General features: G+C 42.6%; 1 protein-coding gene across 1 annotated transcript; it reads right to left on the reverse strand.

The window, feature by feature from the left end:
* Positions 1-11,429: 11,429 nt before the first annotated feature.
* On the reverse strand, positions 11,430-54,035 carry LOC144752073 (nicotinamide N-methyltransferase-like). The gene is made up of 3 exons (XM_078640022.1): positions 53,863-54,035; positions 24,300-24,507; positions 11,430-12,268 (listed from the first exon to the last, which is right to left on the reverse strand). The coding sequence occupies exons 1-3, from the start codon at positions 54,008-54,010 to the stop codon at positions 11,833-11,835; spliced, it is 792 nt and encodes a 263-aa protein (XP_078496148.1). The 5' UTR covers positions 54,011-54,035; the 3' UTR covers positions 11,430-11,832.
* Positions 54,036-72,089: the final 18,054 nt, after the last annotated feature.

Here is a 72,089-nt window from a genome sequence, read left to right on the forward strand (position 1 = left end):
TCAAGAGATCAGGGCTAGATCCAACACCGTTTTTTAGCTCATTGCACCATCCCAGTTTCAGAACCTGGCTGTATGCAAATTAGTCTGTCCCTGGCCCAGTGCATCATGGGAACAGGGCAGACCAGACTACAAAAGCCAATTCTTACACTGGGAAGGAAACAAGCTTCCGGGGACCGGTTTCTGGCATTACAGCCGTCTTCGGCCCGGCTTGCTTGAATCCTGATGGTGCAATGAGCAAGGGACTCACATCTGAGTATACCCTTCCACGCTTAGGGTGGACAAAATTATTTACAACAAGGGGTGGTGATGGACAGAGTCTCTGAATTAAGCAGAGTACTCTCACCCAGTCAAGAGATCAGGGCTAGATCCAACACCGTTTTTTAGCTCATTGCACCATCCCAGTTTCAGAACCTGGCTGTATGCAAATTAGTCTGTCCCTGGCCCAGTGCATCATGGGAACAGGGCAGACCAGACTACAAAAGCCAATTCTTACACTGGGAAGGAAACAAGCTTCCGGGGACCGGTTTCTGGCATTACAGCCGTCTTCGGCCCGGCTTGCTTGAATCCTGATGGTGCAATGAGCAAGGGACTCACATCTGAGTATACCCTTCCACGCTTAGGGTGGACAAAATTATTTACAACAAGGGGTGGTGATGGACAGAGTCTCTGAATTAAGCAGAGTACTCTCACCCAGTCAAGAGATCAGGGCTAGATCCAACACCGTTTTTTAGCTCATTGCACCATCCCAGTTTCAGAACCTGGCTGTATGCAAATTAGTCTGTCCCTGGCCCAGTGCATCATGGGAACAGGGCAGACAAGACTACAAAAGCCAATTCTTACACTGGGAAGGAAACAAGCTTCCGGGGACCGGTTTCTGGCATTACAGCCGTCTTCGGCCCGGCTTGCTTGAATCCTGATGGTGCAATGAGCAAGGGACTCACATCTGAGTATACCCTTCCACGCTTAGGGTGGACAACATTATTTACAACAAGGGGTGGTGATGGACAGAGTCTCTGAATTAAGCAGAGTACTCTCACCCAGTCAAGAGATCAGGGCTAGATCCAACACCGTTTTTTAGCTCATTGCACCATCCCAGTTTCAGAACCTGGCTGTATGCAAATTAGTCTGTCCCTGGCCCAGTGCATCATGGGAACAGGGCAGACCAGACTACAAAAGCCAATTCTTACACTGGGAAGGAAACAAGCTTCCGGGGACCGGTTTCTGGCATTACAGCCGTCTTCGGCCCGGCTTGCTTGAATCCTGATGGTGCAATGAGCAAGGGACTCACATCTGAGTATACCCTTCCACGCTTAGGGTGGACAAAATTATTTACAACAAGGGGTGGTGATGGACAGAGTCTCTGAATTAAGCAGAGTACTCTCACCCAGTCAAGAGATCAGGGCTAGATCCAACACCGTTTTTTAGCTCATTGCACCATCCCAGTTTCAGAACCTGGCTGTATGCAAATTAGTCTGTCCCTGGCCCAGTGCATCATGGGAACAGGGCAGACCAGACTACAAAAGCCAATTCTTACACTGGGAAGGAAACAAGCTTCCGGGGACCGGTTTCTGGCATTACAGCCGTCTTCGGCCCGGCTTGCTTGAATCCTGATGGTGCAATGAGCAAGGGACTCACATCTGAGTATACCCTTCCACGCTTAGGGTGGACAAAATTATTTACAACAAGGGGTGGTGATGGACAGAGTCTCTGAATTAAGCAGAGTACTCTCACCCAGTCAAGAGATCAGGGCTAGATCCAACACCGTTTTTTAGCTCATTGCACCATCCCAGTTTCAGAACCTGGCTGTATGCAAATTAGTCTGTCCCTGGCCCAGTGCATCATGGGAACAGGGCAGACCAGACTACAAAAGCCAATTCTTACACTGGGAAGGAAACAAGCTTCCGGGGACCGGTTTCTGGCATTACAGCCGTCTTCGGCCCGGCTTGCTTGAATCCTGATGGTGCAATGAGCAAGGGACTCACATCTGAGTATACCCTTCCACGCTTAGGGTGGACAAAATTATTTACAACAAGGGGTGGTGATGGACAGAGTCTCTGAATTAAGCAGAGTACTCTCACCCAGTCAAGAGATCAGGGCTAGATCCAACACCGTTTTTTAGCTCATTGCACCATCCCAGTTTCAGAACCTGGCTGTATGCAAATTAGTCTGTCCCTGGCCCAGTGCATCATGGGAACAGGGCAGACCAGACTACAAAAGCCAATTCTTACACTGGGAAGGAAACAAGCTTCCGGGGACCGGTTTCTGGCATTACAGCCGTCTTCGGCCCGGCTTGCTTGAATCCTGATGGTGCAATGAGCAAGGGACTCACATCTGAGTATACCCTTCCACGCTTAGGGTGGACAAAATTATTTACAACAAGGGGTGGTGATGGACAGAGTCTCTGAATTAAGCAGAGTACTCTCACCCAGTCAAGAGATCAGGGCTAGATCCAAAACCGTTTTTTAGCTCATTGCACCATCCCAGTTTCAGAACCTGGCTGTATGCAAATTAGTCTGTCCCTGGCCCAGTGCATCATGGGAACAGGGCAGACCAGACTACAAAAGCCAATTCTTACACTGGGAAGGAAACAAGCTTCCGGGGACCGGTTTCTGGCATTACAGCCGCCTTCGGCCCGGCTTGCTTGAATCCTGATGGTGCAATGAGCAAGGGACTCACATCTGAGTATACCCTTCCACGCTTAGGGTGGACAAAATTATTTACAACAAGGGGTGGTGATGGACAGAGTCTCTGAATTAAGCAGAGTACTCTCACCCAGTCAAGAGATCAGGGCTAGATCCAACACCGTTTTTTAGCTCATTGCACCATCCCAGTTTCAGAACCTGGCTGTATGCAAATTAGTCTGTCCCTGGCCCAGTGCATCATGGGAACAGGGCAGACCAGACTGCCATGATGCACTGGGCCAGGGACAGACTAATTTGCATATAGCCAGGTTCTGAACTGGGATGGTGCAGTGAGCTAAAAAACGGTGATGGATCAAGCCCTGATCTGTTGACTGGGTAGGAGTGTTCTGATTAACTCAGATACTCTGTCCATCACCACCCCCTTTTTGTAATTATTTTGGCCACCATGAGTGTGGAAGGGTATGCTCAGACATGAGTCCCTTGCTCATTGCACCATCAGGATTCAAGCAAGCCGGGCCGAAGACGGCTGTAATGCCAGAAACCGGTCCCCGGAAGCTTGTTTCCTTTCCAGTGAAGAATTGGCTTGGTAGTTTGGTCTGCCCTGTTCCCATGATGCACTGGGCCAGGGACAGACTAATTTGCATATAGCCAGGTTCTGAACTGGGATGGTGCAGTGAGCTAAAAAACGGTGATGGATCAAGCCCTGATCTGTTGACTGGGTAGGAGTGTTCTGATTAACTCAGATACTCTGTCCATCACCACCCCCTTTTTGTAATTATTTTGGCCACCATGAGTGTGGAAGGGTATGCTCAGACATGAGTCCCTTGCTCATTGCACCATCAGGATTCAAGCAAGCCGGGCCGAAGACGGCTGTAATGCCAGAAACCGGTCCCCGGAAGCTTGTTTCCTTTCCAGTGAAGAATTGGCTTGGTAGTTTGGTCTGCCCTGTTCCCATGATGCACTGGGCCAGGGACAGACTAATTTGCATATAGCCAGGTTCTGAACTGGGATGGTGCAGTGAGCTAAAAAACGGTGATGGATCAAGCCCTGATCTGTTGACTGGGTAGGAGTGTTCTGATTAACCCAGATACTCTGTCCTTCACCACCCCCTTTTTGTAATTATTTTGGCCACCATGAGTGTGGAAGGGTATGCTCAGACATGAGTCCCTTGCTCATTGCACCATCAGGATTCAAGCAAGCCGGGCCGAAGATGGCTGTAATGCCAGAAACCGGTCCCCGGAAGCTTGTTTCCTTTCCAGTGAAGAATTGGATTGGTAGTTTGGTCTGCCCTGTTCCCATGATGCACTGGGCCAGGGACAGACTAATTTGCATATAGCCAGGTTCTGAACTGGGATGGTGCAGTGAGCTAAAAAACGGTGATGGATCAAGCCCTGATCTGTTGACTGGGTAGGAGTGTTCTGATTAACTCAGATACTCTGTCCATCACCACCCCCTTTTTGTAATTATTTTGGCCACCATGAGTGTGGAAGGGTATGCTCAGACATGAGTCCCTTGCTCATTGCACCATCAGGATTCAAGCAAGCCTGGCCGAAGACGGCTGTAATGCCAGAAACCGGTCCCCGGAAGCTTGTTTCCTTTCCAGTGAAGAATTGGCTTGGTAGTTTGGTCTGCCCTGTTCCCATGATGCACTGGGCCAGGGACAGACTAATTTGCATATAGCCAGGTTCTGAACTGGGATGGTGCAGTGAGCTAAAAAACGGTGATGGATCAAGCCCTGATCTGTTGACTGGGTAGGAGTGTTCTGATTAACTCAGATACTCTGTCCATCACCACCCCCTTTTTGTAATTGTTTTGGCCACCATGAGTGTGGAAGGGTATGCTCAGACATGAGTCCCTTGCTCATTGCACCATCAGGATTCAAGCAAGCCGGGCCGAAGACGGCTGTAATGCCAGAAACCGGTCCCCGGAAGCTTGTTTCCTTTCCAGTGAAGAATTGGCTTGGTAGTTTGGTCTGCCCTGTTCCCATGATGCACTGGGCCAGGGACAGACTAATTTGCATATAGCCAGGTTCTGAACTGGGATGGTGCAGTGAGCTAAAAAACGGTGATGGATCAAGCCCTGATCTGTTGACTGGGTAGGAGTGTTCTGATTAACTCAGATACTCTGTCCATCACCACCCCCTTTTTGTAATTATTTTGGCCACCATGAGTGTGGAAGGGTATGCTCAGACATGAGTCCCTTGCTCATTGCACCATCAGGATTCAAGCAAGCCGGGCCGAAGACGGCTGTAATGCCAGAAACCGGTCCCCGGAAGCTTGTTTCCTTTCCAGTGAAGAATTGGCTTGGTAGTTTGGTCTGCCCTGTTCCCATGATGCACTGGGCCAGGGACAGACTAATTTGCATATAGCCAGGTTCTGAACTGGGATGGTGCAGTGAGCTAAAAAACGGTGATGGATCAAGCCCTGATCTGTTGACTGGGTAGGAGTGTTCTGATTAACTCAGATACTCTGTCCATCACCACCCCCTTTTTGTGAAATGTGAGACTGTAAGCAGTGCATTGCAGGGTGTGAGATATAGTTAGGTCATCTATAACTATAACTGCTAATTTTCTCTGGTTTTGTATGAGTGAATTCTGAGCCTAACTACAACGTTCCTGTAACCATTGCTTTTTTCAGTGAGAAGTACATCATACCTTTTAATTACTCAGCACCCTGCAGCATGGGTTACCTGAGGCCTATCTTAGGATTGACTTATGTGTAGTAAAAGTGGATTTTAAGGCTTTGCAAGGTATTTTGAAAGCCAAGTTGACATGTCAGTATAAACTGCACACACAAGCTTTGAAAAGGTAGGCCTGAGACATGTTTAAAGTACTACTTAAGTCAATTGCAGAATCAGTGCTTCAGTTACATTTCTTTTACAGGACCTGTAATTGTGGATTGGTCAATGAAACCACATTTAGGAAGAGAGCACATGCACTTTAGAACTGGTTAGAAGTGGTAAAGCTGCCCAGAGTCTTAAAACCGACAAAACAAGATCAACAAAAATAGAGGCAGGAAGAAAGAAAGTTTGGGAGAAGACCACACGAAGGCGGGCAGGTTAAACCATTCTAAACAAAGGTCATTAAAACACAGAAATTCATCAAGGAAACACGTATGGCAAAGACCACGACCAGCGTGCCCCTATGCTGGCTCAGAGTCTGGCCAATAGGTGGGTTGTTGGTCTACAGAGTGTTGGCTGTAGAGCCTTGTTGAAGAATAGTGCCTGCATCCAAAGCCCACTGAGGAAGGTCACAGCCAGTGTGTAGTAGGAGTTAGGCATCAGTGGATATTTTAACATAAAGCATGGCAATAGACCACACCCTCAGGCCAACTACAGCTATTTTCAGCCAAAGGTGCAGTGGTACCGTCTTTGACTTCCTGGAAAGCTTTAGGTGCAAAGCCTAACCCCCGCTGAACAAAGCTGTGGGCCTTATGTAATAGGGTTGAGCATTAGCCAACGGTTGATTGCATGGTCTTCCACATGCCAGGCCTTGTAGCAGCCTCTGATGTGCATGCCTGAAAGATGTTTTCCTCACGGACTATGACTCATTATTTTGCATGCAATTAGTTTGCATGCAATTACTACACGTTTTTTTCTTAGCAATAATGGTTACTACGCAAGTTTTTAGTTCGCATATCATTACTTTGAAAAAGTTAATAAATATAAACTAGAAACTTGCCTAGTAATAATAAAACCCAACACTACATAAAAATACCCTACACTACACATTCCAAAGTTAAAAACACTACCAAAACCCCCACAAATACACTACCCTACACTAGTAAAACAGCAGTACACTACCCTAAACACTAAATCACTACCCCCTGCACGACACTGCCCCGAGCCCCAGTCCTGTCTCTACTCCCTAACACTACCCTGCATGACCCCCTGGCACTACGCTAAACACTACAATGGTACCCTACACTACACAAAGACTACAACACTACCCTAAACCCTAAAACACTACCCCCAGCATGACCCTACCCCTACTCCCAGTCAATCCCCAATTAAACACTTCGCTGCACGACCCCCTGACACTACCTTAAAACACTACCCTAGACTACCCAAATACTACTACACTACCCTAAACCCTAAAACACTACCCCCAGCACAACCCTACCCCTACTCCCAGTCCGTCCCCTTCACCTAAACACTAACCTGCACGACCCCCTGACACTACCCTAACCTTAAAACACTACCCGACACTACACAACCACTACTACACTACCCTTAATCCTAAAACACTAACCCAGCACGACCATGCCCCTATCCCCAATCCATCCCCTACACTGAAACATTACCCTGCACAACCCCCAATAACACTACCCTAAACCCTAAAACACTACCCTACACTACAAAAACATTAAAATTCTACTTTAAACCCTAAAACACTACCCTAAGCACGACCATGCTGCTACTCCAGTCCTACCCCTACACGCAAACACTTTCCTACATGGCCCCCTTATACTACCCTAAACCCTAAATCACTACCCTACACTACATAAACACTACTACAGTACCCTTAACCCTAAAACAAAATCCCTACCCCAATCTGCTCCCTACACTTAAACACTATCCTGCATGACCCTCCGACACTACCCTACACTACACAAACATCACAACACACCACTAATCCCTAAAATACTAACCCCATCCCCCACTCCTGTACCTACAAACTACCCTACATGACCCACAACACTATCCTTAAACAAAAAAAAACTCCTCAAACACAAACCCTACAAAATTAAACAGTCCCTCTTAACTGTATCTCCTCGGTGGGTGCCCGGAGCCATCATTGCTGCCGCTTCGGAGCCAACATTGCTACCTCCTCGACTCCCATATCACTACACATGCGTTATAACAGCACATGCAAAGTAATAATATGCGTACTAAAGGGTATGCGTTATTACAGCGCATGCGTTGTAACGCATGTATAGTAATGGTACGCGGTGTAATGACAGCATACAAAAGGATGTTTCCCCTCCTCACTGGATGGCTGCCCAATGTAGGGTTGGGAACAGGGCCTAGTCAAATCAAGCTAGGCCCTATTGCCACTTAGTTGAAGGTCATGCCTAGGGTGGAATGCCCACTGAAGGAACATTGGCCTCAGGCTATATGTCAGGTAATGTGTCCAACCACCACTGTGCACAGCTATGAACATCTGTGGATATTTTTTTTGCAGGCCCTGTGTTCAATGCATGCATGCACAAAGGACATAAGGAAAGAACTGGCACTACCAGTAGCTCCTTGCATGCATTTGAAAGGAAACACCTAGTGGCTCTGCCGATGCTTGATTGCTCCTGGAACGAGCTGCCCCAGAATCTCAGACAGATTAGCACGCTGACGTGCTTCAGGAAGAGCCTGAAAAATTGGCTATTCCCGAGAAACAAAAACTGGTTCCTCTCTCTGACAGCTTTCTCCATTGTTATATTGGCTTTCTTCACTCTAAACGCCAGGATACCCATAGGGTGACAGTTTTCACGCTATATAAGTATCTATTTAACATCAATTTCTGCAGGCTAGTGAAAAGATAAAAGGTAACACATAGCACAATCCTCCAAAGATGTTGATGGCAGTTCTTCTTTCTTAATGTATGCCTAATTCCTTCATGTGGAGGAATGTGAACAAAAGGCATAGAAAGTAAACACAATGCAAAGGTTTTGTAATACTTTATTTCAGTAATATCTGTATATATTCACCAAATTAAACAAAATAGCTCCATGAAGAACATTGTTGAGGAAATGAATAGTACAGTACGAAAACACTGAAGCAGTTGGTAAGACAGTGAGTTGTATCATGGAAAAGAAAGAGTATGTGGAAAACTGAGAAAGGATGAAAGCATGGGAGAGAGAAGCAAGAATATGGAAATAACAGAGTGATCATGCCTTTTGTATTCCCCAGGTATTGGCATATTGTACAATGCCCTCCAAATACAACAACATGACTGATCCATACCGAAGCCAACATACAGGGGCATCATGACCAGCTTGAGCTGGGAATGGGTGCCAATGGACATTTTTTTTTAACACTAAACATTTGAATTGATGTTTATGGCTTCTTTGGCTTAAATCTGTGATATCTATCTTGAAAACAGAACCTTGCAAACCCAATTGAAAGAGGCCATTATGTTGAAGCTGTTAATTGGGGATACAAATGCTATCAGGAAACATAAAAGGGAAGGAAGGGAGTGTAGGAAGAATGAAGAGAAAGATCAAGAGGTAGATGGAGAGTGCGTAGATGAATGACTGAAACAAGGCTTGTGTAAAGAAAAGAAGTAAAAATGGAACAAGAGACAAAAAACATATGGAGAGAAGGAAGGACAAAGAATTGATGAAATTATGGAAACAAATAAAACTGATTACAAAAAGCAAGTAGAAAATGGAAGGAAAGTGTGGGAGAAAATGGAATAATCGAAAATTGAAAAAGAGAAGATAGGAAAGAAAGACATATTTTGGTTAGGAAAATAGATAAAGTGGATTCAAAGTGAAGGAAATGAAGAGAGGAATTATAAAATAAAGAAATCAAATTGAAAGATGGAAAAAGATGAGAAGAAAAAGCTGAAGATGTAAGCAAATAAGAAGTAAAATAAGTAGAAATTAACACAAGGTAGAATGGAAAAAATATTGAAAAATGGAAACACAAATTGAAATATGAAAGGCAATGAGGAGAGAAGACAAGACAGAAAGGTAGATGGTGGCAAAGAAAAAAAATGGAAGCAAGAAAGAAAGAGACAATATGGGAAGGAAAAAAAATGAAAAGAAAGGTGAGAGGAAGATAGAAGGAAGGACATATACATTGGGGAACCTCACAACACTAATATCTCCTACAAACATATTGCCATCTGAACCAATTTATTTGAAAATTGTTTTGTGAAATGGTAATGTCTTAATTTTGTAAATAGGTTCCTTGAAAGGAGTGACTTCTTCGACATCTCTGACAAAGATCTATCTGAGCTGTTAGATCTAGGTGAACTTGATTATTTCATTAGTGCCCTTAATACCTTACCTTTTAGCTAACGTCTTTAAGATTTGAGATGCAAGATACACCTGACCATATTGTTTTTAACACTTCCTTGCATGGAAGAACTGCTAGCGTCATCAAACCAACCACGTCCCAAAAGGGTGCCAAACGTGTGTGTCTCATTCACTTAGTCATTGTCATTAGGGGTATGGTTCAAAGAGGGAATACCTTTATTTTTCTGATTATTCCCATGCCAAGACATCCCACTCCTAGATAGAATGTGGGTGGTCTTTAGGAAGGATGCAGAGGAGGGATCATCAATGAAACCAAAGAAATAAGTGAGATGACACAGTGGAACTGCACTCCAATGCAAACAGGCAACATGCCCCTGAAACCATCTGATACATTACCAAGTAGGTCTTTTCCAAAGAAGTTGTCCATAAATTAGTAAAAATTCAGCTTACAATTAGAAAGCAATATACCAAACTACAAATAAAAATATGACAACAATTCTTCAATAAAAAATCAAAGATAGCCATCACCAGTAGAATCATACAATAAAGATTATGCAGTTCAAGTTATTTTCTGAAATTTCTAAAATTACTAAAAAATAAATAAACTGCAACTCTCAAATGCATTTCCAGTACAATATACCATTAGATAAGGTTATGCTGTGACACCTTTAATTGTAATTACGCCACAATATTGCCATCAGGATAATCAATAGCAGTTAACAGGAGACTGTAATAACGGAGGAAGGGACATAGACAGTGGCTGATGCCCTGAACCACAATTATGTGTACATTGCTCATAACCTCATACATTCTATAGATGACACACAATGTTATATGATGTCAGAATCTTAACTTCCCTATATATAGTTTTATCAGACACGGTTCCAGTGTGATATATTTACTGAGTACTGGGATTAGAGGTGAATCCCAAGTCCACAGAGGCTGCAGCCTTCAGTTGTATCAAGTGGGCTCTGAGTATAGAGCTTCACATCCAGCCTCAGTGGATGTACGTCAGTACAATGCGATCATTTTGATTGCGGTACTTTACGACGGAGCTATTACAACGCAAGTCATTACAACGACTTGCGTTGGAGGGTGCTGGATTGTGGAATAATTTAATTTTCTATTCCAACTCCAGCCCACGTAACAGTAGGGAAGGTATTGGAATAGAAAATCAAACTATTCCTTAAGCAAGAGTGCCCTCCAGCGCAAGTCGTAGTAATGCCTTGCGTTGTGATTGCTGCGTCGTAAAGGTCGTGCGGTGTAAACACCGCGTTGTAAAGGATGGGTTCCCAGCCTCAGCCTTCCTCAAGTCTGACTGTCCAGACCTCACAGGGTATGACCTCTGGCAGCACTCAGTGATCTCTGGGCAAACAATATTGTTAAAGGCCACATCTAGCCCTTGCTCCCGCTGGAGCCCAGAGCATGCAGGGTATAACTGTGGTCCAGGGCTCCTTCAGTACAGGATGTGTCCCACCCATCGTACAGCCATTGGTGTCACTCTCTTCCCAATCTGTTTGATGAGAACATCTGCATTACATGAGCTAGCCCTATCAATGATCAGTTTCCATACACCCAGAGTGTTCAATCAGTGTGAAGCAATCTTTGATTAGAGTGAGTCAGTACCAGAAGCAGAATGCACAATGTATTTATGTCATTTGGCTCACTCTTGTAAACAACCTCAACATATTCATCCTTAAATACTTCTAATTTATGTTTAAAAATAATGAATTTCAATATACGACCCTCACTTCAGTAGGGTAAATTAACATCGTCATTTGTAAAACTGGTATATAGAAAATTTGAGTGCATGCTCAACCTCCCTCAATGAAGTTAATATGGACTACTGGCACATTTACCCAGAAAACTCAGCACTAGCCCAGTCTGGTCTCTGGCTTCTGACTATTATTGCCTGTACGAGGATCTAGATTCTTGCATTGTAATTAAAATCAAAACTCAAGGAGTCATGAGGAAGTAATGTGCAGGAGGTGGGATGACAGCATTGCTTACTAACATTTCTCCACACCATTGTTACTCAGCATTGTATTTCCAGCTTGATAGACCATTTTTATGGTTTACCAACATTTCACTATAATTGTAAAGAAATTAATAAAAAGGTCTTAGGAAAAATTGACAAAAATAATCATTTTATACTAGTCCGAGCTGATTTTTTCATCAGTGTACCTCGTGGAGTTTCCTATTCATCTATTGAAATGTTACACCTCTCTTTCTTTGCATGCTTTTAAAATTACAAAACATTTATAATCTGCTAGATAATACAAACTTTTTTGTTTCCGATGAATAATGTGAAATTCCTTGATGGCATAACCAGCCCTAATGAGCGCATCTCTCAGAAAATCCTCATCCATGCAGAGAAGAGGAAATTTTACATCACCAACCATAAAAAAAGTGGCTTCTAAGGCAGCAATCATTATGAGATTTCCTTTGGTCTTTAACAGCGTGGAGACATTTTTCAAAGCTTTGCAGAAGGACTTCTTGTCCCTGACAAGGTTCTCCAAACAGTGTGCCAAGATCAGACAGTCAGCCGGGGGCTGGATGATAGGCGACAGCGGGTTACTGCTCATGACATCACATATAAAAACTTGGTTGACTTTTCTTTGTAATATTTGTTGCTTCTCAATCCATGATTCACTGAAAGCAAGGAGATATAATGATATTAACATGTTGTAAATGGTTGACTAAAAGATGTTCTGTAATATGAATATAATCATCTTCATGTATAGTATATAAAAATGTATAGACCATTTCAAGATGGCTGTCCCCATGACTGGTGCTGCACACTTTGTATAACTCTATTCTCTGGAGAAATCTCTGGTTTAGGAACTCAACATTTAGATATCTTTGCATGTCTGTCTCCCTTGGTTTCCTATTACACATGCTGGTATAATTGTTGCCATTTTTGGAATTAGTTGTTTGCTTGACATACAAGAGCATTGTGTATGTTTTGAGACACCAATACCTGCAATGCAAAGAACATCCATATAAAGAGAAATGTGGTCATTGCCAGATGAATTTACAATCAACGTTTCACTACGTCACATCACACAATACTGAAGCCTCACTGTGAGAGCAGTCATCTCCTTTGCTATCAGTCAACCCTCCATGTGACTCTAACCTCTCATACATGCAAGAAGCAGCAACAGCTATCAACCCAGTAGAATCTCCTCCAAACCACTGGCAGATGATAATGGACCCCACCTCCACTAGGCGGAGTGACACTCCTTCATTTAACAGATGCACATTTCAATTCAAGTTTTTACACTATAAGCAGTTCTACATCTTTCAATGTCTGTCAGTGCAAGTGAAGTTTGCAGATATGAGGAACATCACATTTCACACCATCATTCTGTTCACAGACCAACTTCTTAGAGTGCCCTTAACATATACTACAAGATGGATGTGACAAACCTGCTAAGCAGGTTTTTTTCCTTCTACTCAATGATGATCTCCCTTAAGTACACTTCTCACCCACTCACTCAAAAGGAGCCACACTTAGTCTGATATTCACCAAGGAAGGAAAACTAAAAATGGAGCCTGATCCCGGGAAATTGGCCAGACCACCACTTACATTATTCCCACTCCTCCTGTCCATAATGTCAACTCCTGGGCAATTAAAACAATCAATATAATGGACCTGAGACAGCAGAAGTGTTCATAAGTCCATCGATGTTGCTTATGCCCCGTTTAACCTCATTAGGATCTCAGATGAAATTAAGATACCCCTCTATGCAACCATGGCCACTACATCTAAACAATGTTAGGTATCATGAGAAATTGCCATTTCCTAAATTAAAGAGGTAAAACAATCCACATTTTAATTACAAATGTTATTTATATAGCACTTAAAACTGTGATTTGTAACTGTAAATGTTATTTATATAGCACATGATATGTTATACAGAATTTATATCATGCACAAATACTCTAGCCATTAAAGAGGTAGCTGGTCCAGAATAAACAATCTGTAATAAGAATCACACTTTCCTATTCTTTACTTTTTGTTTTGCCTGTAGAAAATAACATGGCCAAACATGTAGTACAGTCTGAAGGGAGTTTCTCTCACTCTCTCTGTTCCTCTCTCTGTGTGAGAGACACTTCTCTTTGAGACTGGGTTCTAAGTACTGATAGCTGGAATGGTCTTCTGATTATTTCATTCTTCCAAAAGTATATAGGGTAATTTGAATTTCTTATGCATGTATTAAAAACATAGAACATAGAAGTACTGTGAGAAGGAATCCTTTAGAACAAAAATTAAGGAGAGACCCTTTCTCGGTACTAGTATAAAACAAATCCTCTTCAGTCTCTTGTCCTTTTTAAAATTGTATATATGTAATTTGTAATGTTTGGCATTGCCTTTTTTTAATATGTCTGTGTATAGTTGTGTTTGTAAACTAGTTTTTAAATCCTGTGTATGATATGCATAAAATATTTATATATGTTTATATTATGTACTATTTATAGCCCTGAAGAAACCCGTGTTGGGCGAAACAAGTTGGCTGTGGATGCACTGCAATGAAATAAAATATTTATAATCTTCATAAAAACTCTGTGGACGTCCATCAATCCTGTCATCTCTATGTTGAAATTACATGGCATTTTAGCCAGAAATTGTAATCTTAACATTGCCTCTCCACATGTGTGTTAAAAAAAAGGCTTCCCAGCAGAGTATGTCAAAACATTTGAGCCCACAGAGTAACAAATAGTTCAAGATGTAATTAATGTGTATGTAGCACCCCCTTTTTCGAATTTTCGTCCACCATATCTATTACTCTTGTGTAAGATGATGTAATAGTAGTAAACAATCATATTGTGTGAACTAGGACAACTAGTCTTAAAGATGGAAACGTATGTTCGTAAGTTAAGGTATAACATATAGTGAACAGAAGTGTAGTTAGCTAGACACTGTAAATATAATATGGCGCAATAAGATATAGAGGTTTTTCTTAAAAGACTGTTTAGTAATACATTTTTAATTTTCTTTGTGTAGATTGTTTTTAAACCTTAGAAAGCATTGTCCTGAAGAAGGTGACCAACTCTTTCACCGAAACGCCGCGTCAACAGTTTTGTGCTTTTTCTTAAAAATATTTTTTTTAAATAAAGAATTACAATATCATGTTTTTAATAAATTGTATGTGATAATTTGTTTTTATGGAATGTTAATGAATGTAAAAAATCAGTTTCTTGCTATAATAAACCTCATATATAAAAATTGTAAAACCTTTTAATATCTTTTCTTCACTACTGATGTAGATTTGAAATTGTTTAAAATTATGAATATTCATGTGGGGAAAGCAAATTATCTATACTGACGATATTTTTGTAAATGTGTTACTTTGCGGTGTGGGACTCCAATCTGATTATACTCAATAGGCTATCGTAAAATACGATTTGACAGAAAGACTATGAAATTAGTATTATCTGTCACTTAACACCAGGAAAAGGGAACTCTTGTTATTTGTTGATTACAAACCCATTCCCTTTTCTTCATAAAGGGTGTCTCCCTACATTTTTTATTACAATATCGTTAACAAAATATCATCTGACTTACATATTGAGGCTCAAGTAACATTTGCAAGAATATCACTCGGGTGTATTTTTTTGTAATATTAACTGTACCAGTGATGGCCTAAAACACTTGTCATTTAATTTCAATGAAAAAACTTAATAGCACCATCTGTTGAATTTTTGCACAAATGGTTTACATTCTACATAGGTTCTCACCAGGTTTTCTCGGTCCCTTCACCAGAATGTTCAGATTTAATTATCAGGAAACCCAAATGATATGTTCATGTGAAGTTTATTAATGATTGCTGTCAAGGAAGAGTGTTAATCAATTTATGTTCATAGCACACACTAGTTGCATGAATGTATTCTGTTGGGAGTCATAATCTGCAAGCTCCCCTCTCTCTCTTACAAATTCCTTCTCCAGTGCATCACATGTATCTTACTTGTAAATGTTTGCTATCCTTTCTGCTCTTCCTATCACGTTCTGTGAACCAAAATAGCTTACAAGGTAGCACTTCTTGCTCCTGGAAACAATTTAGTCAACATCATTAACCGCTATGCCCTTGTTATTCCTGTCTAAAGGCCTTAAATACTAACCAAGAACCTATTACTCAACCTACCATAATCTGAGAAATAGTATAGTCTGAAATCTGGCATCTATTTTTCACCTACCATATGTCATCATGGATGTGTAACTTATCAACAATCTTACCCTTACAAAGAAATCCAAGCTTGATATGACAGGAAAATCTTGGCCCCTGCTTCCTATATTAGAAATGTGAATTGAGAATATACATCAATAACATTGGAAAAAATGTTTTCTATAGGCAGGCCTTACACTTTATATCTTGTGAAACTGAACATCCTAAATACTGCCTCTTGGACTCCAATGAGGGCTCTCCACATCCTTCCCCTAACCCTCTGCTGGCATTACGGCCTCACTTGACTGTACATTGCTTGGAAGTTGAGGTTTATTTAGTAATTTGTAAGTACAACTGATGTGTCTTATGCACATAGTATATTAGTTTCTCTCTACATTTTTACATAATAGGTGAGGTGCAAAATGGATTTTTTTGTTCTGAGGAGATGCTGTAAATAGCAAGTAGGGTCAAAATGTCAACAATTCTATAAGAGATAATCTGTAATTTTTTAGATGTACGTTTGTTACATTTTGGATACATCACTTCTGTACATATATATCATTCTAAATGATGCATACAACAGCAACTTTGAGTACCATCTATACTTAACTTTATTTTTTCTAGGTGATGAAAAATATCTTTTGTGTAGAAGAAATAGAGTAAAATGTTTCTTTTACCAAGAGTGACAGTTGGATTGACAGCATAAGAAAAGAGTTCTGGGGTTGCCAGAGAGTGAATGTCCATCCAGGATGGACTAGATATTTATTAATGTATTATGTTCTTTCTAAGAGCCATGATGAACAAATCTAACCTAATAAACCATTGTGGGCTTTGCCTTTATAATTTTGTACACATCGAGGCCTGATGGATAATGCACTTATTTGTTTTGGTTTTCTATATATTGAATAACAGCCATGATCGTATAACGTATTACACATGGATATTTGTCACACATTAAAGCTGATAATTACTACTTGGATATTCATAGTTAGCTATCAATAGCTGTATCAAGATACAAAGTGTGTACTGATTTCAGAATCTTCAATCGTTATCACTGCCCGCTGATTTATGTCTCTGGCCACCGCAGGCAGCAACTGGAAAGTTGGCACACAAGTTCATTCCAGATTGTGGTTGAATGTTGGTCCTCATGAATTCCAACCCTGACTCAGATTAAATAAATACATGTGCCTTCTAATTATTGTCCCCTCTTAATTTGGCTGATCAATTATTTACAAAGTTATTTCTTGTTTCTTCTTAATTACATCTGGCTTCTTGCAAAAGATGTATAAAATCTGGCTGGAATGGAACTAGGGAGCAATTATATTAGAGATCCAGATGTTTCCTATTTAGCTTCAAAATGTTCTCCCTGTCCCTAACATTTTGCAACAGGGCTATGATTGGTTTGGAGTCCAGGCAGGCATAGACTATCTCAATAATGAAAACTGTTGAAAATGTCTTGTATGCAAACATGTATCCAAGCAGTATTGCCAAAAGAGGTTCCATTTTTGCTGAGCTTTCTGTGTTGGCCATGCCTATGATCCTGATGTTGTTGTAGCCTGGTCTGTCTTTCATGTTATCATTCATAAATGTATGTTCTTTTGTGAGATCAGCTGGGTGTTGGTACCCTGGACACCACATCCATCACTCTGATGCTTTGTTTGTCAATTTAGCTTTTAAAGTAATCCATTCTTAGTGTAAGATGATAAATCTTAGATTCAATAGCTTGCAGATTTTCTTTCAGTACTTTGAGCATGCCAGCCATCTCCAGGACCAAGCAGGCACCCAACACTCCTCGATTGGTACAGGGAAGTTATTATTATCAAGTTGCTTCAAAGGAACATGTGAAAAATGTCTGCCTTCTGTTCAACAATTTTACTTCTCCTATGTCACTGTGTTTTAACAATGTTGGATAATTTTCGTCTTACACTGTTGCTGGCCTTTATGCTGACTCTAAACCAGAATCTACAACCGACCTGTAGCTATTTTAAAACCGTCCCATCGGAGGCACAGTAGGCACAGTAGAAGAAGTAGCAAAGCAATTAACATAAATGATCCACTCTAGCAAACATATGACTCTTTTCCTTTTTATATCTTTCTCTTGTGTCCTGATGTGCTGCTCATTGATCTTTAAAAACAATGCAAACTACTTGCATACTGATACACTTAGTGCACAGGTTTGGTGTTTGTAGGGTTGTTTGGTTCAGATGCCTTTGAAAGATGCATAATATGCTCTTCCCATCTGAGTGATCCATTTTACCAATGAACCCACTCCTTCCTGGTTGGCGTGACCCTGAAAGTGAGGGTAAATATTACAATGGAATGTCTCATAAAGTGGTCTTGCAAAGCCAACCTCTGCAGCCACAAGTTAATGTCTAATATCCCAATATACTGATTTATATCTCTTTCATATAGAGAAACTGTATTGTAGTGCAACCAAGGTAATCTACTGACATGTTTGTGTACTTTTCTTTCAACCTACATGCACTTGAAAAGGGAAACTAGGTCCAGAGAATTCCATAATCCAAAAGTCAATAGCAGCTTTCAGTGTACACCTTCCCGCCTTATTGGCCCTACTTTTAATCATATGTAACTATATATAAGCTTGAAAAGATCCAGAGACACTCGCCCATACAATTACCTCTGCATAACTTTGTAGGAGCATAAGGTGAAACCAAAGTGGCTTTGTCATATGATCTGTCAATCTGCCAGTCTGTCCACTGGGGGTGTCATTGTGGAGGTGGGTTTGTATGTTCTTAGACTATCAGGTGTAATATTCAACACATCACCATGAAGTTTAATTTAAGATTGTGAATGTAAAGAACCTAAAATCAGTTTTTAGTGGTGTCATTTTTGTGGTATCAAAGCAAAGCTAAAAGTGTCCGAAGCTAAGCTTCAGACATATTTTGAGGCATGTTGATATTTGATGATGATGAAAAGCATGCATTCAATGCAGTCTTCATATTGACTCCCTGAATGACTGACTGCAAGGTTCAAATGCAGAGCACCTATGGATACTTCCAAGTGCTACATGTTGAACCCTGTGATGAAGCACACCATATAATGTGAGTAAGCAGTCATCAGCCAAATAAATGCATGTCATAAAGATTCAAATACTTTTTGTATGTTTGCTTTTAAAATAGTGAGATTGATACCAATCCAAAACCCTTTACCACTTGCTCTCAACATTCACAACGCAGCCTGAGGACGTGAAATTAACAGTGTATACGGATGCATGTCAGTGCAAAACTAAATCAGCACTTCCAAAATCAGGAGATCAGAATGACAGGATTCAACACCAACATTCTTTAATTACCATTCGAATCAACAAGGCAGAATAGATGTCATCGAACTCTTTTAAAGAATGGAATAGCTCTAACCTCATATTCTGCATGACCTCTCATTTCTATTGGAGGGGGTGTGTTTGGTAAGGTGGTCCCTTCAGTTAATGGCTTGATCAATGAAATATGAAACACTGGATGCATTGGTATTATGGTGGGAAGGTAATGTTTTAGAGAAACAGGATTAATCACTCTTGATCTCTTAAAATGTCCAAGGCATAAATATTTGGTTGATAACCAAACTTGATTCTCAATGTTGCACAATAGTTCTGGTTACCTATGTTTGTTGGCAAACTCCTTAAATACGTTTTTGGCTTGTTATAGATTGGTGTTTGCAGTTGCATGAATGTGAATTAGGTGTTTATTGAATACATGAGCTGTGGGCACTACATTGGTAGAGAAAACTGAAGATTTGCAGGTCAAATTATTTCATGCAAACTCTGTATTCCAATCCCAACCACAATTCTCCTGCAAGGTAGTACATCTTAAGTACTGTTCCAGAGATTGATTTATTCTCTCAGTTTTACCATCTGTATGCAGGTGGTTATTGGAAGATAATCTAACGTCAATACCTATGAAGTCACAAAGGGTTATCCAAAAATGTGAAACAAACTGCCAACCCCAGTCTGAAATAGGCACTGAAGGGACCCCATGCAGCCAAACTACCGACCTCAGCTAATCGTTTTGCATACAACAATACTTTAAGAAGCAGAAATATGTTATTTTAGGTAAATTATCGACAGTTACCAGAATGGTATTCAATTAATCAAGTGCGGTAAACTGTATGTCACAGACATGGTGGAACCGGAACAGGTTGCATTATCCCAGTGGATGCTGCATGGGAAACCTTAAATTAAGCACATGTTGCACAAATCTCTACACATCTCTTTGTGATTTTTTGTATTTTAGGCCAGCAAAAATGGTGTGTTACAAAATCTAGAGTATTTTCTCTCCTGGATGGCTAAATGACTAGAGTGGGTAGACTGTAAAACCTGGTCTTGTAGCTCTTTTGTGGGCAGAAATTCAACTATATTAACTTAAGATACTAGAATGTTGTGTTAACATCTCTCTTCTTCGTCAGGGACCTGTTCTCAATGAAATTGAGTCACAAATTAAATAGGTGCCATTACTCCCACACGTTTCTCATTGGGTATTCTAGAAGTGGGGTGAACAGAGAGTTCATTTGAGAGATGGTACCTGCTATCCCATTCTTTTTTCTCAGACTGAAAGTGATAATGAAGTCATGATCATTCAAACAATGTACCCAATGTAACTGTTTAGCAGACAATGCTTGAGCTACTGGCTAACTGTAGATTGCGATGAAGTTCTTCACATGCTACGTTAATAGCTAACAATTCTCTATTGGCTGTGTTGGAAACTGCAATCTTAGTAGCGATAAATAGAGACTTACCACTAGTAATAAGGCCACAGAAACAATAAAAGGGTCAAACAAGGACTCAATAAATTATTCCCTTGTTCAACCTTCAGTAGCTGGCAACAAGCAGGCAGGAATAACTTAGGAGACAGATGTGTAAAGCAATTATAACATCAATACATAAAATATGTAAGACACAACACACAATAAAAATACAACTCTAATTTATAAACAAAAGACTATATTTTTATAATGAAATAGACACCGAAATGATAGAAATCCAACGTAGGGAACCAGAGATATAGACTTTTTATGAATAAACACTTTCCTAAAAAATATATAATAACACATTAGGACATCTGGTCGTGCTTGACCAGAACAAAGTTTGAGGATACACTCACTAGGAGGCCTCAGTCAAAATGTTAACTTCAGACTTAGAAACTATTCTGGTTGATTTTTCACTTGACTTCAAGCGGACCCCTCCAGCAGGCCAATTTCGATTCAATATCAACAAATTGTTACACCACAAGGCCCTGGACAAATCCTGGAAGTCTGGAGCTCCAGGGCTTTCAGCAGGATGAACCTGAAATACACAGCAAGTCGCGGTTGAAGTTAGGCGGCTTGACTCTCGAAGAGGGTTGAACGTGTCCAAAACGCAAATAGGAGGGTCTGGAATCTCCTAGATGGCCCTTTGGATGTCTGGAATACAATTCCCACAAATGCACTTGGCCACATCCCGATGGGACTCTTGGTTGAGAGGATGCAGGTGGGCTCTGTTAACCTGTAATTGCAGGGAGTCCACTCATTAATTCTTCCTGAAGCAAAGCAACATCCTTATGATTTTAGTATCAAATTGTTCAGAAGGTGCAGTTCTTCAGAGTGCCTCCCTTTGGGAGCAGATCCAGAGTCCAGCAGGGCATTCCTTCTTCACTTTGCAGCGTCAGGTAGCAGATCTGAGGCGCTATGATGCTCTTCCATATTGATAGACTGGTCCTGGACATCAAGCAGGGGGCACCCCTGACCAATGGGATGCAACACGCCACCCAGGTCCATGACCACTTCCTCCAAATTGAGGCATAGTATTGACCCAGAAAGCACTGTTCCCTCAAAATCCAAAATGGAGAAATCCTCTCGGGAGGAACTGGATCAAATAAACTTAACCTACCAGCATGTCTAATGTTCCTAAACACTCCCCTTCCAATCCTCTCCCTATTATAATAACAGGCCTCCTTTGCGGTTGTGGTGGCAGGATGTGGAGGTCAACCTACGCTGCCTTAAAGTGTCATTCTTGCTTTTAAGACCAGTTTAGCTACACCTCACAGCCTCCTACCATCTGCTCTGCAGCTTGTTCTTCTTTGTCCACAGGACACCCATTGTCTCTCTAGCAGGGCTTTTCATACCTCATTGAAGGAGCCTGGCCAGCCTGGGTTGAGGCTGGCCTATCACAAGAGAAAAGCTACTAGTCTCGAATTTGGCTCACAGAAAAGAAAGCTCAAAAACGTATTTTGTGTCTTACATTGAAATATATGTGTACTTGGCTCCTTTCAATATTTATCCGTACTAATATTATAAAGAGAGAGCCCAAACCTTTGAGGCGGGTAATCTCAGTAACCACAGCACCAATCACAACACCCAATAAAGCGTTGGAAAGGGCAGTTGCAGCAGAAGGACATAGGCTATGCAGACGGCCACCATATTTTTTTATTTTTTTTGCAGAGTTTTATATAGCGCAAACTTGACCCAAACTTAATCAGGTATCAGAGCGCTTTACATAACACCAGTTATGTTACATGAGGACACACATTCATTTTTGTTAGGCATGGGGAGATTAAGTGATTTGCCCAGAATGACAGGATGTTTGGCGTCGTTACCAAGACTCGAACCCAGATCCCCAGGTCCGAGGTCGAGCGCTCAACTCCTCTATACATTTAAAAGGTAAAAGAACCGTGCCAGCAAAGTAGTCCCTTGTGGGCGTGTCTACGTTGTGCTGTGGGCGTGGGCTGGGGACGTGACTAATGCTGGGGGCATGTGGTACTGCCATCACATCGTGGGCTGTGGGTGTGTGCTGGGGCGTCACAAATGCTGGGGGCATGTGCCTGCCCTTCATGCCATATGAGTCGTACATACAAGCGCCAATTACGTTGCTGCCCAGCATCAAGGGGCACACTGGGGGCGTGACACGCTGGGGGCATGTGTCCGGCCTTCATGTCAAGTGAACGCAATTGCGCCGCACCAAGGGGCATGCTGGGGGCGTGAGAAACACTGGGGGCGTGTGCAATGTTCCGCCCTTCATGCCATGTGGGTCGTACATTAATCAGAACATCGTCTGCTGTGGCCGTGTGCTGGGGCGTGACAAACGCGTTCACCTGGAGGCCTGTTAAGTAACGTTACTGCAGCCTCTCCTATGCGCTGTTACTGAACTCTCTCATTCAACGAAATTGCACGCGCCTGCTACCATCAACCAGGGCTCTAGCCGGCCTCAGGCGGCGAATCAGTACACCAATTACACGTGCCTGCTAACATCAACCAGGGCTGCAGCTGGGCCTTCTCCGTCCCTATTCTAATGAAACAAAAAATTTTGTCTACCGCAAGATTTTAAAATAAATTGCCCTTGCGAAATACACACATTACACTCATTCTATTTCATACCCGGACAACGTCGGGATGGGCTGCTAGTACACAAATAAAATGCGACAATGTTAGCCTATGGAGCCATTCACTACAATGGGATAGAATTAAATTGTTTTTTTTCCCTAACCAGGGTTTCTAAAACAACTTTTATGATGTCCCTGCTTTAACGCACAAGGCTCCCTGCCCCTGGGGCACCTACAGGAGATCTTAGGGGTGACGTATATGTCAAATAAGGTAGAGTAATAATTTCACAGTACCTTTAAATCCAAAGTTGAATTTGGCTATATTTTAAATTTAAAATGGACCGGCTTTTAAAAGGACAGCAGTAACCATAGTAGTGCACACTTCAGTTTAGAAAATCTAATGCGGCTCTAAACCTCCGTTCCCTGTTCTATACTAGGGACTTATAGGTAGTTTGAATACCCCGTGTCTTATTGAATACCTTGATCTGGTTAGCAGCGCTCAGGACAGAGTCAGAGTCATAAAACCAGCCCCTAGTAGTCAAAATAGGAACGAAAAGTAGGTGGACACTGCAAACAGTTTATCACAAATTAAAGTGTGGTTTAATTGAACGGGGTTGGCTTATGACAACTGTAGGCTCATGGATGCAACTGGCCAGTGATGTGATTTTGATGTGATAATATTCTCCTCATGGTGATTTATGAGACCTGATTTGTTTTTGGGAACAACAGAAACCCCCAGAAGTAAGAATTCTCATATAACAGATATCCATTTTTTCGCAAATTTTGAAATACCTTTTATTGAACGGCAAGGCTGCGTGAAAAAAAGAAACAAGCCCCTCTACTCCCCATTAGACTGGTGGCAGGCACGGTACGTAGAGTAAGTACCACAAACTCAGTTGTGTTAGCAACAAAAATTGAAGATCATAATAACATAATTTAGCAACAAAATCCTCAGCTATATAGGTATCCATGAATAGCAGGCAAATTACTGGCCTCTGGGTGTGTTTTTTTTTGTCTCTGCCAAGCCCGAACACCAAGCCATGAGTACCACAAAAAAATAGACATTGTCCTGTGTGTGTGTCTATATTTCCTGAGCACAGCCTCATAAGCACACCCATGGAGTGGCCATGGCAGCCGTGACAGTTTTGCAAAGGTAATCTGCATAGCAAAACATAGATGGACAGTTGTAATACTTAGTAGAATCCTTACCCACAGCCCTGAAGTTCCCCCACCATCTTTCCAATTCCGCTCCAGTCCAGGGCATCTGATTCATTCTTTAGCCATTTATGTACCTCTTGGATGGAACGGTCGATTGGACAAGCAAAGTTGATCTTCTTGAAATATTCACAGACTGGGAGAGTGTAAAAGATATAGGGTCCAAAGGAAAGTCCATTCACCGTGTCTCCTTTAATATCACCTGTGTAGAAAAATATTCATATTAAGTAAAATGTTAGATGTCTTCTGTATCAGCAAACAAGAATAAATAGACTAGCCCTGTTGTGCATCATAATCATTCATATGTTACATATTGTGAACTTGTGATATACTTGTGTCACAAGAGTCTAATATTTTTACTCTCAGGCTCTGCTTTCAGCCTCATAACCTCCCCAGATCTATGCTGGGGTCAAGGCTGGACAGTCTCTTGTTTGGGTTGCAGCTCTAGTGCCTGGGTGGTGAAGACATAGGAAGAGCGTTCCTTCCAATCATGCATTTTATCAGTGGTGAAGGGTGGGTCTTCTGTCATAGGGGCATCTAATAGCCACCAAACTGAGGACCAGAATATTCTATTATTAAATAAATCTTAAGGAGTATAAGGAAGGCACCAATAGGTACTGGAACCAGGTCAAACCAGTTCACTCTCATGGTGTATGTCTCCTCTGAATAGGAGATGCATACTTTGCTTAAGGTAATGTGTTCTCCAGCTGATAGTTATGAGGGATGTTTTAAAATGGAATACCCAAAATGTAGACGTTCCACCTGGTAGTCAGCAGGCTCTGGTTTTAGCATCTCTGGGAGAGACTAAGGGGCATGCGCTGTTGGGATAACTTTCTCTAAACAACAACAGAGAATGCTATCTCCATTTCCCCACAGGCCCCATCATACCACAGGAAGGGACCATCAGCCTGTCTTAGCTAAAAAGGTACTGCTGCATAACTAAAGCAGATGTGTATCCATGCTGCCACTCTTTAATGTCTGATACTAAATCCAAAGCTCAGGAATACTTGAAGAACATCTTGATGGTCCTGAAAAGGCTGTCTCCAAGCCTTCAACTTGACTCATTAACCAAAGGCGATCCAAAATGAATTCCACTGCATGGCAGTGAGACATACTCATCCAGTCTAGAATAAACCAGATAAGTGGAAGGTCAGGTGATTCACTCCAACTGGGGCAAATATCAGTTGTTCAGCTCCTTTTATCAGGAACATTACAAGGACTACGAGGCAGAAGCTGAGAAAGCTGTAGACATGCTGTAGCTATCAGCATGCTGAACTATTTGAAAAAGCTTTTGAGAGAGTGGAAATATACACACACATCTCCAACTTAACAACACAGCTCCTACCCACAAAAACAGTGTAATTTTCACCCTGAATTTTCAATGAGAATGCATTTGAATTACTTATTTCAGAATTATATTGATGGCAGCTGGAGGTGTATCTGGTCCAGCTACTGCTCTCTGGGACAAATATGCACATTACTGGCAGCTGTCCAACATATTCTGCTTGAGGAGAGAACCAGACAGGGCTGTCCACTGTCCCCTCCTATACTTGTGCTGGTGATAGAGCCACTACTGAGTCATACAATCACAGTTTCAAGGGGATTACAATTGGTATTGATAAGGCTCAAACAAGCCAAAATTATTTTGGAATAGCTTGTTTTCCCAAAAGAGCCACCTGGAAGTGAGGGCTGGGCTGTTTCATTTGAAGTATCATGAAGGGTCATTTGCACATGGAATGTTCTTGTCTGAGGTATCATGGTGGACAAAATAATAATGGACTGGATTACAGTCCTCAATAATTACCATCAGCTGAGATCAATTTGAGCAATCCACCCGATACTTTTCTTTTGTTTAGGGGATTTTAAGGAATGGAAAGATGTAACATATCATTTTATTCTAATTCTGTAAATGCTGTTCATCAATACACAACCAGCTGACTATGAAAAATTGTATGTATTCTATATCTATGTTTTGATTTGTACCAAATTATGAATGTCTTCTTTTACTTAGCAATGTTATAATGGGAAACCTTTGTAGCTCTTTAAGCTGAGGGGAAATGTTTGAGAAGTGCTGTTGATTGTAAAGAAACACATGGGATTTGCTTTTGGAATGCTACTTTTTAATTTTAATAATAAAGATTTCTAACAATGTAGATTTCTTTTTTTAAAAACACCCCTATCTCTAAAAGGGATTGTTTTATAGGTATTGTCTTCAATGGACATTGATTTTGATCAGAATGACTCTTGTTTTCACATTTCATGAATAGATATTCGTTTATCATTCCAACATGTTTATAAATCAAGTGTCCAGCACCAGCATATCAAAGATATCTACATCATTGTCATTGGACAAAGCTGCCATTCCCATACAATTCCATCAAATGGAAATAGAAAGCATACTTTTGTCATTCTTGTATACATTTCATGTTTTATGGATGTGTCTTCACAGCTAGTGCATTAATCCTTCAGTTCTCATTAAATGTGCAAAAGAAATGTCATGTCCTTCAATTCCACCATGCCTGTATTTTCTCATTGGGAATATTGTTTCTATTTTTTTCATTTATTCATTATATATTAATAGTGATAATGTTTATACTTATTAGAAAAGAGTAATCAACTGGCTGGGGTAAATTTTCCATTCTCATCAAAAAATGTCTTCACAGACCTAGTTCTACAGATGCTTGAATAATCAATGTCATGCCTCTAGCCGCTATATGTATCAAGCTATTTAGCATTCGCAAAGGCCGAAATTCTGCGAATTTCGGCCTTTGCGAATGCTAAATAGACAAATGGAATGTATCAAACAAGTTTGATGCAAAATAAGGATTAGCAAAATTTGCTAATCCTTATTTTGCGATTGCACTTAAGGAATTGCAAATTTTGCGATTCCTTAAATGCAATGTATCAAACAAATATTATGGAAAAAATGCCATTAAGGATTAGCAAATTACCACCAACTTCTAGTTGGTGGTAATTTGCGAATTCTTATCAAAAAGCTTTTTTGAAAAAAACCAAAGGTGCCATATGACGCCCATACATGCCCTTAGGGCATGTATGTGCGCCATATGCCCCCAAATGTCTTTTTCAGGGGTGCAGCAGGGTGTTCTTGAGACACCCCTGCACCCTTGGAAAAATCCCTAATTTGCGATCAGCAAATTGCTAATTGCAAATTGCACTTTCATTCCTATGGGCCTCCTGGCCCATGGAAATGAATGGGTAATTTGCGAATGACAATTTGCTAATCTCAAATTAGGAATGCTAAGGAATCGCTATTGGAAAGCGATTTTGTACATACATACCGTTTTGCATTTCCTAAATAGCGATTCCTTAAAATTCGCTATTTAGGAAATGCAAAATGGTTTGTTGATACATATAGCGGTTACTCACTGAACTTAAGCAGAAGGTAATTAACATTATTTGGCAAACTCCCAGCAATTGTCCCCCAGGTCAGTTGAAAGCAATCCACATGGGTGTAGACAAAAGTAAAGGCAGTAAAAGAATGGCTATCTCCTTAAATGTTTATAGACACCTTGTAAATGAGACCTCTGACATAATTTTACCTATATCAAGTTAAGGAAGCAAAAATTCACCAGGCCCCTGGAGCAATAAAGAAACCAAATTCCAAAAATATGAAATGTATGCACATTATGACAATAGTAAAAGCATTAAGTAAGTTAACATATGTAAATACAAATGGCACATACATGGAGTAATATTGAAGAGGCCTTCAATTTAATGCTTTTTACCCCAAAACATCTTACCCTGGCTCCTATTTTAAAACACCCAAATAGTGACTTGTCATTCATTCTTGGTTCAGATGTCTCTTCCTATGCCGTTGGAGCCATAGTCTCCCGGAAAGATCCTGAGGCTAGCACAGTACATCCTGTGGAATATTTTTCTGAGATCCGTTTTATCATTTAAGACGGCAAGGTTTCGGCCATCAGAGTCCCTGACTCACTGGAGACACTATGTGGAACAGGCTCAAAATTGCATCATGATTTGGAAAGACCACTAAAAATTAAAGGGCATATTATCAACTGCCAGTGATAATTATCGCTGGCCATGCTTTGTGATAGATTTTTGATCGCAGTAAATTAGCGCCATGCTAGTGCTGTATCAACAACGCATAGCGCAATGGTGATAATTGTTCCTGCAATAGCGGTGTTTTCCATGGAATATCGCTGGTTTTCCAGCGATGTTCCATGGAAAATGGCGATAACCTTGCTGATACGACCCAGTGGTCGTATCAGTATAATCCACCCCTATGTTGTGAATAGGTAAGTCAGGATTTTAGCAGATGTCGCGGTGTTTGCCAAAAACTAACATCTGCTAAAATCCTTAGGGCCACCTTGTAAATATCACGATGTGCATTTTGTGATAAGGTAGTCCATCAGGGGTACGCCCAGTGACGCCCACTTTGCATCTCATTAGACGCCCTAATGCATGTTAGCACCGGTTTGCAAATTCGGCGATACGATTATCTCTGCTTTTTTTGGCTTTTAAAGCCGAAAAAGCGGAGACAAGGCCCTTGTTAATACGCCCCCAAGTTACTTAAAATACATGAAATGTATGAATCCAAGCCTTGCAAGGTGATGCCTTTTTTGTTCAAGATGTGCCAATGAGAACATACAGAGTCCTGCAGATAATTGAACACTAGATGGTCCTTAAACACATCAGTGTTGATAAGAATGAGTAGTAAAGATGTGAAATCACCACCTCTATTTCTTCCCTCTTCCCTGGGGGCAGAGTTTGACATTTATAATACAATTGAAGGCACCATTACTTTTTTTAGTTTTTAATCATTTGGCCCAGTGTCTTTCGAGTTTGAAGCTGTGTCCTAGGTGAGTTTGCTTCCAGTGCGGAGACAAATTTGTTGTTGTGCAGCATCTCTGTAATGTTGCAGGCATAAAAAATGAGGGATTAATAGTTTATTTGTCCATAACAGATTTTCTTCCCTTGGATAAGGCCTCTTCTTAAAGTTATGTAGTTTCTGAATTGCCCAAGGTAAATTAGACACTTATAACTTCATAGGTTTGCTAACTGTTTTGGATTCAAAAGAAGACCAGACAGTTCAGGTTGCCCCTCAGTAACACAGGTAGCAATTGGGCACTGGCTTTGCTGTGACTCCAGAGGTACTTGTTGTGCTTCTCGGGTGCACATCTGATCAGACAGCGAAGGCCTGCCCATAAAAGGGGGTCTGAGGTAGCAGTTGTGTTTTTTCGCTAACCCCACTGGCTCGCAAAAATGCTGCCCCACTGCTCCTGCCACACCATTCCAGCGGCGTCTTCTTTGTTTGTTTTCTGTTTTCTTCAGTTTCAGGCCAGCGTGCTACACTCCGTTATGCATCTACATCACTAGCTGCAGCACTGTCATCTCCAGTCTGTGGGCCACCCAGGTTTCAGCCTAGCTCACTTGACCTAAGTATTTTGTTCTCAGTGGTGGCTGAGATTGGGGGCTGTTGTTGCTGCAGCTGAGGGGGGCTGCAGTGTGTATGGGCAGTGTTTTATTCAATCTGATAGCTCTGGCAGTGTGGGCACCATAGCAGGAGCAGTGTGTGCAGCAGTAGGAGGCTGCATGTTTGGCAGCTCATGACTACTGTTGAGTGCAGTTGCTTGTTAATGCCATTTAGAGCTTTGACTGAAGGGCTGGTATTTCAGCACCTAGAGTACTGCTTATATTAGTGAGCATTTTTTGGGCTGTTGTTTTCACATTTTGGGAGCTCTCAAATTGTTTTCACCTGTTCTATGAAGTGGGGCAGTTTTTTTGTCAGTAGGCTTGTGCTGTTTTAGTTAACTGTGAGGCTAGGTTTTGTGGGCCACGCATTGGAAGCAGCATTATTGTAGTGCCTTAGTGGAGGCATTGTGGTGTTTTTTATGCTGGAAGGAAACTTAAGAGCAGGGTACCAGGGTGTGCAGGGCACCCCAGACCGTAATTCCTATATTGTTGGCCTGTAGAATAATGTGAGCTTTGTTATACTATGCTGCCACTATGTCTGGATCACAAATTGGTTTGAAGTGCTCAACATACAAGGTACTCCAGGGGGCACTGATACATAGGGTAGATGCTTTGCCTGAGGCGATAACTGCATTGAGGTTGCATCCTTCAGGGTCAGTTGCTTTGGAAGATGAGGTTGAGAGACCGTGGAGGATGGGAGTTCCTCTCAAAGAGGGTCAGAGAGCAAGGCAGGCACTAGGGAGCTGGCCAGGTTCAGGCAGTGACTGCTACTGGTTGTGTGTTCAGTGTTCAGGACCCCACCCCATGGGGTTCACAGGTGAGTCAGACCCCAGAGCCTAGTGAGTCAGGCCAAGGTACGGTGCAGGGTGCTGTCCCCATGATAACAGGACCCACAACAAGCAATGGCATTGAGCAGAATGAGGCTAGTTGCATAGCTGTCGGGGCTGTGTCCCCGTAGTAAGACCTGTACAAAAATGAAGTGGGCACAGTGGAAATGTGTTTAACATAGGATCCAACATCACCTTAGTAACTCTAATGTATCCAATGTATTCATATTCATGACATATTAGTGTTCATATTAAAAAACAAAACAAATATCTGCGTAGTTATAAAAAAGTGCTCCAAAGGAATAAAAAGGGAGTGCTCAAAGGTGTGATGGAAAAGGGAAGGTGATGTGCAGTATATCCATCAAAGACTGATAGTGACCTCTCCAACCAAATTATAGGCTCAATATGCAAAGAACATAGTATTCTGATGACACCGTAAATCAATTGCAGACAACAGCTACATGAAACAGGGTCTGCTAACATCCCAGCGGGGGGTGAGAAAGGGGGCCTTTTGGGATTTCAACAGGCACACCTGTATTAGAGCAACAAGGACTTGTGAATTTATTCACTGCTGCTACCTCTGTTGTTTTTCCTTGCACTCCAAATCCAAAGATTTTAAAAAATACAAAGACAGAAGTATCAAGAAGAATAATTGATCATCTGGTCTTGGAGAAGGCTTCCTTACTGGTTATCTTGTTGGCAAAGGTTTCGTAGCTCAATGTGTACAATAACAATTTGGCAGCTCAGATACTGTATGAAGGATTTAAGGACGGTTTTAGGATCCTAACAGTGGGTTACATGGGTTCTCCCTACTGCAGAAATCAGCTGTCGCTCAGTGCTAACTCAGGTGTGGCCAGGGCAAAGATCCTGGAGACGTTGCGTCATGGCAGCGTGGCAGGTCAATTGGATGGTTTCATGTGCTCCCCTCTTGGTTTGTCCCTAATAAAGAGTAAGGGTGGGCGGAATTTGCATAGTCGCGCTTCGCAAAGCTTCGCAAGATGGTAAAAAATCTCTGCGAAGACGCGGAATTGCTTGTTCCACCCAATCGCAATGTGTTTTTCCTGTTTCGCGAACGCTGTTTGCATGCTCGGGGGGAAATATCTTGTGGACTTGCCAATGAGGTTGCCAATTGGAGAGCCATATTAATTTACTTGTCCCGCCCACTAGCGATGTGTGTTTCCTGTTCGCGAATGCAGGTGTGTCCGCATGACTTGTTTGCAATTGCACACTCTCGTGGGATTGCGCAGCCGCCTACCACAATCTTGTGGTGCACACAAACAGATAGGAAAACTTGTTAGCGAACTCAGGTATCCCGGTAAGTCGCTCCTGCACGCGTGAACATGCAGTTTGAGAGATGCCACAGATCGTGGAACGCGGAATTGCCCAAATTCCCCAAATTTTGCAAGCGGAACGGAATTTACCTCCCAGGCCTAATAAAGAGCCGGAGGAGTTTAAGTTCATTCAAACCTGTCAGCACCAAGAGGACAGTCATTGAATGAGGCTATCGATGGAGCTCTATGTTCAGTGAAGTACGCTTCTCTCTATCAGGTGAGTCAGATGCTGTGAGACCTGAATCCTGGGACTTTGCTAGCTAAGTCTAACATTGAATCCACTTTCCACTTGCCACCTGTGCATCCACAGGATTTGAACCACCTCAGGTTTCACTTTGAGGGTGCATTCTATTCTGATAAGTGTATGCCCATGTGCTGCTCTTTATCTGGCTCTTCCTTTGAGAAGTTCAGTACCTTCCTGAAATGGGTCTACAAAAGTAGGAGGGACCACTGTTGCTTGTTGCAATATCTCAATGCTTTCTTCTTCCTGGGGCCGCCTAGGTTGTGGCACTGTCCAGGGGCACTGCGGACTTTCTGGGGGCTTATGTATGAGTTCATGGTTCCTCTGTCTCAGGGGAAGACACCGGGCCCTATGACCACTACTGAGTTTTTGGGAATGGAGTTAGATTCAGTGACTGGGGTCTCCAGGTTTCCCGTTGAGAAATGTGACTCTTTCTTCCAGGCCTTGTAGACATGTCTGGGGGCTCACAAGGTTTCAGGTCTTGGTCGGGCAGCTGAACTACTCCCTATGGATCATTCCAATGGGCCACCCATTTTCTCAGTCCAATGGACAAGCCATGTCTGGCCTGAAGGTTACGCATCATCCTACAGGCTGTCTAGTGAGCTAGTGAGGTCAGGCAGGATATAAGAATCTGGGAGTCATTTCTCCTGGACTTCAATGAGACGGTAGTGTGGCCTCTGCAGTTCAAAAGCAATGAGGAGCTGTGGGGATGTACTGTTCTGTATGCACTGTTTCTTTAAGCACACAGGTTTCTCCACGAGCGTCATGGTGCTCGTGGAGTCTCCTGTGTTCTAGTGCTTAGAACTCCTGGACGGCAGTTGCTGCCGGGAGAGCTGTTGTCTGGATCATAATAAAGGACCTTGCCTTTTACATTTATCTAGCATCGTCTTCTTTTCACTGGCGACGAGGATGACCCAGTACTTCAACTCTCCCAAGAGTTAGCTGTAACTCAATTAGGAAGACGGAGCGACCGCGACGTCAAGCGAGAGTGAAACCCCGCTTCCAAGAAGAAAAGGATTTCAAGCGAACGACGTCAAGCCAGTATCACTTTTGGGACGTGAGTTTAACTTTGCCTTGCTGTGCTGTTATCTTCAATTTAACTAATTGAACTCTAAACGCATTACCGCTGTTGGAAAAGATTAGCGCGAGCGCTGCTTCTGAAGGCTCAGCGCGAGCGTTACTTCTGGACATTCTCTTTTTGACGCGCTTAAAAAGATAAGCACGAGCGCCGCTTCTGAATGCTCAATGCGAGCGCTGCTTCTAGACATTCTTTATCTGACGCTTCTTTCTCTTGAAGTGCGCTACCATGGCAACACAAAGCGCATTGTGACGCGCATCATCTCTGCCAGCATAGGATCCCTTCTGTGGTACACATCATCACAATAAAGCAAAGCGGACTCCACGTATTTCAGCCTGCATTATGATGTCATTACTTAGTACTTAACAAGGGAAAACATTTCTACAGTTCTTAAAAAAAATAAAAAAAATAAAAAAAATAAAAGCATTTGCACAGCAGACATTCTCACAAAAAATTAACCACTAAATACCTTGAGTATTTAGTAGACTTAATAGACTTGAGTTACTTATTATTTGGTTTTGAGGCAGCAGCTCCCCACGCAAATGGAAAAGGTAGCCTCGCCACCTCCCTTTTTGCAATCTCCGGGTCCTCCTCCCATGCCCTGGAAACAATGGAAAGCTACATTTGACGCATACATTGAGGCCATCGATGGTGATACCTTCACATCAAAAAAGAAGAAGGCGCTATTAGTATATAATTTGGGACCTGAAGGAAGGTCCATTCTAGAAACTTTACCTCTCGAAGAAGTGAGAATATCCATTTCAAGTGATGATGGCGATGCGCAAATATTAGACGAATATGCTTCTCTAGTAAAGACATTGGACAAAAGATTTAGTCCTAAACGGAACACTGTGTTGGAACGTCACAAGTTTTTGCAACGTGCACAATTACCCGGAGAGTCCATTGATGATTTTGTTGCAGCCTTAAGGATTCTGGCAGTTAACTGCAACTACAGAGAATTCAGAGATGAAATCATTAGGGATCAGCTCATTGAACGCACTCATGACAGAAAAGTGCGTGAAAAACTTTTATCGTCTGGTGACCCTGATCTAGAAACTGCTTTGACTCTGGCCAAATCTGTTGAGCATTCCCAGTATTGCTTAAAAGAAATGAGTACTTCTGCATCACCTCTGGCAACTCCAACAGAATCTTCTGACATCAGTGCCATCAGTACCAAAGCAGCAGTCAGAATTCCAGAACGGAGGACATCAAATCCGAATCGTTCTCAAGTTCCTTCGTTTTCCAGTTCCAACAAGCCTAGGAATGATGTGCAAGGATTATCCTGTTATCGATGTGGGAGTAGATCTCATTTAGGAAATTTCAAATTTTGCTTCGCAGTTAATCAATCTTGCTTCAAATGTGGCAAGAAGGGTCATCTAGCACGTATGTGTAAGGCAACCGGAGTGCAGAAAGGTTCTTCACAAATGGTGAAGAGTATTGATGAACGCTTACATGTAGATGAAGAGGACGAGCATTATGAATTGTTGATGTTGTCTTCTTCTCCCATGAATGCTAATGGTGTTGTTGAAATAGCAACTATGGATGGATCTCGAAGACGAAAATCCCCTGTTTGTTCCATTAATGTGAATTGCATGTTGATCAAATTTCTAGCGGATTCGGGTTCTCCATTTTCCATAGTTAATGTTAAGGATTTAGACATGTTAGATAATATTCTCCTATCAAAATCTTTTATCAAAATGTTTGCGTATGGAGGCAAAAGAGTAGAAGTATTAGGAAAGTTTAGGGGAGAAATTGAATTCAAAGGAGATTCTACGTCCTCCATCATTTATGTTGTAAAAGATGGTACCAATTTATTGGGTTGGCATGAACAGGGTGAGCTTGGCATGATTCTTGATCCCAATCATCAAGACATGGTTTTATCAAGACGTGAGGCCAAGCAGTATTATGCCTCTTTGCCTGATTTAGAGCCAGTAAATTCCCTAAGTGTTTCTGGTGAAAGTGAGTGGGTGCATGAATTTCCAGAGGTTTTCTGTGACAAATTAGGCAAACTCAAAGGTTTTCAGCATCAAATTATTTTAAAAGAGGGAGTTAAAGCAGTTGCACACAAAGTTTGCAAGGTACCTCTAAGTATGCGAAGTGAGTTAAAGGCTGAACTGAAGAGATTGTGTCTCTTAGGTGTAATTGAACCTATAGAGGCATCAGAGTGGTTATCTCCTGTAGTTTTGGCGCGCAAGGCTGATAAGTCTCTTAGGATGTGTGTGGATTTGCGCGACTTGAATGCATGCATCTGGATTGATCGGCAACCACTACCTAATATTAATGAGATGTTATCTACATTGGAGGGTGCCAGCTATTTCACTACTTTAGACATTTTTTCGGCTTATCACCAGGTTGTATTAAGCAAGGATTCAAGACACCTTACGTCTTTTGTAACTACTGAGGGTGCTTTCTGCTATTTGAGGATGCCGTTCGGTCTGGCGTCGGCTTCCGCAGTTTTTCAACGCCTTATGGGAAATCTTTTCAAAAACACTGCGGGAGTCGTCTTCTTTCAAGACGACATTCTCATTTATGGCAAGTCTGTGAGTAAACACAATAGCAGAGTAAGAACAGCGTTGGGAATTTTAAAAGATTTTGGGTTGACATTAAGAAAAGACAAATGCAGATTTCTCAGGGATAGTGTGGATTATTTGGGTCATCACATCTCAGCCAAAGGGGTGGAACCCAAAATGAAATTGTTAGATGCCATTCAGAATGCACCAGAACCATCCAACAAGGATCAACTACGTTCCTTTTTAGGACTGATCGAATATTACGCCAAATTTGTAAGGAATTTTTCTGACAGGACTGTGTCTCTGAGAAATTTATTGAAAAAGAATGTTAAATATGTTTGGTCACAAGAATGTGCAAATGATTTTATCTTACTGAAAAATGCTATTGTACAAGCACGTCCTCTCAAACTTTTTAATATTAATGATCAGAACATTGTAATTACTGATGCCAGCAATGTGGGTCTGGGTGCAGTTCTTTCTCAGAAAAGAGTGGATGGTAAAGTAGAAGTAATTGCATTTGCCTCCAGAACCTTACATGGAGCTGAAGGCACGTATTCTACCATCGAGAAAGAGGCGTTAGCTTTATGGTGGGGTGTACAGCATTTCAGGAACTTCCTCTGGGGTAATCACATAACACTCAAAACTGACCACAAGCCCCTAGTTGATCTTTTCACTACGAAAGGTGGTGGGAGGGCTTCTCCTCGCATTGCTAAATGGCAATACAGGCTTAGTAAGTTTGATTACCCCCTGGAATATGTTCCTGGAATTAGAAACAATGTGGCTGATTGTTTGTCCAGATTGCCTCTTCCTCACGATAAGTTGGAGCAGAGTGATGAAGATTTGAAGATGGTGTGTGCAGTAAGTTCTGTATCGGAGGTTGGCATCACGTTGTCGGAAAATGAGTGGAAGTTAGCGGTGACTGAAGATAAGAATTTGTGTTGTGTAATGAATTACCTGATAAATGGTTGGCCTGATGATAAATCCCTTTCTTCAAATTTAATGCCTTTCAGGAGAGTTCGTGATGAATTGTCTTTGATTGATGGCGTTTTACGTAGGGCTTGTTTACTGGTGGTTCCAGAAACTCTTTGTGGAAAGGTTTTGGAGTTGGCTCACGTTGGTCATTTGGGCATTCGGGCTATGAAAAGGAGGGTGCGTGAAGATTTTTGGTGGCCTGGAGTAGACAAAGCGATTGAACATTGTGTGCGTGATTGTAGTGCTTGTGTCCTTAGTGACAAGTCTCAAGTTACTAGTCCTTCTCCTGTGACTCCTGTGCAAGTTAAAGAGCTACCTTGGCATAAATTGGCGTTTGATGTTGCAGGTCCATTTTACAATCTAGGAGTAACTCCAAAGTATGCATTAGTTTTAATTGACTACATGTCAAAGTGGCCGGAGGTTAAATTTGTTGAGTGCATAAATTCTACTACTGTCATTGAATTTTTCAAAAATGTGTTTTTGCGGGAGGGTGTGCCAGAAGAATTAGTATCTGACAATGGCACTCAGCTGGTGTCAAGTGAGATGCAAAATGTTTTAAAATCTCTTGGGATCAAGCACATTCTCACTTCTTTATATCACCCTTCAAGCAATGGATTAGTTGAAAGGTTGAACCGTGTGATTAAGGATCAGTTGCAGTTAGCCAACGTAAATGGTTTGAATTGGAGGAAGGTCATCTCTGACATGTTGTGGGCATTGAGAGTCACTCCCCATTCTAGCACAGGTGTCTCACCTTTTACGTTACTCAGAGGTAGAGTGGCTGGGTCAGAATTAAACAAAGATTGGATGGCAAGAAAAAACATTGACAGTATCAAACTCGCTGGAGTGGCTGATGTTAGGGCTTGTACCCAAGCCAAATATGCTCAAGGGAGTTGTAGATTGTCTCCTGTGCGCTCGGGGGACTGGGTTAGGATAACAAAAACAGTACTTTTGCGTAAAGGGTTAGCTCGGTTTTCTCCTCCTGTTTTGGTCAAGGAAGTGAAGGATCATGTAGTTGTTCTGGAGAATGGTAAAATTTGGAACAAGTCTCGTGTTTCCATTGTTCCTAAGCACAAAGTTGAGTTTGTGAAAAGCAAATTTGGTTTGAAAACTAATGTTTTACCCACCTCTGACACAGGTTTACTGCCTACTAGTACTGTTCCTCCGGTTCTACCCGCTCATGACCCCAGTTCTGTTCCTAATGACATGTTGACTAGACGATTTTCCACCAGATGTAAAATTGTTCCTGGAAAGTTTCGTGATTTTGTAACTTATTGAATTAATGCTTTTATTTTTCAATTTGGGGAAGGGGTGGGTTAGTTATATTATTTGTTTTAGTCATTTGTTATTAATTGAGGGAAGGGGGATGTGTGGGGATGTACTGTTCTGTATGCACTGTTTCTTTAAGCACACAGGTTTCTCCACGAGCGTCATGGTGCTCGTGGAGTCTCCTGTGTTCTAGTGCTTAGAACTCCTGGACGGCAGTTGCTGCCGGGAGAGCTGTTGTCTGGATCATAATAAAGGACCGTGCCTTTTACATTTATCTAGCATTGTCTTCTTTTCAGGAGCTAAGTCTGTTCACTGGTGTAGCAGGTAGTGTGGGTTTCAAAGCCATCTTAGGACTGCAATTGTGTGCACACCAGTAGTCATGGAAGTGGGTGCAGTCGGTGCTGGTTAACAATAAAGGCTTCCTTTAGTTGTTCATATTTTGGTAGCACTCTCTATTTGGGCGACCAGTTCCACAATCAGTCCTCTGTGTTCTGTTCTGATAATATGACTGCAGTAGAGTGAATGTATCTAAATTATCTTGTATCTAAGTATGTTACACAACATTGTTTTCTTGTGTCTGTTCGGAGCATGTACCAGGTGTGTTAAAAATTCAGCTGGCACATTGTCTAGTTTCAAGATGCAGGCTCCATCACCCAGAAGCAGCAAATTCGCCTATGCCCTTCCTGGACCATCTGTGTCAGCTTGGTGCCTCAGCTTACTGGACCTCTTGGCAGTCAGCTCAGCTCCTAGGACCAGGCATACTTATGAGAGGGTGTTCCTCGCTTACTGTGACTTCTTGGGCAAGGCAGGGTCTGGGACATGGTTTACTTTGTCAGCAGTTATGGGATTTATTGGGACTCTTTCGGGCAAGGGGTTCTTGATGCCTCTGGCCAGGTGACACATAGCTGCATTTTCATTCTTGGCATAAATGCTGAGGTACACTGACAGTACCAGGTGACCCATTAATGCAAGCAAATTTGCATGGATGCTGCTGTTGGTTTGGGTCATTTGTAGGTCATTGGAGTGTGTCCATTAATTGAAGGCAGCATTTGCCTTTATCTTCTATAATGCTTTCCGTGAGGGTGAGTTGGTAACAAAGAATGAGGTGGACATTGGTGGGTGATTGCAACTTGCAGATGTCCAGTGTTTGGATGGGTACAGGTCCCTGGCAATTCATAATCCCTGGTCCAAAACAGACCATGCTGGCATGGGTGGCATTTCATGCTGCAGAGGGCTCTGACAATGCATGCTGCCCAGTTGAGAGTCTGGAGGTACTCTTGGCTGGCCACATACAGGGTGTGGGGTGCCAATTACGTGTCAATGCTAATGGACCCCTTTAACCAGGTACTCATTTTGCAGAATCCTTGACAGGGCCCTACTGATGGCCGGCTATGACCCCTTGGATTTTGGGTCTCACTCCTTTAGTAATAGGACAGCCACTGCGGAGACAGCAATGAGGGTCTCTGATGCGGCAATACTGTAGTGAACAAAAGAAGGTCCAGTCCAGGTAGTTTCTTCATGTGGGTTTATTTAAGATAAGATGTTGAGTAGAGCCCCACCAGGAGCAGCATTCCTGCGTCTCAGCCCATCCATCAACTGACTCAGACACTCACCAATTTTCCACTCATCAACATTTTTTCATCACAGACACACTGGCTGAGCAGCATGTATAACAAATACGTAGGATTGGCAGGTGTCTTTAAATTGCTACAAGCGCTATGTAAGGCTGCATATATAACAGCTGTGACAATTTCCTGGTACCTCTCTCCATCTTTATTTCTGGTGCAGGTTATGGGAGCAGTGAGTTGAATAAGTGGCTTAAATTCTTGATAGCCCCTATCCATGCTTAGGTGACCGGATTTAAAACATTTGGGATCGTTCCTGTGTCTGATGCGTGAAGGAAGCCTATCTTGACGTTCATTTCGGTTACATCCTGCATTTTTATCCCTGGGGACTTGCATCTGGCCCAACTGAAGACTGCTCTGGATACAATATTGCCCAAGGAGATCAAACCCCTTGGGTCATTATACTGCATCGGGCTGACAACAATTTGGTTCATATTAGTTGGTGTTGGCTGTTGGAATTGATGCTAACTGAGATTGGTTGGTTATCTCAAAAGTTCCCTCAGGAAGTGCTGGCATGGCCACACATCATCCCAAGGTTGGAGTGGAGGGATGGTGAATTGATCTGTGCTTTGAATCATTCAGTCAAATGGTTAGATAACAGAGTTTGTAAATTGTTCAAATCACCTAAGTTTACATGCATTCCCCTTGGTTTCATAAAAGATTACTGGTTTTCCTTGCAGGATGGAGTGCACCTATTGAAGTTTGGTGATAATAAGCTCCTTAAGAATGATGTGGAGTGGCTTGTGCATGACCCTCAATAGTGGAGCAGGCTGGAGGCAGGTCAGAGGGTGGAGGAATTATGCTGGGCTGTGGCAGGTGAGTTCATGATTGTGGGTCATTTAGGCATTACCTTTTCTTACATTGTGCATTACAGTGCAGTCACTGCCCCTCCCAAGGAGTTCTGGCCATAGGTTGAATCAAAGATCCAGGGGCATGGGAAGTTGACTTGTGAGTGATCACTGGCATCTGACCCTACTAGCCACCACACGTACATGCACTATGAGTCAGGGGCTAGCACTGGTCCTTTGGGGTAAGTAATGGGTGTAAGAGTTGCACCACGGAAAGGGGATGTGATGTGAGTGAGTGGGGTCCAACCCTAAGAAGGTCATTTCGCAAAAGCCTGGGCCTGGACCTGGGCCACAACCCGGGAACCAACCATGATCTTACTCAAGGGCATAACTTGTGATAAGCAGTAACATGTCTAGATACATGTCTAGATAGTGTCAGGAATTTGAAGTCTGGCACCTCTGTTAGGGTTAGGAATGCCTTACCATGGATAAATAAAGCTGTTAATATTAAGGGTTACTGCATATAAAATAGTTGAAATGATGTGTGTTTGTCTGTTAATATTTGCTGTAATAAAATGGGTCCGGGGTTAATGACCCCTAATCCAAAACATTTTGCATAGTTTATGTCTTCAGGTGGGGGAATGAAGGGATGTGCCTGGGTGTGGGGTTGGGGCAGAAGGCCTTGATGATGACAGGCCATGTCAGAACTCTTTCTTCCTTGATCAGAAAATGATAAATATTTGCTCAAGCGAGATTGCTATACAATATTGTTTGCATGTCATAGAGATTTATTAGTAACATTTCCTGTAAATTGGAAATACTGTGGCCAGTTTGAAGGGAAATATACTGTTTGTACATGAGAATACTCTATCACATCATGCTTTAGTAATATCTTTCTGACAGTGTAGACCAAAATGTACCGCCAGCTACAAACCAGACCCTTATGACTCATCTGGCACTGAGGAATATCTTTTTTGCATAACTCAATAACTTTAGTGATGAAACATTGAAAGAAGGACACCCCATTTTGAAAACTGTTCCAGCCCAGCTGTTTCTGTCTGACTGATTACAGCACTGTCTCAGACTCCAAAGCCAGTGTCGCAATCAGTCAATCAGATGTCAACTCACACTTGTGTTTTCTGTCAATGATATAGTAGGATTTTAATTTGGTGATTATGAGGTGGGATTTATATCCAAATACATCTGCACACTGCGTTTGCAGCCTATGCTTGAGGTGCCTCAGCGCCCTGTCCAGGATTCTGTAGCATCACCTGACTCCCCTTGAAATGTGCTCCTTTTGCAAAGAATTGTAACACATCAGCTGCCTCAGAAGTTGACTATTTACAGCCCTGCTGCTCCAATCTCTCTGACTGGCAATGCGTGACACATATGCATGCCCTTCTGTGATAACCTCCTTGTTGAATCCTGGTACATTTAAAAAGTGTGTATTTATTTAAAACATTAAAGCATGTCACCAACATCAGATTATATTACCTTATTGAGTATGTGTATGAAGTGAATATGTAAGGAGAAACCTTGTTGCCTCTCGGAGCCCTGATAATAAATCAAGAAAGTGACTGCTACAGCCTGAGTCCATAGAACCAGACTTAAAGGACAGATGCTTGACCTCTCATAACGGTGATGGATCAAGCCCTGATCTTTGGACTGGGTAAGAGTGGTCTGCTTAATTCAGACACTCTGTTCATCACCACCCCCTTTTCTGAATCGTTTTTGGCCACTATAGGTGTGGCAGGGTATACTCAGACATGAGTCCCTTTCTTACTGCTCCATCAGGATTCAAGCAAGCCGGGCCGAAGAGGCTGAAATGCCAGAAACCGGTCCCCGGTAGCTTGTCTCCTTTCTGGTGAAGAATTGGCTTGGTAGTTTGGTCTGCCCTGTTCCCATGATGCACTGGGCCAGGGACAGACTAATTTGCATATAGCCAGGTTCTGAGCTGGGATGGGGCAGTGAGATAAATAACGGTGATGGATCAAGCCCTGATCTTTGGACTGGGTAAGAGTGGTCTGCTTAATTCAGACACTCTGTTCATCACCACCCCCTTTTCTGAATCATTTTTGGCCACTATAGGTGTGGCAGGGTATACTCAGACATGAGTCCCTTTCTCACTGCTCCATCAGGATTCAAGCAAGCCGGGCCGAAGAGGCTGAAATGCCAGAAACCGGTCCCCGGTAGCTTGTCTCCTTTCTGGTGAAGAATTGGCTTGGTAGTTTGGTCTGCCCTGTTCCCATGATGCACTGGGCCAGGGACAGACTAATTTGCATATAGCCAGGTTCTGAGCTGGGATGGGGCAGTGAGATAAATAACAGTGATGGATCAAGCCCTGATCTTTGGACTGGGTAAGAGTGGTCTGCTTAATTCAGACACTCTGTTCATCACCACCCCCTTTTCTGAATCGTTTTTGGCCACTATAGGTGTGGCAGGGTATACTCAGACATGAGTCCCTTTCTCACTGCTCCATCAGGATTCAAGCAAGCCGGGCCGAAGAGGCTGAAATGCCAGAAACCGGTCCCGGTAGCTTGTCTCCTTTCTGGTGAAGAATTGGCTTGGTAGTTTGGTCTGCCCTGTTCCCATGATGCACTGGGCCAGGGACAGACTAATTTGCATATAGCCAGGTTCTGAGCTGGGATGGGGCAGTGAGATAAATAACGGTGATGGATCAAGCCCTGATCTTTGGACTGGGTAAGAGTGGTCTGCTTAATTCAGACACTCTGTTCATCACCACCCCCTTTTCTGAATCGTTTTTGGCCTCTATAGGTGTGGCAGGGTATACTCAGACATGAGTCCCTTTCTCACTGCTCCATCAGGATTCAAGCAAGCCGGGCCGAAGAGGCTGAAATGCCAGAAACCGGTCCCCGGTAGCTTGTCTCCTTTCTGGTGAAGAATTGGCTTGGTAGTTTGGTCTGCCCTGTTCCCATGATGCACTGGGCCAGGGACAGACTAATTTGCATATAGCCAGGTTCTGAGCTGGGATGGGGCAGTGAGATAAATAACGGTGATGGATCAAGCCCTGATCTTTGGACTGGGTAAGAGTGGTCTGCTTAATTCAGACACTCTGCTCATCACCACCCCCTTTTCTGAATCGTTTGTGGCCACTATAGGTGTGGCAGGGTATACTCAGACATGAGTCCCTTTCTCACTGCTCCATCAGGATTCAAGCAAGCCGGGCCGAAGAGGCTGAAATGCCAGAAACCGGTCCCCGGTAGCTTGTCTCCTTTCTGGTGAAGAATTGGCTTGGTAGTTTGGTCTGCCCTGTTCCCATGATGCACTGGGCCAGGGACGGACTAATTTGCATATAGCCAGGTTCTGAGCTGGGATGGGGCAGTGAGATAAATAACGGTGATGGATCAAGCCCTGATCTTTGGACTGGGTAAGAGTGGTCTGCTTAATTCAGACACTCTGTTCATCACCACCCCCTTTTCTGAATCGTTTTTGGCCACTATAGGTGTGGCAGGGTATACTCAGACATGAGTCCCTTTCTCACTGCTCCATCAGGATTCAAGCAAGCCGGGCCGAAGAGGCTGAAATGCCAGAAACCGGTCCCTGGTAGCTTGTCTCCTTTCTGGTGAAGAATTGGCTTGGTAGTTTGGTCTGCCCTGTTCCCATGATGCACTGGGCCAGGGACAGACTAATTTGCATATAGCCAGGTTCTGAGCTGGGATGGGGCAGTGAGATAAATAATGGTGATGGATCAAGCCCTGATCTTTGGACTGGGTAAGAGTGGTCTGCTTAATTCAGACACTCTGTTCATCACCACCCCCTTTTCTGAATCGTTTTTGGCCACTATAGGTGTGGCAGGGTATACTCAGACATGAGTCCCTTTCTCACTGCTCCATCAGGATTCAAGCAAGCCGGGCCGAAGAGGCTGAAATGCCAGAAACCGGTCCCCGGTAGCTTGTCTCCTTTCTGGTGAAGAATTGGCTTGGTAGTTTGGTCTGCCCTGTTCCCATGATGCACTGGGCCAGGGACAGACTAATTTGCATATAGCCAGGTTCTGAGCTGGGATGGGGCAGTGAGATAAATAACGGTGATGGATCAAGCCCTGATCCTTGGACTGGGTAAGAGTGGTCTGCTTAATTCAGACACTCTGTTCATCACCACCCCCTTTTCTGAATCGTTTTTGGCCACTATAGGTGTGGCAGGGTATACTCAGACATGAGTCCCTTTCTCACTGCTCCATCAGGATTCAAGCAAGCCGGGCCGAAGAGGCTGAAATGCCAGAAACCGGTCCCTGGTAGCTTGTCTCCTTTCTGGTGAAGAATTGGCTTGGTAGTTTGGTCTGCCCTGTTCCCATGATGCACTGGGCCAGGGACAGACTAATTTGCATATAGCCAGGTTCTGAGCTGGGATGGGGCAGTGAGATAAATAATGGTGATGGATCAAGCCCTGATCTTTGGACTGGGTAAGAGTGGTCTGCTTAATTCAGACACTCTGTTCATCACCACCCCCTTTTCTGAATCGTTTTTGGCCACTATAGGTGTGGCAGGGTATACTCAGACATGAGTCCCTTTCTCACTGCTCCATCAGGATTCAAGCAAGCCGGGCCGAAGAGGCTGAAATGCCAGAAACCGGTCCCCGGTAGCTTGTCTCCTTTCTGGTGAAGAATTGGCTTGGTAGTTTGGTCTGCCCTGTTCCCATGATGCACTGGGCCAGGGACAGACTAATTTGCATATAGCCAGGTTCTGAGCTGGGATGGGGCAGTGAGATAAATAACGGTGATGGATCAAGCCCTGATCCTTGGACTGGGTAAGAGTGGTCTGCTTAATTCAGACACTCTGTTCATCACCACCCCCTTTTCTGAATCGTTTTTGGCCACTATAGGTGTGGCAGGGTATACTCAGACATGAGTCCCTTTCTCACTGCTCCATCAGGATTCAAGCAAGCCGGGCCGAAGAGGCTGAAATGCCAGAAACCGGTCCCCGGTAGCTTGTCTCCTTTCTGGTGAAGAATTGGCTTGGTAGTTTGGTCTGCCCTGTTCCCATGATGCACTGGGCCAGGGACAGACTAATTTGCATATAGCCAGGTTCTGAGCTGGGATGGGGCAGTGAGATAAATAACGGTGATGGATCAAGCCCTGATCTTTGGACTGGGTAAGAGTGGTCTGCTTAATTCAGACACTCTGTTCATCACCACCCCCTTTTCTGAATCGTTTTTGGCCACTATAGGTGTGGCAGGGTATACTCAGACATGAGTCCCTTTCTCACTGCTCCATCAGGATTCAAGCAAGCCGGGCCGAAGAGGCTGAAATGCCAGAAACCGGTCCCCGGTAGCTTGTCTCCTTTCTGGTGAAGAATTGGCTTGGTAGTTTGGTCTGCCCTGTTCCCATGATGCACTGGGCCAGGGACAGACTAATTTGCATATAGCCAGGTTCTGAGCTGGGATGGGGCAGTGAGATAAATAACGGTGATGGATCAAGCCCTGATCTTTGGACTGGGTAAGAGTGGTCTGCTTAATTCAGACACTCTGTTCATCACCACCCCCTTTTCTGAATCGTTTTTGGCCACTATAGGTGTGGCAGGGTATACTCAGACATGAGTCCCTTTCTCACTGCTCCATCAGGATTCAAGCAAGCCGGGCCGAAGAGGCTGAAATGCCAGAAACCGGTCCCCGGTAGCTTGTCTCCTTTCTGGTGAAGAATTGGCTTGGTAGTTTGGTCTGCCCTGTTCCCATGATGCACTGGGCCAGGGACAGACTAATTTGCATATAGCCAGGTTCTGAGCTGGGATGGGGCAGTGAGATAAATAACGGTGATGGATCAAGCCCTGATCTTTGGACTGGGTAAGAGTGGTCTGCTTAATTCAGACACTCTGTTCATCACCACCCCCTTTTCTGAATCGTTTTTGGTCACTATAGGTGTGGCAGGGTATACTCAGACATGAGTCCCTTTCTCACTGCTCCATCAGGATTCAAGCAAGCCGGGCCGAAGAGGCTGAAATGCCAGAAACCGGTCCCCGGTAGCTTGTCTCCTTTCTGGTGAAGAATTGGCTTGGTAGTTTGGTCTGCCCTGTTCCCATGATGCACTGGGCCAGGGACAGACTAATTTGCATATAGCCAGGTTCTGAGCTGGGATGGGGCAGTGAGATAAATAACGGTGATGGATCAAGCCCTGATCTTTGGACTGGGTAAGAGTGGTCTGCTTAATTCAGACACTCTGTTCATCACCACCCCCTTTTCTGAATCGTTTTTGGCCACTATAGGTGTGGCAGGGTATACTCAGACATGAGTCCCTTTCTCACTGCTCCATCAGGATTCAAGCAAGCCGGGCCAAAGAGGCTGAAATGCCAGAAACCGGTCCCCGGTAGCTTGTCTCCTTTCTGGTGAAGAATTGGCTTGGTAGTTTGGTCTGCCCTGTTCCCATGATGCACTGGGCCAGGGACAGACTAATTTGCATATAGCCAGGTTCTGAGCTGGGATGGGGCAGTGAGATAAATAACGGTGATGGATCAAGCCCTGATCTTTGGACTGGGTAAGAGTGGTCTGCTTAATTCAGACACTCTGTTCATCACCACCCCCTTTTCTGAATCGTTTTTGGCCACTATAGGTGTGGCAGGGTATACTCAGACATGAGTCCCTTTCTCACTGCTCCATCAGGATTCAAGCAAGCCGGGCCGAAGAGGCTGAAATGCCAGAAACCGGTCCCCGGTAGCTTGTCTCCTTTCTGGTGAAGAATTGGCTTGGTAGTTTGGTCTGCCCTGTTCCCATGATGCACTGGGCCAGGGACAGACTAATTTGCATATAGCCAGGTTCTGAGCTGGGATGGGGCAGTGAGATAAATAACGGTGATGGATCAAGCCCTGATCTTTGGACTGGGTAAGAGTGGTCTGCTTAATTCAGACACTCTGTTCATCACCACCCCCTTTTCTGAATCGTGACCTCTCACACTAGCATAGAGTTGAAAGCAATATTTCCTGGTTGTACTTTTGCATTCCTCAAGTCCCTTGGTGTGACAGTCTCCCCTGTATGTACCATGATTTCTAGCTATCCGAAGAACATGGAAATGCAACAAGATTGTGGATGGTATTGGTGCTAAAGAAAGGGCTACAACTTTATCTGGGTGAGGTCTATACAAATTAATTCCAACAGAAACTACATTTCTAAAGACTGAATCTGAGCTTTGCTACAACTAGCTCCTTCAATCATATTAATACTGCAACTATGCAAAGATAAAGATCTCATCAGGGTAAAACAGGGAACTGGGACTATGTAAAGGTAAAGATCTCATCAGGGTATTACAGGGAATATGGAATACCATAAATTACCTTTTGTGTTTTTTCCTCAAACCACCCCAGTATAGCTAGTAGTAGCAGGGTAGTGGCATATGTGAGTTGCATGCAAAGAGCCAGACATCAGTCCCCTGAAAAGGGAAGCTGATAAACAGTTTGCCAAGATCAGTGTTATTATCACATTGGATTTATCTACTAGTAATAGAAAATCCAGTGTCCAGTGTGAATGTGATGATTTTGTTATCTGCATTCATGAGTTTGTATTGACTTGAGCATATCTTTATAGTGTTGCACAGCTAGAATAAACAGGATCATACCCATGCAGATTGTGTCCCGTTATTGGTTTACGTTTATGGTTGAAGTAAAAGGTGCTGCTGCATGGGGATGTTGCAGAGGCTCCCACACCATGGAAATGGGACTGCCACACGTGAAGCTATCATTTGAAATGTCTTGTGAAAAAACAAAATATGATACAATTATGTCATTTTGAAATAAAAGAAACATACCAAAAATATGTTTGAATTACTTAAAATCGAGGAAAGGTTTAAAACCAATGACCAACTCAATAACAGTAACATTTGTTGATGTGAGAAAGGAATAAAGTTAACAATTACCTTTAAGTAAATGTCATTGAGACCAAGATGGAGAGGATGTTGAGGGGACTGAATGGGGCGTGGCGCTGTCTCTCAATGCTCATAGATGGCCTGTGACATTGTCAGCTTCAACTCTTTCCCTAGAGTGTCCTAGGTGTTACCAATCCTGATTTCCCATCTGTATTCTGTTGACTGATAGTAATAGTCCGCCTGTGGACTGTGTGTGTATTCAACCCAGCCTGATGCCTTTTTAGTTCTTTTAATAGATGGACAGTGAGTCTGTCCTTTTTCTTGAAGTCTAGCTTCTCTTTCATAATCTCCTCTATGGCAGGGAGGGCAGGTGTGACATGTGCAGTTTGTGAATACCTTGCATGCAGGGCCTGTGACTCCATGGTCCAAAATCTGTCTTCCATTTTTTAAGGAACTTCACAGTCTCTCTGACTACATCAACATCTCCTTGTGACAGAGCATCAGAGTGTTTCTCTCTGCCTCGCATTAATTGCCCATCGGAAGCCATCATTGATTGGGCCGGGAAATAGGTGTTATAAAGTTCAGTCAGGTGTACAGATTATGTAATTAAGCTATCTCTGTGCTCTTTCTTCTAAGAACAATTTTGGTTTTTGGATGGGCTGTAACGAATATATAATTTTTTTAAATGTATTTGTCAACTGAATGCCTGATCCATTCTTTTGTCTTATTTTTATTTTGGGGCTGCAGCGTTTGAGAAATTATGTGATGGTTGTGGGATATATTACTAAGGGGTCAATTCCGATTCGGTAAAATCCCCTACGAATAGCCTTACGGAGCATTGTTCCCGTACGAATCGCACACCTTCAACGTCCCCGTCCGTACAATGAAGTACGATCCGAACCTAAAGCAGATCTCCGTACGAATCGCACGAAAGACCATACGACTTAAAATTCCGTACAAATCGCATTCGGAACACGCAGTATGCAATGTCCATTGAAGCAGCTTTTTCCGACCCAGCAAGTACAATTCGTTACGACTCTTTTCCTACGGGAGCTGAAAACATCCATAAAAGCAGATTTTGACGTAAACCGCATACTAAATGGACCCCCCGGGTATGCGAGTACACCCCATGATTGCAGGGGTACGGTGTGTAGGGGTACGGTGCATTGGGGTACGGTGCGTAGTGGTACGGTGAGTAGTGGTACGGTGAGTAGGGGTACGTTGCGTAGGGGTACGTTGCATCAGGGTATGGTGCATAGGTGTATGGTGCGTAGGTGTATGGTGCCTAGGTGTACGGTGCAGAGGGGTACAGGGCATAGGGGTACTGTGCATATCCCCATGATTGCAGGGGTACGGTGCGTATGTGTATGTGTGGTTGTCCATACGAATTGCTCATAAGATGTTTTCTGTATGAATCACGTTCTTGGTCGCCGGTCTGGATCGTACTTGGCGGGTCGTATAGCATGTTAACGATTTGTACGGTTCACTTTCAGGGTCCGTATCGTACGGATTCTCCCTTGCTTTTCGTACGGTTCACAAAGATTCTGACTGATTTTTTTCCTACGGATCGTACTACGCGATTCGGACGGATTCGTACGATTCGCACGGAAACGGCTACAAATTCAGTAAAGCTGATAACTCTACTAACCTTGATCAGGGCTTTGCAAAGCACTCATGAGTGACATTCCATGATTATCTCAGGGGATTTTAATACCAATCTGACAAAGGATGACAAAATAACTCAAGCTCTCGGAGTACTGGGCCTTTTAATCGTGAACAAGAAAGATAATGGGGCCAGTGACATACTTATAACCTTTGTAAGCGGCAATCGGAAGTCAACAATAGACTTCTAATAATGAGCAACAGCTTGATATTGATGGTGAGCTCATTTTCGGTGGGGCAACAAGTGAAAAGCGATCATCTTCCTCTAATCACCAAAATAAAAATGTTGGTCAACAAGACGGAAAAACAAAACACCATCAATTCAGTATACCGAAACATTAAATCTACGTAAACTAAAATGGGGAGGGAAGGATATAAAACCAACAATGGATAAAAACATGGGAACATCTATGTGAAGCAGTAATAAGAAACCCCCCAACCATAAATAAAAATTCGAGAAGAATCAATACTGAGATTAAGTGTTGGTATAATATTACCTTGAGAGAGGAAATAAGGAAAATCGCACGAGAAGTTCGGAAGCAGGTACTAATGATAAAAAGTGGAATAAAGCCAGATAAGTCAAAATTGAAAGTCATGCGGAAAAGATACAAGATCATGCTGAGTAGCGCAAAAACATCGTACCAAGAGGAAATGTGGACAAAATTAATATTTGTCGGGAAACACAAAAATGCCCGAACATTTTGGGGTATCATTAACAAACTGACAAAGGGTAATACCCTAAGACAGGAGGCAGGCATTGGAGAAAGTAAGTGGATTCAGCATGTTAAAAACATGTTTATCGACAGGGTGGATGGTCAAAACTGGCCCTGTACATCAGAGTGCAAATTATGCACTAGAAACTCCGAACATGCGGGAACTATCTTAGGACCAGGACATAATCTACCAGAAGAAACTCTGAAGCTAAACTCGGGTTGTGGAAATGGGAACATAGGGAAATTTGAAAACACACTCGTTAGTATATCAGAAAAATTAGTAGGCATCGTGCCTGACACCCTAGTAACAACAGACCAGCTCAAAGCTATAATAAATCGCCTGAAAAAAGAGGGTGCAGCGGGTCCTAACGGGCTTCCAAACTATATCTTCAAACATTCGCCTGAATTCTGGGCAGAATATTTAACACCATTCTTTAATTCAATTTACAACCAGAATAAACTGCCTAGATCCTGGAATGGGAGCATAATTCACCCCATTTTCAAACAAGGTGATCATAATGAGCTGGGGAACTACAGGCTGATTTCGCTGATGGATGTGGAGGGAAAAATATATGGGTCAGGCTTACTATCACTCCTTCAAGACTGGATGGAAGACACGAACATAATACCAATGTTCCAAACGGGTTTACGGCCAAGGACCGGCACATTTACAAACTTGATAACCCTGGCTCTCCAGAAGGAAAAAGCTGAAAAAAGGAAGACGAGACTGTACGCTTGTTTTATAGACCTGCGAGCAGCCTTTGACAGGGTGAACAAAACCCGTTTATGGGAAAAACTAAGATCATGGGGCATCCAGAAGAAGCTACTAGAGGCTATTATAGGCTTGTATAGTAACACCTGGGCTCGAGTTAAATTGGGAGACGGTAGCATCGTAACAGCTGAAATTAGTACACAACAGGGCTTAAAACAAGGCTGTGTACTGGCCCCAAGCTTATTCAACCTTTATATGGCAGACATCGTCAGTCACATGGAGGTCGGGGAAGGCCATCCACCCTACTTGTCAAAAATTCCAATCCCCTTCCAGCAGTATACGGATGACATTGTCGTTCTGAGTCAAATGCCAATAGGCCTGCAAAGGATGATTGACAATTTGGTAACTTACTTGGAACACGAATGTCTGGAACTGAATAAAGACAAAACCAAAGTGGTCCGCATCGTGGACCCGAAAAAGCCAACATTCAAATGGTGCGCAAATAGTACCCCAATAAAGGAGGAAATCATACAAGTACCTAGGTCTGAAATTGGGGCGAGGCCAAAGGAACAAAGAACACAAAACCGATCTAAAAGCAAAAGCACAGTCCTTGATCTACGCATACCGGCAATTACAAAAAAAAAATAAGTTGCCCAAATTATACACACCTGCTGAAAGTGATAAAAGCACAAACCCTACCCAATTTGTCATACGCATTGGTCACCCTGTGTGGCAAAGAAGCGGGGCTGTTAAATAGCTTACAAACAAAGATATACAAGGCAGTCCTAAACCTCCCGAACTCGTCAGCACCGGCGCAGGTTCGTCTAGAATTTGGCCTTCTGAATCAGAAGTTTTGCAGTATGGGAACCTTTGTGAAACTCTGTCATAAAATACGCATGTCAGAAGAAGGCTCACTGGACAACCTGTGCTGGAAAGAAATCGATACCCAGCAGAAACTGCACACGCCAAACAGTTGGGGAGATTTCTTGTCCCAATCCTTGAACTGTATAGGAATTGAAGAAACTAGGGACATGATGCCAGATAGACATACCTTTGACAAAATCGCAAACAACGCGGTCAAATGGGAATCCTATCTGGAAGATAAAATAAGTACCGCAAACCGACGACACGGGTGGACCGTGATAAACTCATATTCCGGGATAAAGCCATAGACTTATCTGGAAAGCCACTTCAATAGGTTCCTAAAACAAAGATATATAAAACATCGACTAGGTCTACAGTTTTCAAAGGATTTGTTACCATCCTGGAAAAATTGTCACACTGACCCTCATTGTCGTCTATGTGGATATCACAATGAAACATTAACTCACTTATTATGTGTTTGCCCGGCGCTTAAGGATTTGAGGAGACGGCTTTTAAAGAACATTTTTAACAAATTGAACATTCGGACCTGTAGGCAAGCTGTAATTCGATGGCTAGATGGATCATCGCCTATGTTGGCTTGCAGGGGGGTTAAACATATGATGAAAGTGCAATTTCTCTTACAGCAAGCTGTACAGGGAAATATAGCACTAAATTGAAATATATGATATTTAATTTCATATGGCCAACAGTTCCTAATAGTTAACATTTATACATGTGTTTTTAATGTTCTATGATGACCAAAATGCATTTTTGTAATAATTTTTAATAATTTTATACAATAAAATTGACTATTGACTATTGAATCGTCGTTCGGATTAGTTTCCCGAATCGGAATCGACTCCTAATTGTTATGCAAATTAATTTTTATCTCTATGCCTATCTTATCTGATTGCTATACATTAAAAGTTGTCTTAATCATATCTATTACATGAAGTTCATCCATGTGTGCCAAGGGAACTTTGGGGAATCCTTCCGAGGAACTGACTTTAAAAACAGTGTTGATTAAAATGCATTTTTAACCCAAGTCCAAGTCAAAGTCAAATAAGTTTTACTGTATGGTGAATTAAAACCTTGACAATTTAAAACATTTTTATAAAACGTGTTATGCAGAGGACAGTGAAAAATAGAAATGTCATTATAGTATCTTCTAACATAAACAAACAGTATTGAAAAAATACATTTTCAATCCTTCAGCCATCAGAAAGGCATCTTTAAACAATCCTCTTGCATTTATGAGCACTATACACCTTAAACATGGACCTGTACACACACATTCCATATAAAACATTTCAGTTTTTAAAGCAGAGGTGAATAAATACAGAGGAGAGGAGAAGAGCAGGTAATCACACAGTGTGAAAAGTGAGTGCTTTAAACCCACAGTTTATGAGAGACCAGGTTAAATCCCTTCTGTTTCCTATTGAGGAATATCTTATATCATTATACTGATTGAGCAACATTTAATCTTACTTTGTAGAGCTTGAACACACATATCTGAAATAGAGACAATGCTACCAATAATTTAGAGTTATTTCCTAACACTTGAAGCATCATTTATGCAAAACAATTAAACATCCCCACACTTGAAAATGGTAATGTTAGATGATATTCTACCGTGAGATTATCTGCTGCAAAAAGATATACATACAACGCCACTGTCTGTGAATGGGCAGGGACATGAATAGTACATACCTGATGACAAGATTTTGATGAAATGAGAAAACACCCCAGTAGCAATATCCTCAAAATAACTAGATGTTGGTATAAAGTACGCTTCTCTGATCTTTTGTGTATCTGAACACTTTTCCAGAAATTCCTTCAGGTCCATGGTAGCAGCCATTTCTCAGATGCACCCTTGTCCAACTTTCTGCCTGTGCTACTTGCTCTGAAGTTATATAGGCAGAAATCTAACTTGTAAATGATTTTCAAACAAAGACAACTCTGTTTACACATGCAGCTTATTTCATCTTCTACACAATTTCACTTGTACCTTTAGAGTCAATGGCCCAAGGGTGTACTTGTATTGTTAGGCTTTGGCCTTACACTTAAATAACGAAAAAGCACATGTCTATGGAGGTTTTGATATGTGGCTCAGCATATTTTAAAGATGTCCAGGCAAAGTCTCGATTAAAGATCAAATACGAGGGAAAGAGAAAAAATACAAACATCATAAGAAATCACATGATATACATATATTTACACACCAATAAAATCTTCTAACCACAGTGAGTAATCACTAAAATGAATGCTTTATATTTACAGACTGCAAATGTCATGTTTGAGAACATTTCTTTGGACATGATTCACCTTTGAATCCCCATCATAACACCAATTCACATGTAATAGAATGAAAAAGACCCTTTTGAGATTTCAACTATATACACCCACATACATACATTACCTACTAGCGGTCATCAGTAGGTAGTTATAGTTAGGCCCTAGTTACCATAGGAAAATCGTTTTTTGATTTGCCAATATCTTTGGCGCTGGTTGACAGATCTTCATGAAATTTTCAAAACTAATAGGGGCTCTGGTCAGAGTCTGTCTTGAGAATTTTGGGGTGATTCGTCAGTGGGGGCTGTGAAAAAGGGGGGTCTAAGATGCATTTAGTTGGTGTCAATCTGTTCAGTAGTTCCTGAAATATTCATATTTAAAAAAATTATATTTCTGGTGACCGTGGTGGATCTTCGAACCCTCCCGAGCACAAGAATGAATTTGATCGGCTGCCAACACTCTAAACCAAAAAGTGTTGGCTGCCATCTTGGTAGAACCGAGTTACAAGAAAAAGGTGGGCCAGGTCCTGGGGCAATGCACAATTATTATGCAAGGGCCACAGGGCCTTGCATAATAATCATAATCATTCAATCATTCATCAAAACTATGTGGCATCATATTCATGTACTGTTCAAAACATTTTTTGAATGCAAGTTCTTTTTAAAAATGAACCAAATAAAATTCTAATATGTTTTAATATAGCCTGACTGTATGATCCACACTGAATTCTCCTTATCGTGTTGCTTTTGTGATGATGAGTTGTTAAAGTAGTTCCACCATTGACTGCCTAGGAATTTTGTTCTCTACTGTATTATTACCCTAGCCTAGGAGATCTAGAAGAATTACAGGGGGTACTTGAAATTTGCGTTACCTTAATGTGTGTTTGCCATTCACGGCAATGCATGTTAAGCTTTTTAGCCTGTGTGGAGAACGTAGTTTGCATATGTATTCAGTGTTGATTCCTGAATAACTTGGATACTTTTTTAAGGTATAGATATGCCTTGGCTTACTTTAAGTTCTACTCTGATTCTGGGGAAATATATACACAGGGTTGACTGGTTCTAACTACTTATTGCTACAAGCTCAGTGCTATTTACAGATGCATCAAAAAGAACATTTCAGAAACACAAGCAACAATGCATATCAATGGCCACAACCTAGAAGAAAGTGCAATCGTTAGTCAAACAACATGAAATTTGACATCAAATAACATGTTCGCTTTAGTGTCAAATAACATTCATGAGAAATAGCAGCACCTTCATATAGCACATTGAAACATCAACAACAACAAAGTACTTAGGACAAATACAGTTGCATTAATTTACCAATATCACAACATCAACCATATTGAAGAAAATCCTCACAGACAAAAACGGATGCCTTTGTCAAAGATACCGTAGCCTGCTTCTTGCATATGTTGTACTGTAAACAGGGAACGCTCTAAGTGGTACACAGCTCTAAGAGGGCCCGATATTCTGTCAATATTGGCTCCGGGACAAAGATAACGATTTTCTGTGGAGAAAAGGAACACTTCAATAACCTTAGACCTCATGGCCAAATGCAAGCTACACCTACTCTCCCAGATTCAAATATTTTCCCTAACCTCTGAATTATACCCTATTTCACACCCACCAACAGTCTCATGCCCAGCAGTCAAAGCAAACAACAACACCTCTCACTTTGTTTGAAATACATACAGTCTTAAGAAACCAGTGGCATTGAGAAACCCTTTCAGACTAAACAATGAGATGAAGGCGCTAGCCCTATATCAGACCCATGGCCCGGCCCATGTGTACCATATGTGCCACGCAAAGCAGTCCAACTGACAAGCAACTATGCACCCTGTATCCCACCCAGGGACCCAGGATACTCTCTGTGGCAAGCCCAGCAGTCCAAGTGACAAACAACATTCACCCTTCCTAGATTGCCATAAGCCAAATGTTAGAACTTAGAATCAGATGTAGTCACCTACCCACTGTTGTAAATCAATCTAGGACCCTAGTGTAATTTTCCTGATTCATGCCCTTATATAGGTATAGTTTATTCGATCCTTATATCGGCATAGAAATCATCTCCATCTTTAGTCTGAGCCTATGCAGCCCAAATTCGGCATGGCTACTTCCCCTAATTTCCAAGAATCTACAACGATTTCTTAGAGAAACCCGCCTTCAGCAGCTCGCGGCTTCCCCTTGCCTGTATGCTAATTTTTCTATGAAATCAAGGAGTTTTCTAGGGATTGAGTCCCTATATGACGTTACTAAGTCCAATCACACGTCAATCTCGGCACCTTCATAGTATAAATATGCCCAGATTTGCCCAGACAGACACACAGTGGTTTGGAGCAGATCGACTTACTACTTGCCCGACGCCCTGCAGCAGCAAGTGCCGAAGGAAGCCGCCCTCCAGCTGACGCACTGAGAGACGCTGTCTTTTCTCCAGTCGAGAAATCCAGCTCCAGTGTTTCCCGTTTACCCTTGCGGTTTGCTGGGAAATCGAGTTCCGAGAGAGAGATACAAGACGTCCTTCATTCTAAACCAAAGGTACGGAGCTGATTAAACTCTTAGAGGATTCCTTATCAGACTCTTGGCAGAGAATTACTAAACTTAAGCTACTCCTTACTTACTCCCTCCCTCGCACTAGACTTAGGTTAGGTACACTGGGGTAGGCGTATTTTAGAAGCACCAGTTGAGTATGTTTAGCCATCTTTTATCATTGTATGTATTTTATACGTTTTAAGCAACTTATGGCTTAGAAACCATATCATGCTTTTACAGTACTACTTTATAATACTTTATAATTTAGATATGTCATTCTTCCAGAAAATGTTTTTTGCAGTAGATGGAATGGTTGTAATTTTGAATGAAAACGTCCAATGAGTTTTGTTAGCTTGAAACAGAAGAACATTTTTAATTCTTCGGTCCTCATCAGGTTATAATTGGTTAATCGTGATCTGTCAAAAAGAGATATTGATATCATTGGACTTTGACTAAATCATAGTACTGGTGTGGATTTTACAGGGAGGTTCCTGGATTTTAAAGATAATATGCACTGGTAGGAATTCTTGAATTGGACTGAACCCCGCTCAAGCGAGATCTTTGTTGTACCTGGAATTTAGATATGGCATTCTTCCAAAAAATGTTTTTTCTGTAGATGGAATGGTTGTAATTTTGAATGAAAACGTCCAATGAGTTTGGCTAGCTTGAAACCGAAGAACATTTTTCATTCTTTGGTCCTCATCAGGAAAAATTGGTTAATACTGATCTGTCAATTTTATTTAGGACTGGGCAGAGTTCCGCTATGCGGTGTTCAGCGTGTGGGCAGAGTTTGCCGGGTACCTAATCGTGTTTTCATGTGCAATGTGGGCTGCGTCCTTGCATTGCAAATCACACACAAAGGGCACTACACCTTTCTCATGTGCATCTTTGCATTAGAAATCATGTGTGAATAGTACAACGCAGTTTGCATGGGAGCAATCATCTTGTTTTTCTACTCTCTATTATGGTGCTTGGCCTATTTTTAGAATTCCTCCTAATCTCAATTTAAAATGAATCTACCCCTAATTTTTATTTATTATATTAATATATGTCCTTGTGTTGGTGTATTTTACACTTTACAGAAATATTGTGGGTGTTTTTACTTTGTATTTTGTTTATTCCCCCTGTGCTTCCTTATTTCTTATTTCGGTCTCCTTCTTTTCTAATACACTCATTGCAATGGCAGATGGATGGCTTTGTTGCAGGTGGTACTGTCTGTGAGATATATTTTCTCTCACTCTCTCTCTTTGTTTATATATATTACCTACTGGCGGTCGCCAGTGGGTAGTTATGGTTAGGACCTAGTTTTCATAGGAAGAACATTTCTTGTTTTGCTTATAACTTTGGCATTGTTAGATGAATCATCATGAAATTCTCAAAACTCATTCTTTGTTAATATCAGCTCCTATGTTAAAAGATTGGGGGTGATTCGTCAAGGGGGGCTGAGAAAAAAAGGGGGTCTCAAAAAGTGTTTTCTCCATGTTCATTTCCATAGGAAACTTTAGACAAGGCTACAGGTTGAACGGGTGTACGGAATGACCTCAAATGTGGCAGGGAGAAGGGTCTTGGTCTAATAAGCATGCTTTTGTTTATTTGGTGAAAATTTGTTCAGTAGTTTTCGAGAAATATCAAAATTTACAGATATCGATATTTGGGAATTCTGCCATCTGATCGGCTGAGGGGTTACAAGCACGAGCTTGCTGCTTATTGGTTGCGAGTGCTGCAAGCGGTTGCAACTAGGAAGTGTTGGCCGCCATTTTGTGATTCTCTTGATGCGAGTAAGGGAAAAAAAGGGTGAAAAAAGTAGGAAAGGAGGGTAGGAGCACTGTAAGCTCTGTGGGGGAGTGTGCAGCAAAGTAGTCACTCCTACCGATCTGAAAGTGCGGTGTTGCTCAGAGTGACCTGGTGCTGAGATGATATACTGCTACACTCAGGTATGAAACCGAGAGCCTAAACCATGAGCTCATTGCTGTTAAGTTATGTGCTTTAGTCTTTGTAGCATAAGTGTGTGCAAGTAGTGTTAGTAGGCGTTTATACCGCACATGGAGTGGGTGGAGAACTAGTGACCGCTATCGTGGGTTTATACTATACCAGAAGCAGGAAGTGAAGTGCTCACGCCTACCAGTGTGAAGACTTGGGGATCAAACCGAGGTGATTGCTGTAAAGGGATGGGCTCTGGGTGCTCTAGTATATGTGTGCAAGTAGTGTTAGTGGGCGTTTATACTATACAGGGAGTGGGAAGCGAACTACTGACCGCTACTGTGTGTTTATACAGTACCGGAAGCAATGTACTCACGCTTACCTGTGTGAAGACCCGGGGATCAAACCGAGCTGATTGCTGTAAAGTGATGGGCTCTTGGCACTGTAGGATACTAGCCGCTGTAGTATAATTGTGTAAGTAGGGTTAGTATGCGTTTATAGTATATAGGGAGTGGGTAGTGAACTACTTTCTCCTACTATTCTAAAGACTCATGGATTAAACCGTGAGCCTAAATCGGGAGATCATTGCTGTGAAGTGATGTACTCTGGGCGCTGTAGTATACCTGTGGAAGTAGTGTTAGTTTGCGTTTATATAATACAGGAAGTAGGAAGCAAACTACTCACCCCTACCGGTTTCAAGGCTCCTGGATGAAACCATGAGCTCATTGCTGTAAAGTTATGTGCTCTGTGTAGTATTCCAATGTAAGACATAGTTGAATGTTAGTATGTAATTCTACTAGAATGTAAGTATGTAATGTTAGAATGTAGGGCTGGCATGAGGGCAACCTTGGGGAGTTTGTACATGGTGCTGGAGAAGACGGTTGCATTGCTGTCTGCTCCTGTTGGTTGGTATTTAAGGTGTCTTGTTTTCCTGCAATAAATCTACTTATTGGATCCACACTGTTTGCCTCTCCACTACATAAATTTGGTAAAAAAGTAAAAAGAAAGCAGCACTCACCAATATTTCAAGTTGCTTGCATTGTGCCGAAGACCCGTTTTCTTCGTGTAGCTGGTTCTACTCATTCCAGGGTCATCGGCTCATTGAACTATGTCATCCGTACTCTGGTAGGATTTATATTTTTAGATTTTGTGCTCCCCCTGCCTCTTCACTACACTTTCGCTGTACTACACGTGTGTAAGTAGTGTTAGTATGCGTTTATACTAACCAATGCATCATGGTCTTAGGGAGCGTGACCTCCCAGGCGCAGCTCATACAATGTCCCTGGATGTGCATCCGCAGGACATTTATTTTTGCTATTAAAAGGCGGGTGCATGGCTTCGACGCTGTGATGGCAAATCCTTGTTTGACTAGTTGAAGCAGGAGGAGAAAAACCTTGTATCGCTTTAAAAGAGCGGATCAGGATGGTAAAAATTGAGAAAAAAACGGGGTCTCACTAAATGAGGCTCCTGGCGAGTAATGTTCCGTGACTAATCCTATTATTATATTGCAGGCTCTCTGTAGGACTGGGGATCTTATGGTCACATGTAAATTAGGCGCAGAAGGGCACAGAGACGTTTTGGAGCCTAGGGGATCGCCACCTCCCCGGGTATTGTTTACTAATTGTTCGGGAGCTTCGAGGCCAACTGAAGTCCAGGGATCGCCACCCTCCGGGGCTTTACTTAAATATGCAGGGTGGGCCTCTGCAGTCCATGAAGCTGCGGTGGACCTACGCAGTGCCTATTGGTTCTATAATCACACGGGCAGTACTCATGGTGTTATAAAGTGATACACGCAGTTGTAGAATTATGCAGGCTTCATTTATCTAATAGTCTGTTGGTTTATTTTTGATAGGTGCACCGCAAAATTACAAATAAGTGTTGTCAGAAAAAGAAGACCTATTCACTCACTTATTTATAAAAAAAAATTCTTTAATAAAACAACACAAATAAATGGAAACACAAGTTTATTAGAACAAACAACAGCATCACATGAAATACGTGGGTAGGACTCCTCCGGAAGCAGCGTACAAAACCTGAAAGACAAAAATGAAACATAAGTATGTGTGCCGTGTGGAAGAGGAAAAGAAAGGTAGTACGAATGAAAGGAAGATATTGACAATGGGAGGGAGAGAGTCAAAAGAACAGAGGGAGGAGGAGACAGAGCCCTGGCCTACTGCACCCAGCCCTCAGTGTTTAGGTCCCGTCACCCATTTGTATATGATGCTGGGGTCCACGAAAAAGAGTATGGTCAAGCAAGTCCTTAAAATGGACGAACCCCTCCCGCAGCACAGCGCTCTACACATGTCTGTAGGGTAGCGCTGCCCGCTAGTTCAGGCCTACAGTACGGTCCAGCAGGTCATTAAAATGCGACAGAGATGTGACTGAATGGGGTCAGAGATCACATCATTACGCATGGCCACATCACTTGTTCGCACCTAACCCCTCCCGCAGTATGGCCAGAGATTAGATTATTAGCTATGGGAACATCGCTTGCCTGCACCTGTGCACCCAGGCTGCTGCACCCCAGCCCCTTACCCCACACTGTGCTCAATTGTAGGTCCTGCACACCGAGGCTTCACTGCTCACCTGCCACCATCGGTACGTCCAACGACGTGCCGGTGCAAGCAACGAGTCCGGGGTACTTTTGTAGGGTGGGAGAGCAGGTCTCCGGTCGGTGATGGTTTCTTGATACGACAATGAAAGGCATCAGAATGCTGAGGGCATCATTACGGGGTGAGCACCCGCTCCCCCCATTTTTGGGCATTTAATTTGGTGTTTGAAAAGGGAGAAATATTTTAATGGTGGAAACGTCTGGAGGTAAGTGAAGGTTTATTTCAAGCTTAATAGAAAACACCAGTTGAGCATCATTCTTTTTTTAAGTACGATCTACCAACTGTTAGTGGTAATCATGGTTTAAAGAGGAGTTGGAGTGCACGACAATAAACAAGGTTAAATATTAATATGTTATACCAAGGTTCACATACAAGGGAACAGAGCACATGCTAGAAGCATTATGTGCACATGTAATGCAGTGACGGATGCCTGTGTGCATGTAAACTTAGTAATGAGCTCACTACTATGCCCTAACAGCCAATGCCACATGTATGTAGGACAGTGATGCCTGCTGGCTCAGGCCTACAGTACAGTCCAGCAGACACGTGACTGAAGGAGGTCAGAGATCACATCATTACGCACTGCAACATACATTTTTAGCACCTGCGCACCCAGGATGATGCAGCCCACCCCTCCCACAGCACATTGCTTAACTGGAGCCGCTGTGCACCCAGGCCCCACTGCTCACCCGCTGTCATTATTGTGTGTGCAAACATTACGGGCAGCAGTGTTCCTAATTCAGTTGTAGTGTTGATTGCAGGATGGTGTAAACATCATAGATTCCTTTGGAAACACGACGGGCAGTAGGATTCACAATTTAGAAACAGTGTTGATTGCCAGGATGGTGTACATCTCATGGATCCCTTTTTTTTATTGAGCTTTGTGATATGCGAGGTGGATGCGGCCATATCACCTGAGGCAGTGTGGAAGAACTGGGACATGTGGCGTTGTCGTAATACTATTTAGAGGTAAGCAAAGTGGGCTGGGCTAGCCTACCGCAGGCCAGTGTAGGGGTTTGAATAATTGTTCCGGGTATCTGGGCATTGTTCCGTTCCTGCCTGGCCAGGAAATGTACTTATGTGTGTTCCTTTTGCAGTTTTGACATCGCAGAATGAGCAATCTACATTAATGTAGCATGAATCTGGAGGTCGGCAACTATCGCTAATGAGATGCTGTTCAAAAAGATTGAATGGCGAACATCACATGTCGTTGTCAAGGTTGTGGATATGCGCAGACATGCTTGTCATCATCATCATTTTGAAACTTTATTTCGATTCATAAAGACAGAATCATAAAAGTATAACAAAACATTGGCTAATTTAAAACTTTCTACAATTGACTTCGGACCATTATACATTTTGTCAATACATCATTTACAAATCAATTTAGTACAAATACAATGAATAAATATTGGTGCCAAGCTATGAGCTAATTGCCTTTATGAGGGTCAACAGTCTATAACAGTAGTTAATTAATATCGGTTTCTAATACTGAGTGCTACTCTGATAAAACTAAGAACAGCATTGCATATTACTGGAGTTGATAATGAGAGTAGATGTTCATATCCCTCTTTAAAGTTACGAGATCCAAGAGATAACAGGATTGGTCTAATAAATCTATTCCTTGGATCTTTGTACAGGGAACAAAAAAGTATTAAATGAAGAGTATTTTGAGACACTTGATTGTTACAAGCACACAAGGGTAAACTCTCACACCAACCTACCTATTGTGGGAATGCAAATAAAAAATGCAATGTGTTCAGACGAAACCTAGTTAAATAAAAACGCCATTGTGTCTGCTCTATATACGAAAGGTAAGGTTGGTGATACAACCTCCCCCTATGGTAGACCGCACTCTCGCTATTTCGCAACATCCCTAAGTCTAAGCGGTACGCCTCTTTGGTTAATTGCTTTGATTCAGCGCCGATGGTCTCAACTTTTGAAAAGATGTGGCCCAAGCCTATTCTAAGGAAAGTATCCCTAACATATGATAACCATGGGATCTTATCATAATGTTCAAGGTTAAGACAATCTAGTAATATTTCCTTAGTAAGTTTCAGATCATCAGAGCGCCAGACCTCAATCCAAAGCAGCAAAGGAGAAACATGGATAATGTCACTCACAAATTCCAAGCCTAATTCAGTATGGCAAAAAAGATTAGAAGCGCTTGGAGGGACACATAGGAGGCGTTTTATAAACTTATTTTCCATTACTTGGATGTTATTGCAGGATTGAGTACCCCATACACCTGCGCCATATGTTACAACCAGGATACATTTAGCTTTGTATAGGGATTTCAAATCTGCAACCGGCCTCTGCCCCAGTTTGCTGGAAAAACGAAAAATAGCTTCAACAGTTTGGGTAGCTTTTTGTTACACGCGCTAACTTTAACGGATCCCAACTTAGTGTTTTGTTGAATAAGTTCCCCAGATAGTTGAAATTATCAACTTTCTCGATAGTCGAGTCCCTTACCACAAGCCTGCGAGATTTAACCCCTTTCGGGCCGCAGACCATAGCAAAAGACTTGGCAAAGTTGACCCTTAGGTCTAACCCCTGCATAAAAATCTCAAAAGCATTTAGGCAAATTTGCATGCTATTTGCAGTTAGGGTCATTAGAACCGTGTCATCCGCATAGGATAACATCGGTATACGTTTGCCATTTACCTGGGGAAAATCAGCACAACTTTCTAACAAAAAGGCTTCCAACCCATTGGTATAGACCAGAAACAAGAAAGGGGCCAATATGCACCCCTGGTGGACACCCTCAGTTGATGGTATGGGCTTTGTCATCTCCCCTGTGGGGCCAAATCTGATCTTTACTGTGGTGGCAGCATGAAGTCTGCGAAGTAATGTGACCAATGGCTCCTCGAACCCCATAGACTCCATTATTTGCCATAATTTTCCCCTGCAAACAGTATCGAAGGCACTGGATAAGTCCATGAAAGCCAGGTGGATACAGCCACGCTTGGCTCTCGTGTACTTACCCATGATCAGCGCCAAATGTAGGCACTGCTCATTTGTGCCTTTACCCCGCCTAAACCCATATTGGGATTCAACGATGATTCCATTGGATTCGGCCCAAGTTTCTAAGCGAGCCAGAATCACTCTGCCCATACGTTTGCAGGACGCGTCTATTAGCGATATTGGTCTATAACAACTAGGATCATCTTTGTTGCCTTTTTTAAATATCGGGACCAATACCGCTTCTTGCCATGAGGTCGGGATACGACCAACCACAACTGCTTTAAACAGAAGTAATAAGAGGGGTGCCCACACATCTGTGTTATATTTAAAAAGATCCAGAGGCACTGCATCCGGTCCTGGGGCTTTCAAAGCTATTTCCTTTCTAAGAGCAGCCTCTACCTCTGGAAGAGTCAATGAGCGACTAAGCGTGTCTGCTGATTCCCTCCATGTATCAGGGAGCCCTTCAAAACAGGAGACAAAAGAAGAAACCCCCTTAGGATTAAAAATACCCCCATAGTGTGCCTCCCATATGCTCCCTGGAATGTGCATCTGCAAGGTTTCCTTTTCCTCACATTTTAAAAAAGGACGATTCACGACATCCCAAAAGAGTCGGCTATCTTTTAATTCTGACGCTCTGCCAAAGTCGTCCCATGCCTGTCTTTTTAGTTCAGTTTTACGTTTGATAATGGCATCTCTATAAGTTTTCCTTGCCACTCTGACCAAATCCCTATCACGGGGCTCCTGACGTAAGGCCTTCGTTAGGCTAGATTGTGCTCTGGAGCATTCAGAGTTAAACCACTTATGAGTATTACCCTTTTTTGCCCCCTTTGGTTTCAGAAGATGGGAGGCCACATTTGTTAAAAGAGCTTCAAAATGATCAATTATTAAATCCGTCTCGCTTGACGGCGTTAAGCAGACTTCGAGCATTTGTTTATTTAGTTTGAAAATCTCTTTCTCCAGGAGTTTTGCATCAACCTTATCCCACCTTAAGGTAACCCCCTTATTCTGACTAAACTTAATTGGATGTTCTGCAGTCTGCATTCTCTTAGACGCAGGACACAGGCTCAAAACAAGTGGGTTATGATCACTTGTGGGATTAACCTGAATCTGGAAATCTTTGACAAGATGAACATATTTTCTTGAAACTAAAACAAAATCTATAACACTCGTCTGGCCTCCCGCACCATGGAAGGTAGGAATACTCAACATTTCCGAGAAGGTAGACATATCTTAAACACAAAGATCATTAATGATTATGATGTTATTTAAGGCCTCACCTTGCTTTGTATGCTTAAAATGTACAAGCGGCTGCTCATCTAATTCTGACAAGCCACAAACTCTTGAGCCACTGAACTTACACAAACAACGATTAAAATCACCTGCCCACATAATAAAAAGAGGAGATATACTGTTTGTTGCTTTAACAATCTCATACTGTAGTCTCTGTATCACCACTGTAGATTGGGGGTCGAATATGTTGTAATACCAGTTGATTAGAAGGAGGGGGACCGAGAACAAACCCTTTAACACAAGTAATAAGAACCAAGGACATGACATCAATATCTCAGTTTTTATGTTGTCATATTTTACAGAGATGTCTGTCATAAGGCCACCCTTAGCTCTTCCCGATTGTGAGGGTTCTGCTGCAACGTTAAAAGTTTGATAGCCATCTAATTCAGGGGATCCCCTACTCCATGTCTCCTGGAGGCAAACAATTCCGAAGGGTTCCACAAATTTTAACCATGCCTGATCCTCCAGTCTCTTCGAAAGACCAGCTATATTCCACGAGATCAGACAAAATAAGTGGCCATCAGTCATACTATCTAAATCCACCTTAGCACTCTGGGTCACAACCACTGGGCTACTGCCTAAGTCCAATGGAATGGGTTCTACCTGACGGGGGGAAGTTTTTTCGCCGTGTGGCAAGATGCCAGCAGTCTGCCACTCCCCATCCATCTGATACCCATGTGGGGTTGGTGGTCAGTCCACCATCTCCAAACAGCTATATCTATTTGTAGTAGGAAATCCTCTCCAGTGGTCCCTAAAGGAAGGTTCTTGTGTGGCATATCTGGTGGAATTTCCTCCCCAATCTACCCTGGGGGTATATGTAATGCGGTTGCCACCCCAATCTTCCCAATCTCTATCCAGTGCTCGGTTACCTACTCTTTGCCAATTTGGTCAGTGACCTAAATCATTGTGTGTCCCAGGAGGGTAAAAGAAGGAAAGACATTTAGTGTCTATTCCCTCAGTGGTGTTTCAGGGGCCCCAAGAGCAAATGTGATTCACTATACGGGGATCATTGAAATTAACCAGTATACAGTCTCCCTGAATCGATTTCCTTCCATAACCCACCCTAGGGACTCTACGAACCGTTAAAATCTGGCTCGGGGCGTAAGGTGGTAAAGGACAATTCTTATTTAGCCAGTGTTGAACCTTATTCATTAATGCCCAGGGAGGTTCGTCTGTGGTGTCAGACAACTCCGGAACCCCAGTCATCACTGCCACCAAGGGGCTAGCCTCTGTGGGAAGATTGACGGGAGGTCTCATATGAGGTGTTTCCCTACGAGGGTCCCTATTATCATTCCTTGTGGGTGCTATGGGGGTATTACTGATCACCTTATCCTGCGCAGCAGGGTCTTTGGATTTTTCAATAATTTTCTTCTCTGCTGCTGTTGCTATAGCAGGAGATTTAGGTAATATGGAATGCCCTGTAGCCACTGCTTTAGTTACCTTTGAGGCCACAGGTTTGTTTGTGGTCAATTTGTTTCCTCCCTGCTTTAGAATCCCCGATGTTAATGGATCTTTCTTTTTGGATACACCAACTAGTTCGGCTAGTTGTCTTTCAATGCGTAACAAACTAGTTTCTAACGGAGAGAGGTAGGATTTAATTAGCACTCCCACTTTTATCAGAATTAGGTTATCTACCCCTCGATCGATCGCATTTTGTTTTTCTTTTTCACCCCCTACTGAAATAGTCAAAACATCAGTGGTCGTATTTCCCAATAGCTCATTAATAGGAGGGTTTGATGAATTTATGTTTCTATTTTCCCCCTTCTTCTGTACATGGTTAGTTAAATTATTTCCCTGGTGAATAGCTAGCTTGTGTGTCTTTTTTGCCCTTTTATTTTTCTGTTGATTCCTTCTTTTCTTAACGCCCCCTCCCTATTCCCTCTCAACTGTCTTGTGACCTCTGGTGTAGTTTGCAATGATAGGTCTGGAGTTTTTTCCAGCTCTAGGCTAGTTAGAGAGTCTGATAGGCATACCGATGCTGATAGGTCCACCACATTTGGTAGACTATGCACATAATAATAATAATAATAATCCACATTTGTAAAGCGCACAATCACCCGTTAGGGTCTCTAGGCGCTGGGGGCCGTCGGGAAGATTAAGCAAGCTATTGCCCAGAGTCACATGGTGCTGGGCTAACCTGCCGCCGGAGCCGGGGATCGAACCGTGATCCCCAGATTCCAGCGTCAGTCGCCCTGGCCGCGGCGCAACACCTCTTCCATCAGCGCTAACCTCTATTAGGGTGGGTTTCCTAGTTTGATCCGGTGTTTTGGCAGTAGCTAAATGGCCCAAAGAAGAACGTTTTTGGTAGGCAACTGCTAGATCTTGGGAGACTCTACGTTCAAGGTCAGCGATGCCTTGGTCAATAAAAGAGTTCGCCTTTATGAGGAAACTATCTAAGGGTCCTACTATCTGGCCCCCTTCAGCGGCAGTTTTGCTCCTGCTTCCGCGAGTGGTCATTTTCACAGGAGAAAATATACTAATCCAACCAGCTTTCTAAGTAACAACATACACAAATGTTTGATACTAGGGGCAGGAGAACATGCATACAAATCTTATAGCATAAGGTAAGTGGAGTTAGAGAGTGGGCCCGGTCCGGTCTTACACGGGCTCTAACGGGCTACAACGGGCCCGCCCTTGGCCCGGGCTTAGCCCCGAGCTGAGTCCCGCGCACGTCCTGCGATGCGCGTTGGGAATTCAATTAAGTACAAAAAGAGAAGAAGGCGGAGCACGCCCGGGAAGAGGCACCAGCTGTGGATGGAAGGGAGAATGCTGGTCCTCGCAGTCCCGGGCGCCCGCTCTGTCTCCTCGCAGTCAGGAACTTCCCCGTGCAGTCCCAGCCTCTCGGCGTCCAATATCAAGTAACTCGGCAGGAGTTTAAAAAGTCACCAGGCAGGGTAAAACAAAGACCAAGGATCAGACAACTGCTGCGAGCGGCTCCCGCGAAGCGGGGGCCGCGAGCAGTAATGAGGCGGTAGATGGGGCGGAGCACGCCAGGGAAGAGGCACCAGCTGTGGATGGAAGGGAGAATGCTGGTTCTTTGTAGTCCCGGGCGCCCGCTCTGTCTCCTCGCAGTCAGGAACTTCCCCGTGCAGTCCCAGCCTCTCGGCGTCCAATATCAAGTAACTCGGCAGGAGTTTAAAAAGTCACCAGGCAGGGTAAAACAAAGACCAAGGATCAGAAAACTGCTGCGAGCGGCTCCCGCGAAGCGGGGGCCGCGAGCAGTAATGAGGCGGTAGATGGGGGCGGAGCACGCCCGGGAAGGGAGAATGCTGGTCCTCGCATTCCCTAGCGCCCGCTCTGTCTCCTCGCAGTCAGGAACATCCCCGTGCAGTCCCAGCCTCTCGGCGTCCACTATCAAGTAACTCGGCATTCTTGTCAATGGTGTGCAGTATTATTGAACGTGTTGCGATCATGAAGCGCGCGCATGTGAATGTACTAGGATGGAGGGAGGATCAGCAGTGAGGCTACGTCATATATAGTTATAACGCTCATTACAGTCAAGCAATGTATGTCAAACGTGAATTTGAAAGTCTCACATATGACACACTACTATGTTGGTAAAGCCTGACAACATAGCGTACAGCAATACAAATCTACACATTACTGTTTACTGTTTGTCACATGTGATCTAGGATGTGCACTCTGCCCGTGGCTGATGATACTCTTTAGAGCCACTAATACCCAGGCCGAAAGGCAGCACAATAATGTGCACGCACACACACACCAGGGGCATCGTGTAACACAGATTTGTTTTTTAATGTAAGGTTTCAGATGCATGGCCATCACACGTGGAAGGCTTAATGTACAGACCTTGAATATTGATCAACATGATTGTTGCATGTCGTGTGTAGTATAAGATATGTGTGCACAGTAAAAACACTTTTCAAAAAAGCTGTTTAAGTTGAAGAGGTGTCTCCTATCAAACACTGCAGAGAGAATAAAACAGGGGTTGGTAGTAGTGTTCCTTTACAAAAGGAATGATCCGCACAATCAATGAGTATTCTATGTAGAACAATAAAAGTGTGAAATTCTAGATTTGTACATTATTATTCAGTATAATTGGGGTGCTATTTCTTCGCACACCTACTATCAAGAGGTGCAAAAAAACACAATCCAAAGATTGTGTATGCATAGTTACAAGCCAATGAAGAAAATATTCAGCACACCCTATAGTCTATCAAGACAATTGAAGACTAAGTTGTTGTCAAGGTTGTAATCCAAAAAAAGATAATTCATCAATGTATGCAGCATGAGAACAGACTGTCCCCATTCCCATATTCTTTTTCCAAAGACAGAGTCCTCATCAATTGGTTTCTTCAAATATGTAAATTTCTTTATTTTTCTTTTTTGATGATATCTCCCAAAGCAATAAAAAAAAACACGTGTTTCGTCTTCCCTTAGACTTTGTCAAGGCACGGGCGGAATGATATAAAAACACAAAGTGGGTCCTCAAAGGCAGTCAAGTCTAATTGTATACTACTGCCAAAGCATTCACAGTGAATTTTATATAGAAATAGAAACCCGAAGTACGGCATACAACAAACACTCGTGTTCTGTGAGATAGTAATGTTACTATCGGGCCTCTTGGTGTAGTGAAACCACCAGAGGTAGGAAATTTAATGGATACTTGTGTTGGAAGAAATTAATAATATGGCTTTCAATCCTCCTAGACGAATTTTATAATGAGCTTGCAACAAACATTATGATGGAAAAACTGGAACCCTAATCAGTCTGCGGGTACGTAAAACCACAGAACGTATAATATTCAGTAAATACTTGTGTTCAAAGAGAATAATAATACGGCTTTTAATCCTCCTAGAAGGTATTTGTAATGAGTTTGCAACAAACACAATGATGGAAAAAAACGGAACCCTAATAAGTCCGCGGGGGAAGCCCCATTCACTTCACTCCCAAACGCGTCCTCACCGTCATGTGAACATGACAGTGAAGACGCGTTTGGGAGTGACTTTGTCAAGGCACGGGCGGAATGATATAAAAACACAATGTGGGTCCTTAAAGGCAGTCCAGTCTTATTGTATACTACTGCCAAAGCATTCACCGTACATTTTATATAGCAATAGAAACCCAAAGTACGGCATATAACAATCACTCGTGTTCTGTGAGATAGTAATGTTACTATCGGGCCTCTTGGTGTAGTGAAACCTCCAGAGGTACAAAATTAAATGGATACTTGTGTTCGAAGAATGAAATAATATGGCTTTCAATCCTCTTAGATGATTTTTATAATGAGCTTGCAACAAACATTATGATGAAAAAAACGGAACCCTAATCAGTCCGCGGGTACGTAAAACCACCAAGCAAATAATATTCGGTAAATATTTGTGTTCGAAGAGAAAAATAATACGGCTTACAATCCTCCTTGAAGGTATTTGTAATGAGTTTGCAACAAACACAACGATGGAAAAGACAGGAACCCTAATAAGTCCGCGGGGGAAGTCCCATTCACTTCACACCCAAACGCGTCCTCAGCGTCATGTGAACATGCTGGTGAGGAAGCGTTTGGGAGTGAAGTGAATGGGACTTCTCCCGCGGACTTATTAGGTTTTTCCATCATAATGTTTGTTGTAAGCTCATTATAAAAATCTTAGGATTTTTGGATTAGTATGGTCAACTAAACAATGGTTGATAGACTTGAAACTAGTACTATAGTTGACCTGTTTTAGAGAAGTACAATTATGTGACTGTGTTTGCCTCTCATAATAAGTTTGTGGAGATTAACTGAATCATTAATCTGTTGTTTTTTATCTTCTTCATTTCTTACATCAGCACTCAAGGGCAAGAAGAGGGACATTGGGGGTCCAGGAGAAGCTGGTCAACAGGATGAGCCGACCAACACCAAAACTGCTATGAGCTCTGCTCAGCCGAGTAAATCCTAATATTTATTATTATTATTTCCCTAGTGGTGGGTTATATGAGCCTTGTTGGCTTTAGGTGGAATCTTGTGGTATTGGAATGTTGGTGCTGGGTTCCAGGATGGGAGTGCTGTCTGGAGGCAGATGTTGCTGGTGACAAATAAAGTTTCTCTGTCACCCTTACCTGTCGTCTTTCTTACTCTAGTCTGTAGTTCACCTATCTTATGCTTTTTTCATAATCTTTCCTTCTCTCCTATGTATCTTGTGGTACACATTTTGGTTCCTACTGTCTTCTGTGAAAATGTCAGGCCCAAGTAAGCTAGTATTATAAATAATATTCACCATGTATGTTTTTTGAGAAAGATTTATTTTTCCTGTTCGTGCTTTAATAGTTGAGTTCATGAGGGAGTGTCCATGGTCATCAAGGACCACCCACCACAATGTAGTGTGCT

The sequence above is a fragment of the Lissotriton helveticus genome, chromosome 4_2 (assembly GCF_964261635.1).
Source record: "Lissotriton helveticus chromosome 4_2, aLisHel1.1, whole genome shotgun sequence".
Lineage (NCBI taxonomy): Eukaryota > Metazoa > Chordata > Amphibia > Caudata > Salamandridae > Lissotriton > Lissotriton helveticus.

Excerpts from the sequence above, each read along its gene's own strand:
- LOC144752073 (XM_078640022.1), bottom strand. The coding sequence starts at position 54,010 with ATGGCTGCTACCATGGACCTGAAGGAATTTCTGGAAAAGTGTTCAGAT. Across the intron at positions 24,508-53,862 it reads CATCAAAATCTTGTCATCAG|GTGATATTAAAGGAGACACG; the intron begins GTATGTACTATT and ends TTTTCTACACAG. Across the intron at positions 12,269-24,299 it reads GGGGAACTTCAGGGCTGTGG|TGAATCATGGATTGAGAAGC; the intron begins GTAAGGATTCTA and ends CCTTGCTTTCAG.